The sequence below is a fragment of the Acomys russatus genome, chromosome 19, assembly GCF_903995435.1.
Source record: "Acomys russatus chromosome 19, mAcoRus1.1, whole genome shotgun sequence".
Classification (NCBI taxonomy): domain Eukaryota; kingdom Metazoa; phylum Chordata; class Mammalia; order Rodentia; family Muridae; genus Acomys; species Acomys russatus.
Window position 1 is genome coordinate 54860397 of NC_067155.1, and position 57888 is coordinate 54918284.

Consider the following 57888-nt stretch of genomic DNA (forward strand, 5'->3'; position numbering starts at 1 on the left):
CATGCCTGGTGATTTTAATTATTTTATTTTTTGAGACAGAATTTTTCTGTATAATAGCCCTGGATGTCCTGGACTTGCTGTATAGATCAGGCTGGCCTTGATTTTACAGAGTATTTTTATTTTTTTATTTAAAAATATTTAAGATTATTTTATGCTTATGAGTATTTTGCCTACATGTATGTATGTGCGCCATGTGTGTTCCTGACTAGGCTTTAGCTCAATCAGGCATTAAAACAGATACCACAGAAACTGCAGGATCACAGAAAACACTGTGCAGAAGCCCCTTCTAGCCATGTGTATGACACAGGCCCTTCAGCCAGTGGCACTTGGGTCTCTCTACTTCTGGGCCTGGGAGAACGTTCAGGGCTAGAGCGTGGCATATCAGGAGATCTAAGTAGCAAGAAAATGCAGAGAGCCTACAATTACTTCTCTGAGGCGTGTCCTTGGTGAACTTTTTGGAGCAGCCTGAAGGTGCACCCCAATGATGAATATTGACATGGATGGAGGACAGAGGCCTGAGTTTCCCACAGCTGCGCCCTGCTCCCGTCTCAACACCTCGAATCCAGAGCAAGGTTTCCATCACCGCCCAGGACTCTATAATGTCAGCTGCTATCCAGACGGCATCATCTGTGCTCTGAAACCAGGCATTCTGCAAGGGCTCAAGTTACCCACCATCTGCTCTGCTTCAACGATGCACTAGTCACAGGATTCCTGTGTGTGTGCACCAATGTTCTAGACCCAGGCAGGGCTGGACTGCCTGTACTCTCCACCAGTGCCGCCTCCTCCCCCAGTTGTACAGTTGTGCCCCTCTTCATTCCTGCTGCCATCTGCCACTCCCGCCTCCTTTCTTAGCTACCAACCCCATCCTTGCTCCTCCCTTCCCAAGGCAGCCACAGACTCATGTGCTCATGCATCATCCCCTTAACCCAAACTACTTTGGATTTTTCTCATCACTATGCCAGAGACCCACGTGGTGCAGCTGGTCCAGACTGTAAACTGTTTCCCTGCTTTCTGGCCTCCCTGTGGGTCTCAACTCACACTCCTCTGTCATCCATAACTTTACCCTAGGTGGGAGTAAAGGACCAAAGGCAATGGAGGGGCCCTGGCTGCCTGGCATCAGTCACTGCTGGTGCTTGTGAGCCACACCACCTACCACTGTGACCCATCCTGAGATCTCCCAGGTACCCCACAGCAGACCCTGGAAGACAGCAGCACACGAGAGCCAGCATGTCATGACCCCTCCAGTAGAGTCTGTGTGACAAATACTGTGCAACCTGATGCGACGACCCCCACCCAGGGAGAGCCTCCTGGAATGGGGCTGATGTTCCTGCCAGTAGTAATTGATTGTAGCCTTCTCTCTCATTCTGTCCCCACTCTTTCTCCGAACTCTACTCCCATATCAGGACTTTTCAGGCATGACAATGTTGCTAAGAGACGGCCCTAACTTGGGACTACAGCCAGGAACTGTTCAGGCCCAGAATAGATCTGCTCCACTTCCACTTATTAAAAGAAACATGGCTGATAATTAATAATTAGTTAATAATTTATATTATGGCTTACAAAGAAAGTGCTTCAGAAAGCTCCAGATAGTGGTGCTCGGATATTAGAAAGGAGAACTAAAGAAAAAACTGTCTTGGCACACAGGTGGTAGGCATAAGTTCCGTTTATGGGAGACTATTGACCCTTAACAAAGAGGGCACATGCATACTGATACCAAGCTGATAATTTAAGAATGATGACATCTTTACTGTGTATTCTGTACCCTGTATTGTTTCATTTAAAGTTGTAATTCAAAATATGACAACACTATTACTTTGCATTCTGTACCTGCACTGTGTGTGCTTGATTGCTCACTGACTTCTGTGAATCTACTCTGTGAGAAATGTGACAACAAACCGCCCACTCCTCCGCCCCCCGTTTCAAAATGTATGTATAAAAATTTAGAATGCTTCCTGCAAAATACACTCAGATTCAAACTCACCCCTGGGTTGGTCTGTCACTTTGTCTATCTTTGCCCACCGATGCTTCGAGAATGCCCAGTCCCAAGGACCTATACCCGACTGAGATGGTCCGTGGCACCAGCAAATGCCTGTGGCTTGCAACCTTTCCACTCAGCACATCTGAATTCACACTGGCCACGAGCCCTTCCAGTGTCAACTGCATGGCCACTTTACCACTCTTCCCACACAAATACCAGAGAGGAGCCCTGCTCTGTCACTGTGCTGGCAGCTGTCCCTGGGTGCTGAAAGGAAGCACTACTCCCAGGATGACCTGAGACTGAAGTAAGAAGCCGCCCTGCCCCAGGGCTAACAGGTGAGGAAAGCCCGCAGAGCAACTACCACAGTCACAACTAGTTTGTTTGTTTTTGTTTTTGTTTTTTAAGACAGGGTTTCTCTATGTAACAGCCCTGGCTGTCCTGGACTCGCTTTATAGACCAGGCTGGCCTCGAACTCAGTGATCTGCCTGCCTCTGCCTCCCAAGTGCTGGGTTTAAAGGTGTGTGCCACCATGCCCAGCAAATTTTGTATTTTTAATATGCACTGTCCCCCAAGCTCTGAAACTTTGGGGAAAATTAAAGCATGTTTGATCATTTGAAATAAGCCCTGAGTGGGTTGCAGGGGGCTCAGTGGTAAGGGCACTTGCTCCCTGAGCACCAGGACCTGGGTTTGAATCCTTAGCACCTCAAAAAAGGCCAGGCATGACCCTAACACTGGGGAGCAAGAGAGGCAGATCCTGAGAGCTTATGGGCTATGCAGTGCAGAGATAGCACGAGCGTCTGGTTTAGAAAGAAACGCTGTACCAAGGCAAAAAGCAAGTGAAAGATGGGAAGGCACTTGGTGTCCTGCTCTGGGTGTACACGTATGCACATAAGTACAGGCACCTGCATACTCACATATGTGCACCACACACACACACACACACACACACCACACACACACACACATGAAACACATGCACTACACACAGCACACATACCCCCTACATCCTATATATTCCCACACCAAACACGTGCACCACACACACACATACACTAAACACATATATACACACCACACATATACCAAACACATAGAGAAACACACACACACACACACACACACACACACACACACACACACACACACACACACCACTAACAGCCCCAGCACACATAACACCAGAGCCAGACCAAACTTCACTTAAAGGCAAGCATACGTATGTATTTGAAACTAGCTTGTGTGGTGCCAACAGTTTAATGGACCCTGATACAGGTGGACTGGTTTACTGAAGAAAAAAAATGCTCTTCAGGTTAAGTATGGTTGTATATTTCTACCTATTATTATTTGGATTTTTTCTAGAAAGTGTTTTTTGTGTGTGTGTGTGTATGTGTGCTCTGTTTTGTGGCTCATAAGTGTACCTCAGAGAGGAAAATATGCCTGTTACGAAGCCTGAAGACCTGTGTTCTGCCCCCCAGGATCCACAAAGTCAAGGAGAGAACTGACTTGCATGCACAGCCAATGGCTTGTATACCTGCTCCCTGTTAAAAATAAATGAAGTTTTGTAGTCAATTTTCTTTCTTTTCTTTCTTTCTTTCTTTCTTTCTTTCTTTCTTTTTCTTTCTTTCTCTCTCTCTCTCTCTCTCTTTCTTTCTTTTGGCATCCTGGACACACTTTGTAGACCAGGCTGGCCTCGAACTCACAGAGATCCTCCTGCCTCTGTCTCCCAAGTGCTGGGATTAAAGGCGTGCACCACCACGACTGGATTATAGTCAGTTTTCAGGTAAGAATGTATATCATGGTGCTGCAGTGATTTACTTGCTTTCTAATTGTTGTGTAATAACTAAGAACTCTTAGCTAAGTTTCTATTGCTATGATAAATATGATCCAAAGCACCTTGGGGAGGAAAGGGCTTGTTAATCCTACAGCTGTCCTCCATCACCCAAGGAACTCAGGGCGGGACCCTGGAGGCAGGAGCTGAAGCAGAGACCATGGAGGGTGCTGCTTACTGGCGCACTCCTCAGGGCTTGTTCAGCCTGCTTTCCTTTTTCTTTTTTTCAAGACAGGGTTCCTCTGTGTAGCCCTGGCTGTCCTGTAACTCACTCTGTAGACCAGGCTGGCCTCAAACTCACAGAGATTCGTCTGCCTCTGCCTCTCAAGTGCTGGGATTAAAGGCAGTCGCCACCACTGCCCGACTCAGCCTGCTTTCTTATAGCACCTGGGAGCATCAGCCCCAGGTAAACTGCTACAGTGAGCCGAGCCCTCCCATATCAACCATCAACTAAGAAAATATCCCCCAGTGTGGTGGTGCACGCCTTAACGCCAGGACTCAGGTGTGAGTGTATATGCTATAGTTGCACCATTTCAGGTGCAGAGGCAGGAGAATGCAGTGTGGACTACAAGATCCAGGCCAGCCAGGCATATGTCATGAGTCCCCTATCTCAACATATAAACAGATATTATTAAAGATTTTATTTATTTATTATGTATACAGTGTTCTGCCTGCATGTAACACCTGCAGGCCAGAAGAGGGCACCAGATTTCATTGTAGGTGGCTGTGAGCCACCAAGCAGTTCCTGGGAATTGAACTCAGGACTTTTGGAAGAGCAGGCAGTACTCTTAACCTCTGAGCCATCTCTCCAGCCCCATATAAACAGATTTTAAAATTAAAGTATTAAGCCAGGCATGGTGGTGAATGCCTTTAATCCCAGCACTCGGGAGGCAGAGGCAGGTGGATCGCTGTGAGTTCAAGGCCAGCCTGGTTTACAAAGCAAGTCTAGGACAGCCAAGGCTACACAGGGAAACCCTGTCTTGAGACTCCCCTCCCTGAAATTAATTAAAGTATTAAAAAATCTAGAAGCCAATGGATTCACTGCAAAATTGCATAAAACATTTAAAGAGAGTATTGATTCTAATTCATCTTTCAAGGAGTTAACAAACAAGCAAAAAAAATTAGTGGTGGTGTGTGTCTTGAAACCCTGTCTCGAAAAACCAACCAACCAAACAAAAACATTAGTGATGCATGTGGCCCTAAGAGCCACACTCAGGAAAGGCTGACACAAGAGGACTAAAGGGTCAAAGCTGGCCTGGAGTAAATGAGACTCTTTCACAAAATAACAACAAAAACTATAGTGGTTTGAGACAGAACTGTTCCCCACAGATTCAGGTATCTGACCAGGTGCTCCCCAGCGGGTAGCTTTTTTGGGGGAGATTATGGAGCCTTCAGGAAGTGCAGCCTTGCTGAGGAAGTACCTCACTGTGGGTGGGATTGGATAGTTATTTCCTTGGCCTACTTTGACTTCCCTTTTTTAGTTGTCTGTGTGTGGATGCACACAGCCGCCGTGCCTGCTGCCGTGCCTTCTCCACCATGAGACACTCTCCCTCTGGAGTGTGTAAGCCAAAAGAAACTTTCCTCTATAAGTCTTTGTGTGTGTTGTGTGTGTGTGTGTGTGTGTGTGTGTGTTATCACAGCAAGAAAAAGTAACTAATATACTGAAAAACCAAATCTACAAATTATAAGCGTCAAAGAATGTTTGATGTTAAAAGTATAGAAAGGTTTTTTTTTCTTCCCCATCCCCCCCCCCCCCCCCTATGTAACCCTGGGTGTCCTGGAACTGGAACTTACTCTGTAGACCAGGCTGGCTTCAAACTCAGTATCCACCTGCCTCTGCCTCCTGAGTGCTGGGATTAAAGGCCTGTGCCACCACTGCCTGGTGAAAGTAGTTCAATACAATCATTACAGAGGAATTTTGAAATCTAGAGAAAGCGAGGCCTACCCAAGTACACAAGACATGGAGAACACAGGTAGACAGGACCAGGAAAGAGATCCCCATGTCATACAGAAGGAAGCAAGGGGATTGAGAACTGCAAGGGAGAAGCACATGTCACTATAAAGACGACTTTATCACAACTAACAGCTGGTTTCTCCCCCTACCCTAGACAGGGTTTCTCTGTGTAGCCCTGACTGTCCTGGAACTCTCTTTGTAGACCAGGCTGGCCTCCAACTCACAGGGATCCACCTGCCTCTGTCTCCCAAGTGCTGGGATTAAAGGTGTGCGCCACAACATCCAGTTACAGATGGTTTCTTTTCTGTTTTTTTCTTTTTTGGTTTTTTGAGACAGGGTTTCTCTGTGTAGCCTTGGCTGTCTTGGACTTGTTTTGTAGACAGGCTGGCCTTGAACTTACAGACTTCTGCCTGCCTCTGCCTCCTGAGTGCTGGGAAACAGATGGCTTCTTAACAGAAACTTTAAAAGCTACAAGGCCATAGAACCATATAAAGTCCTTAGAGCCCATAGCTGCCAACACACACTACTACTGCTAGCAAAACTATCTGTCATAATCAATAGATACATAAAAATATATCATGATAAAAACAGACCACCAAAATCTATGGTCAGTGAGCAACCTCTATAGGGCATTCCGGAAGGAAGTCCTTAGACAAAAGAGAATAAGAAGTCAGCTGTAGGAAAAAAGTAAAGCCATGCTACAAGAATAGTAAACAAATTAGGAGTAAGAAAACATTAAACTACAAAACCAACAGAATGACAGGAATCAAAATACACTTTTCACTAATAACTGCAAATGGTATCAATTTGTCAATAAAAAGGCACAAACTGGAAAACTGGATTAAAAAACAGAGATTATCTATTTGCTTCCTCTAAGAAACACACCTCACCTTCAAAGATTGACCCTGAGGGCAAAAACACGGATGTTCCAAGCCAATGGGCCTGAGAAACAAGGCATTGCTAACCTAACAGTGACAGCTTTAGAACTGAAACTAGTGCGGAGAGATTAAAGAAATCAATTCATAGTTGTAAGTAGCATTGTTTAAGGGCAAAATTAGTGCCATATTCTATATTCTGTAATTAATGATGTTCTGTGTGAGAATTTGTCCTCTAGTGACCCTTTTCCTTGTGTTCTGGGAATGACACCTGCCAGCAGTCCCCACACACTCCACTGTAGCAATTACATACAATTAGCTCCCAAGGTTCCTCTGAGGTAAGAAGACTTCCCCTCCAGACTCAGCACCCAACCTGCCTGAAGGTCAACCTCCTGTGACCCACCAACCCCTCTTCCCTTTATAAGCCCACTGCCCTTGAAGCTCGGGGTTACTCTCCTATACTGCGGCGTCAGGAAGGACTGTGATCCGAAGCTCTGAGCCCATAATACAGAACCCTGTGTTTGTTGCATCGGTATTGAGTCCCAGTGGTCTTTTTGGGGGTCTCGTGAGCTGGGTGATCTCAGTATTACCCTGAGCGACCTCGGGGTATTACAGAATAACCTGTCAGGGTAACACTATTAGCCAGCAGTGGCGCACACCTGTGATTCCAGCACTCAGGAGACAGAGGCAGGTGGATCTCTGTGAGTTCGAGGCCAGCATGGTCTACAAAGCGAGTCCAGAACAGGCAGGGCTACACAGAGAAACCCTGACTCAGGGGTGGGGGATAATCCAAAGACTAGGAATGCTAATGAGGAAATCAAAATGCTCCCACTAAGGTCAGGAAAGAAGGCTGTCTCCACTCGTCTGATAGTATGTTTGAAGTCTTAGCTAGAGTGGTAGGATAAGGATGGAAGTGAGTACACGCGGCAAGCTTCTGTGCACCATGGGCTCTCAACGGCTCCAGCACAAAGCTCTTCCTTCCACCTGATGGACGCTTTCAGCAGGATAGGAAGGTAACACACAGAGCTCAGTAGCCTTCCTACACACCACTGACAAACACACTGGGGAAAAAAATCACAGAAACAATCCCACTCACAACTGCCCTGAAGATGCCTTGGAATAAACTGAACAGTGAAACTGTCTGCAATGAAAACCTTAAAACACTGAAGACGGAGCCCGTCTATGACCATGCCACCCTGAACTCGCCATCTCCTCTGAAGACAGAAGTCAGGGAAGACAATAGAAGATGGAAAGACCTCCCGTGCTTGTGGGTTGAAAGAATATCATAAAATGTCCGACTACAGCCGGGCGTGGTGGCGCATGCCTTTAATCCCAGCTCGGGAGGCAGAGGCAGGTGATCACTGTGAGTTCAAGGTCAGCCTGGTCTACAAAGTGAGTCTAGGACATACAAGGCTGTTCACAGGGAAACCATGGATTGGGGGGGAAAAAGAGCATCCGAGGCTCTTAACCACTGAGCCATCTTAACAGCCCCTTAGGTATAAATTTCACAAAGGTAATGACAAATTTCTACAATAAAAATCATAAAAGGCTGGTGAAAGTGCACCAAAATGGAACATACCCTTTGTTTATGGAGCAGAATTACTACCATGGCTACATTAAATATCAAAAGATGGAGAAGTTCTCAGTGGTTAAGATTGCTTCTTCTTGTAGAAGGCACAGGTTCAATTCCCAGCACCCACATGCAACTCTAGTTCCTAGGGATCTGATGTCCTCTCTTGGCCTCTGTTGGTACCAAGCACTGCTGGGGTCCATGCAAGAGGAACAGCAAAACAGACCTAGAACTCATGGAATGGCAACCACCGCTTAGCAAACCCACAATGGGTGTGTCTCGTCGAGGCATAACCCCGAGAACTATGTGTCCTGAGGACTTCGTGCTGTTATGGAGCATAGCTCTGCTTGTTACCTTTGTGGTCCTTACAATCCTCTTAATATGTGAATTGTGTGAGTACTATAAAGGGGGCTCCCAGCCCCTCACTGGGCAGTATCATTGGCATATGCAATAACAGTGCTTGATCTCTTTCAGGCATTGCTGCTGGAGCAGATTAATGATTCAACCACCAACTCTGAAAACAACCTATGGATATAGATTGCTAAAAATGATTACTACCCTTAGAAAGAATTTGGAAAAATAGATCGTTCAACAAGGTTAGGTAGAGATGTGTTTGCTAGTGCCTCTGACGCAGAAACTCTTGGGGAAGAATAGATTGTTTAGCAAAGTAAGGTAAAGATGTTTTTGCCGTTGGCCATGATGCAGGAAATCTTAGGCGACAATTGAAGTTAAGAGAAAGTGCACTCTTATCAGTAAAGCTAGAGACGTTTTGAGGTTGGCAAAGCAAGAACAATGGCCCATAGCAGCATTGGCTGACGTGACTCTTTCAAGCTGCGCTGGTGACTGAGATGACAATTGATTTCCTTATTCTATTTTTCTGCCCTCAGCTTCCTGATATGATTTTATAAAACATATTAATGAACAGATGAGCACATTTAGGGCTTAAAATAGATATGGCTGATTATTTTTATATAGGAGTTCAGATTTGTGATTCCTTTAAGAGCTTCATAAGATTACTTCTTAAGATAATTGATTCCTTCTTTGTAACTGCAAATTGCAGCCTGCCAGTAAAGAAAAGCTGGCTGAGAAATTCCCTTGCTTGCTTATACTCTGTTAATATGTAACAAGTTGCTTAGTACAAATGTATGTGGGCACTCAGAAATAACTTGTTATTCATGTTTGTTCCTCACTCATAAAATGTAAAACACTTGGTCATGTGAAGGTATTGGGAAACATGATTTTCTTACACATACCCATTGTAATCATTTATTTATAGAGAAATATAATGTAAATACATTGTGAATTTTATACTGCTTCAAAGACTTTGCTGGGGTATAGAAACTGTGAAAGGAAAATGATAAGAAACAGAAACAACAAGACAGAAACAAGAAGAAGAAAAAAACAGAAGAAGAAGAAGAGAAGAAGAGAAAAGAGGAAGAGGAAGAGGAAGAAGACAGATAACAATAGAGATAAGGATGAAATAAGAAGATAATAATAAAAGGAAGAAGAAATAGCTTGTTGAAACCTACTAGCTGGAGTCTGTCTTCATCGTCTAGTGTGTGTGTATGTGTGTGTTTCTTTTCTCTTCTTTTCCTTTCTGTTTTAGACACTTGCCACCATCAGTGGAAGCCCCCACTGGGAGCCATCAGCCCTAGCCCCCCCCCAAGGCACTGGTGTAGACCAGTGGTGCTTAACCTGTGGGTCATGACGCCTTTGGGGTCAACAACCCTTTCACAGATATCCTACATATATACTTATGTTATGATTCATGACAGTAGCTAAATTATGAAGTAGCAATGAAAATAATTTTATGGTTGGGGGTCACCACAACATGAGAAACTGTATTAAAGAGTGAAGTGCTAGGAAGGTTGAGAACCACTGTAAACAACGGTAGACAATAATTTCTTTTCTAAGACTCAGGGAAGTAAAAAGAATAAGCATCTATTAAGCAAGACACAGCCACCAGGCAGTGGTGGCACACGCCTTTAATCCCAGCACTGGGGAGGCAGAGGCAGGTAGAGCTCTGTGAGTTTGAGGCCAACCTGGACTACAGAGTGAGTTCCAGGACAGCCAGAGCTGTTACACAGAGAAACCCTGTCTTGAAAAACCAAAAAAAAAAAAAAAAAAAAAAAAAAAAAAAGACACAGCCTGTTGAGCCCAAGAAAATACTTGTAGACCACTCACTGGTCTAATATAATAAAGGCTTAAGTTTTGAGAGCATATGGTGAACACACACTCTGTACACAGAAAACCAAATCCAAATTTAAAAAAAGATTTATTTATTATTATGTATACAGTGTCCTGCCTGCATGTACACCTGCATACCAGAAGAGGGCACCATTACAAATGGTTGTGAGCCACCATGTGGTTGCTGGGAATTGAACTCACAACCTTTGGAAGAGCAGGCAGTACTCTTAACCTCTGAGCCATCTCTCCCGCCCCCAATTAATCCAAATGTTTAAATGGGCTAAGGAACTGAATATAGACACTTTTCTGGAGAACACAGTTGTGCTCAGTTTTGAGGCAGTGCTTACGCAGCACATACAAAACAGATTTTTCCCCCCACCTCAGTATGGGTGGTCTGGAGAAGTGAGGAAGGAGCTAGGACACATGGATATGGGCCAGAGACTGTAGTGCCCGAAGCCCTGCCACTTGGGGCAGAAGCAAGGGGATTTCTAATTAGGCTAACCTGTGCTTCATTCTGAGATGTTGTCTCAAAAGACAAACTTTCTATCCAACAAAACCTCAGACGGCAAGAAAGGTATGAAAGAATGCCCAATCCCAGTGGTTATTGAGGGTTAGAAACCCAATTACAAGGAGACATCCTGAATGACCAAAACCAAATACTAATTCAGGTGTGGAGGGAATGTGACCAGCCAGCACCACCACTCACCACCACTACAGAAAGCACCGAGTCCTCACAAAACACAAGAGATTATAGGATCCATATGATTTAGCAACTCTACAGCTGGTTATGTTTCCAAAGAAGGTGAATACAGCTGCCCACCCACGGCTACTGCGGCAGGGTTCATGATAGCTCAGCTACACAGTCATCCTCTGTGGAAACTGAATGGCTGATCTTGCTGAAGAGCACAGTAGGTGGTGGTCCCCAGGGACTGGGTGGGAAAAGGGAATGGAAAATAGTTTGGCAAGATTCACGAACAGAGATTTGCTTCTAGGTTTCATTCTGGTTTTTAGCAGCACAGTGGGTAAAGAGCAACCAAGAGCAAAACTGTTTATTAAAACAATCTGACACATTTCAAAGTCAATAAAAAAAATCCCATGAGATCCCCAACATATAAAAGTAAATAATACTGCTGGGTGTGGTGGCACATGCCTTTACTCCCAGCACTCAGGAGGCAGAGGCAGGTGGATCTCCATGAGTTTGAGTCCAGAACAGCCAGGGCTACACAAAGAAACCCTGTCTCAAAACCACCCCCCTCCAAAAGCGAACGCTATTTGAAGAGCTTGGAAATACTCCCCCTTTATTGTACACTGTATATGCATAAGGAACTAATGTCTACATCCAATAAAGTATCCAATAAAGTATCCAAGTATATCTTGTGAAAACTTGCTCTGTGTGTCTGTGTGCAGAGCTGCGTGAGTTCATGTGACCCATGTGCATGTGGCTGCACAGAAGCTAGAAGAACGGCTCACACATTATCCTACCAACTGTCAAGGCCAGGAGGAAGATTAAGAGTTTTAGTCTAGCCTGGGCTGCACAGCAAAACACTGCCATATAAACAAAGAAACACACACACTCCACAAATAACCCTAGGGGATCAATGTGTCAGGATGAGGTCTTAGAGATGGCAGCCCCTGTGGACTAACTAGCAGGAGGGTACCAGGTACCATGTCCTCTTCCACAGCCTCTTGAGAGGCCAGTTTGGATGATGACTACCATGGGTGACTATCTTTCCCTTCTCCACAGGCTGCAACCCTTGTCGACCTGTGCTACAACACAAGCTCACTGGCCTGATTGAACAGCCTTGTCTCTTAGGTGCCTATGTATCTATCTTGCCTCTCAGAGCATGAAGAGCGCCCTGGGTTAGCAAGCTCCTATCTATAGAACGAGGGCTTCAGAGGTCAGGAAACAGAGAGCAGTGTCTGCCCACATATGATATCTCCAAGTATCTGGGGTAGCTGAGCAACTGACAACAGGAAGAATAGGAGAGCTGTGGGGGAGGGGTGTTCCGTGTGCCCTGCTGAGTGAGCTGTTGGGATGGCATTATGTCTTCTCTCAAGGTACAGTCTAGCACGGTAGAGTCTGTCTGTAACAGCACATTCCTCCGTCTTGTCAAAGGCACCTAATGATGGAGTACTGGAGCTGACTCTGAAAGGAGCAACCCAGAGCAAAACTGTCTGAAAGGGCACAGAAGTAAGAGACACCAGGATGAGACCTGGACAAGCTAAGCTCATGGAGGTGGGACGTAACCACCACTAAAGCACCCAGCAAAGATGCGGGGATAATAGCTGGGTCTCCATTACAGGGAGAGATGCCGCCTCCACTGCTGCTCAACACATAGGTCCCACAGCATCAACTGATTCAGGAGGGCCATGGCAGACGTGGCCTCAGCGAGACACTCAGCGTCCTTTTACTCCTCCAAGCACACTATATGTGACTTTGTATGAGGTTGGGGGAGCACTTCAGACTTGGCCTGCCCAGATGGAGAGACTAAAGCTGAAGCAAATGCCAGAATATTTGTGTGTCAGGCTGGTGGCCATGTTGCTCTTGGTGGTAATTTTCCTCCCGAGCACGTTCTGTGACACAGGACCTGCACATAATTCTTCCTATGAAACAGTCATCCCCAAGAGACTGCCAGGTGGGGGAAGTGAGGACCCTGGGGGGAAGGTGTCCTACATGCTGGTGCTGCAGGGCCAGGAGCAGCTGCTCCACCTGAAGGTAAAGAGATACTACTCCGTGAACAGCTTCCCGGTCTACACTTACCGCAGCGGCATCCTGGGGCAAGACACGCCTCTCCTCTCACAAGACTGCCACTATGAAGGCTACATGGAAGGGGTGCCAGGCTCCTTTGTCTCTGTCAACATCTGTTCAGGCCTCAGGGGCGTCCTGATTAAGGAGGAGACGTCCTACGGCATTGAGCCCATCCTCTCTTCCCAAAAGTTTGAACACGTCCTCTACACGGTGGCACATCAGCCTCGGGTCTCCTGCAGTGTCACTCCCAAAGACAGCCCAGGGGACATGAGCCAGCAACAAAGGAGCAGGAAGCCTGCTGACCTCCAGGCGCTGTCTGACTTGTGGTCACACACCAAGAATGTGGAGATGTTTGTCGTGGTCAACCACCAACGGTTCCAGATGTGGGGCAGTAATGTCAACGAGACGGTCCGGGCAATAGTGGACATCATTGCTCTGGCCAACAGCTTCACTAGGGGAATAAACACAGAGGTGGTACTGGTGGGCGTGGAAATCTGGACAGAGGGGGACCAGATAGAGGTCCCAGTGGACCTGCAGGCTACACTCAGGAATTTCAACCGCTGGAGACAGGAGAAGCTCATGGACCGGGGCAGGCACGATGTCGCACATCTGATCGTTGGGCATCATCCAGGAGAGAATGAGGGCCAGGCGTTTCTCAATGGTGCCTGTTCAGGCGGGTTTGCGGCAGCGGTGGAGGCCTTCCATCACGAAGACGTCCTCCTGTTCTCGGCCCTCGTGGCCCACGAGCTGGGACATAATCTGGGTATCCAGCATGACCACCCGGCCTGCACCTGTGACTCTAAACACTTCTGCCTCATGCATGAGAAGATCAGTAAGGACAGTGGCTTCAGCAGCTGCAGCTCTGACCACTTCCACCATTTCCTCCAGGATGGCAGAGGGGCCTGCCTGCTTGATGAGCCTCGGCGCCAAAGCCGCAAGCGCAGAGCTGCCCGGTGTGGAAACGGTGTGGTGGAGACTGGGGAGGAGTGTGACTGTGGTCCTGACTGTGAACATCACCAATGCTGTGAGCCAACATGTACACTGAAGGAGGGTGCAGAGTGTGATGATGAGCCTTGCTGTTCTCGATGTAAATTTAAAAAGAAAGGACAGACTTGCCGTCCTGCTAGTGGGCCGTGTGACCTGGATGAATACTGCAATGGGACCTCTGCAACATGCCCTGAGGACAGAATAGTACAAGATGGCTCTGTATGTCATGAATTTTTCTTTTGCTTTAAGGGTCAGTGCATGGACCCTACTTCTCAGTGCTCACAAGTTTTTGGGTATGGTGCAAGGTCTGCCTCAGATGAATGCTACAGCTCTCTGAACAGCAGAGGGGACCAGTATGGAAACTGTGGCCCTTCCTCTGAGTCTCCAGGAACATATGTCAAATGTTCAGATCAAAATATGCTGTGTGGGAAACTTGTATGTACAGAAGTGTCCTTCTTGCCACTAATCAAAGCCAGGCACATACTGATCCAGATCGCTCAGACAGTGGATTGGTGCTGGAGTATGGCTGCTTTTGACAAGGCAGATAGCCCTGATGAGGGACAAGTGAAGAAGAATACTTACTGTGGGCCACAAAAAGCCTGTGAAAATTCTGTTTGTAAGGATGCTCCCACTTTCAACTTCTCCTGCGACACTCAGCAATCTTGTAATGAACATGGGGTTTGTAATGATTTAGGAAACTGCCATTGTTCATTTGGATTTGCACCCCCTGACTGCAAAGCTGAGGGAACTGGAGGCAGTGTGGACAGTGGTCCTACTGGTGGAGTGTCAAATGAAAAACCTACAGAAGGAAATGCGACTCCGGCTCCTAAAGATGATTTTATCCTTAACTTGAAGCTGATAGTTCTTGGGGTCATTCTGGTGCTCTTCATCCTCCTTATCATCATATGCATCACAGTTGCCTACAGTAAGTCAGAACCTTCTTCTGAAGCAGAGCCTCCAAAGTTGGAGAAGGTTCCGGAAGAGGCCAAGAAAGAGAAAGAAGAGGTAGAAGAGGAGGAAGAGGAAGAGGAAGAGGAAGAGGAAGAAAAGGAGGAGGAAGAGGAAGAGGAGGAAGAGGAGGGAGAGGAATAAGGGGCATAAAGCCACTAGCTGAGCCTCTGGCAGCTGTGAGAATGAGCGGCATGGTGAGGCAAAGGCTGTGGGGACCAACAGCTACGACCCTCTCCTTGGGATTCCAGGGCCTAAGAATACACTTGGGAGAGAGGAAGGAGCCCTCAATCATTAATCATCATTTAGTTGATGGGTGTTTACATATTCAGTGTTCAGCGTTTAGTCTTCACGTTTCACTTGGACTTGTCACATACTATCTCTAGATATTCATGTTCTTATATCTTTGGGCTGATTTTTTTTTTTTTTTTGGTCACCTGTTGTTCAGGACATGATTTCTTCAACATAGATTGTTTGGTATACAATACTATGTTCCTGAATTTATCAGTATACCCAGGATTTCATTTCAAGTAACAGTTACTTGTTACCTAAGGACAATTTCCACGAGCTTCATTGTTCTAACGCCCAAAAATATATATTCAAGAGATGAGTCTTTAAATAAAGCTACTAATGTTAGACGTGTCTTCAGGTCCCATGTATGTATTGTTAAATCCATTTTGTTCTATAGCTGTGTGAGCAGGCAGGGCTGTACCTCATAAGAAAAAAGGCCCTGTCAGGAATGGTGGCACACACTTTTAATCCAAGCACTTAGGAGGTAGAGGGCGTGGATCTCTGTGACTTCGAGCCCCAACCTGCTCTACAAAGAGAGTTCCAGGACAGCCAGGGCTACACAGAGAAACCCTGTGAGAATCATGCTGCAGATACTGATGCTCTGCAGATGTCAACTCTCGGAAGTCCAGGGCCCATGCTCCTCCCTGGGCACCAGGATCAGATGTGTCTCCCCTTGGGCCTGACCTCACATCTTTCCTCATCCTATTGTATAAAACTGTACTCCCTACTCTGCAGCTCAACTGACAAAAAGTAAAATAACAAGGTAACTCCAAATTGATAAAATTCTGTCCTTGATGAACCAGAAGTGTTACTTTTGTTTGGTTTTGATATAGTACCTCACATATGTGGCCCCAAGACCGGCTTCCAACTGTGTAACGCAGGCTAGCCTCAACCTCAGGGTGAGCTTTCTGCCTTAGTTTCTGGGGTCCTGAGATTACAGGTGTAAATTATCACATGCAGCTCAAAGGCTTACATTTATTTGAAAAAGAAAATGGTTTCTGGCTTCTCCAATCTCTTCGGAAATAGAATCTTATCATTACAGTTGAGTCGGGGGACAACTCAGTCAATGTTTTCTCACAGGAGGGAGAAACAGCTTGCCTTCAATCAAAAGAAATGGTTTAAACAAAACTGCAAAGCAAGTTTTCACCTTGCTTTGAGGCCTAGCTTTCAAAATTTCCCACGTCTTACTAGTCATGCCTTCCTGCTGTGTGGGGAGAGAGAGGCGCCTTCCACCTCCCTACTCCATAAGCACACGCCCCGTACCATCTAGTGTGCTATTGTAGAAAAATGTCACCATTTAGCAGGGAGAAACATTCCAGCACTCTGGCCTTGATCTGCCCTATGTGGTAGATTCTGGGTCTTTCAAACTTGTCAACTGTAATTATAGACATATCAAAGGCTTACTCATTTGTTTAATCAGAGCTACGGGCGGAAACTTATCTTCACATATGGGAGAATCCTTTTTTGTGATTTCACTTTGTACGAAAGCAAATCTCACACACTTCACTTTCCTAGAATGGTGAAGACAGGATTATACACTTGACTCAGATTACAGACAAACTGTGTGTAATGTGGATGAGGCAACAGCCATACTTGAGTTTGCTATGATGTTTACCACTGTAAAGAATTTTTTTGTCACAAAAGGTATGATGAGGGTCCAGGCAAAAGAATGGGGTTTAAGCCTGGCAGTGGTGGCACATGCTTTTAATCCCAACACCTGGGAGGCAGAGGCAGACGGATCGCAGTGAGTTCGAGGCTAGCCTGGTCTACAAAGTGAGTCCAGGATAGCTAAGGCTACACAGAAAAACCCTGTCTGAGAGAGAGAGAGAGAGAGAGAGAGAGAGAGAGAGAGAGAGAGAGAGAGAGAGAGAGAGAGAGAGAGAGAGAGAGAGAGAGAGAGAGAGCGCGAGCCAATATAGAAGGGAAGACAGGACATGGTGAGCAAGAGAAATGAAGACATCTTTGTTAAAGGGAGGCACATGCAGAATTTCAGGAGGACAGAGCGTGAGACACGGTGTTGTAAAAGCATGCATCACCACCGCCCAGTGATTCTTTTTTCTTAAATTACTCTTAAAAAAAAAAAAAAAAAAAAAAAAAGTATACGAGGGCTCTATCTGCATGTACACTTGCATGCCAGAAGAGGGCATCAGATCTCAGAATAGATGGCTGTGAGCCACCATGTGGTTACTGGGAACCCAGGACCTTTGGAAGAGCAGGCAGTGCCCTTAACCACTGAACAATCTCTCCAGCCCCTTCAGCTACTCTTTATAATTAGTGTCCCATGGCATGTTAGTATCACTCCACATAGCTATCAGTTTTCTTTCTTTCTTTTTGTTTTTTTTTTTTTTTGTTTGTTTTTTTTTGGCTTTTTAAGACAGGGTTTCTCTGTGTAGCCTTGGCTGTCCTAGACTCGACTTGTAGACCAGGCTGGCCTCAAACTCACAGAGATGCACCTACCTCTGCCTCCTGAGTGCTAGGATTAAAGGCATGTACCACCACGCCCGGCAGCTAGCACTTTTCTTTTGCCTTAGCTCCTATAGACCGGATGCCCACAAACCCTACAGTTCACAACACAGGGTTTTCTTTTGGGTTTTGCTGAATGCTGCCTGCTGGTACCTTTCCTACCATTCCCTCTGGCAGAATGACAATGACTGATAGGAGTGCTCAGGAAACTCAGCTTAGGCCTCTTGTGTTCACTGTATAAGCCTGCTTCTTCTGACCCAAATCCTGGAGACCCTCTGGTCTCACTAATGCCCAGAAATAAAATCTATCAGTATGTCTACAATAGAAATCTAAGGACATTGTCTAGAGGCTAGATTGACAGTGTTGTGGAGGGCTGGTAGGGCTCAGGGAGCAACGCTGTTGGAAGCACTAAGGCTCCTGGGGCTGGCTGAGCTATGTGACTACTACTCCTGTCCTTCAGGGCCCTTGGCTATAACTATGGGACCTCTGTGGCTTCCATAGCAACTGTGATCAACCCCTCTCACCCTGTACAGGATACATGATTCTTCCACCATAGCTATAATGGCTACTGAAGGAAGCTTTGTTCAACTACAAACACTACAGATGGCTATAGCCACCAAATCTACTTGTATTTTTCAATAAAGTTTTTACAAAAAATTCTATATAAAAACTGTTAAACTAAACAACTTGAGCCCAGCAGGCCCCTTGCAGGCTCCTGTATGCTCAGTGAGTGACCTTTCCCAGTCTGTTGTGGGATCTTGTGTGGCCTGTGGCCTTGGTCTGCTGAGCTGCTTCAAAGCCTTATTAAGAACGTCTGGGGCCAGGCATGGTGGCGCACACTTTTAATCTCAGCACTTGGGATGCAGAGGCAAGCAGATCACTGTGAGTTCAAGGCCAGTCTGATCTACAAAGCGAATTCAGGACAGCCAAGATAACACAGAGAAACCCTGTCTCAAAAAACAAACAGCCAGGCAGTAGTGTGCGCTTTTAATCCCCGGACTTGGGGGGCAGAGGTAGGCAGCCCTTTGTGAGTTCGAGGCCAGCCTGGTCCACAGAGCAAGTTCCAGGACAGCCAGGACTATTACACAGAGAAACCCTGTCTCGAAAAGCAAAACAAAACAAACAAACAAATTTTTTAAAAACCCCAAAACAAAAAGAAGCCAAGTGGTGGTGATGCACGCCTTTAATCCCAGCACTAGGGAGGCAGAGGCAGGTGGATCGCTGTGAGTTTGAGGCCAGCCTGGTCTACAAAGTGAGTCCAGGACAGCCAAGGCTACACAGAGAAACCCTGTCTCAAAAAAACAAACAAACAAACAAACACAGAAATAAGAAAAACAAAAGAATATCTAGGTCCCAATGAAATGCTACTATAACAGGAAATTTGGGTAGCAATGGGGTTAATGACCCTCATCCTTTATAAAATCAAGAGTACTGATAAAAGAAGTAAAGCTTTGAAAAGTCTCAGCCCTGCACCTGCCCATTGCCATCATTACCTGCTCCCTGAGTCCACTCAAGATGAAGTGTGTAAGCAAACTGTGTTAGAAGGACGTGGAACATCACTATACACTTGTCTAAGTACCACTTACAATGTGGCATTAATAAATGTGAGAAGCACCAAAAACAAAAAGCAAAACAAAACCAACCTGAGCCAGCCTAGTCTACAAAGTGAGTCCAAAACAGCCAAGGCTACACAGAGAAAACCCTGTGTTGAACCCCCCGACCCAAAGCCCTAAACAATTTGAAAAGCATTAAAACACAGAGAAAGTGGTATGTTTTTTGACAGAGGATTTGGCTGTAAAAGCTGCAGCAGCACATCTGCACGTTGTGTGGCACAGAGCAGAGAGCCTGCAAATGACACACACACACATATATATGAACCTGAAATTTATTTTTTCTTTCAGAGATGTAAATAAATCTAGTACTTGTCAAGGTAATGAGTCTCTTAGGTGGGAAGAGGCCGCATCTCCCTGACTGAGCACTGGTACAGCTCCTTGCTAACCCATCTAGAACACGAGTGACCACAGCCCTACATTCCCTTTCAGTATTCAGTCAGAGGTACAACGAGAAGAGAGTCGGGTGAAACATTTACTTCCTGGATGCTCCAGTCCCATAGTTCAAAGAACGGTGGAAGAGCTGGAGGCAAAATCGAGAGAGGATGCGGGTAGGTTTAGGCTCCTGCTATAGACTCTCTTCTGTGAACACAGCAATGGGGTCTGAGTGTCTGCATCACGGCAAGGCTCACGCTTTAGCTGCTGGAACTTGCACTGTGTCCAGCCATATATGCCACAGTTGAGCAGCCCCTGAGATGCTGCTGTGAGAGCCTGAAGGAAATGAAGAGTGATGGGATCCAACCTTCAGGCTTGCTGAGGTCCAGGAGTAGGTTCTTTAGCCCTTATCTATAAAGCATGGCTGCACATCTAGAGCGCGCGTGCGTGTGTGTGTATGTGTGTGACATAAAAGTCCCAATCCTATGTGCAGTGTCATCATTTGAGCTACTGAACTGTATGCAAGCTCATCTAGAGTCTTCACACTAAACCCTGCTGCAGACAGCTCAAGGTTAATTACATTGCTTAGTATATACGTAATGACAATAAGATGACTTCTATGTGATGACAATAAAATGACTTCAATTGCTGACCCATTTCTCAGAAAAAGTGTTCTAAGTGAACATAGTTCATCACGAGTTTCCTTCTGATCATGGAGGAAAGAGGAAAAGCGCCCTTTTACTGTCTGCCATTCACTATGAATAGTAAGTCTGTGCCATTTGATTCATTCTAGATGGGGGAGCCAGGCCTCCCAAGAACACACCCTGTGAGGTCTCATTCTACTGCCACCATCTTCAACACACCAAAACACAGCTACCCAGAGCTACGTATGCTGCAGACTATTCCCAAAACTCTATACTAGCTTGCCTATAAGAAAATTTTTATATTCCTTCAAGTATAAAAATCAGATGCTCTCTTTTGCAATGCACAAATGGATACACTGAAGGAAAAACTGGTGTCTCATAAAAGTCAGTATAAGAGATAGGTACAAAGTACAAGGCAAGGAATTCTGGCTTTAGAATGCATTACCTGGAGCACGGAGAAGGCCATGTGCAGGGGGCTATCCTGTGGCTTGGTCAGCTTTATGATCAGCAGCATGACAGCTGCAAATAAAGTGAGAATTGCTGTTAGCTCCCCGTGCCCATGCCCAATCCTTTCATGACTAGAAGCTACAGGCATGCTGAAGAGCAGCACAAGGGTTAGCCAATTATGCGAACCCCTGAGCCTAGTCCTTGCTGATTAAAATGTACAGATTAATGCCTGGCATAGTGGTGTATGTCTTTAATCCCAGCACTTGAGGCAGACACAAACGGAGATGGATCTCTCTTGAGTTTGAGGACAGCCTGGTCTACATAATGAGGTCTTGTCTCAAAAACAAAATCCATCCATCCATCCATCCATCCATCTGATTTACAAGCTGGACAGGAATCTGCAGTCATGATTTTGGTGAGATCATTTTGTTTGACCAGCCCCATAGTCCTGTTCTTTATATCCCAACTCTTTTTACTAAGACACTAACCTGGGCCCCAGCAGCACACAAAGGCCACTGGGAAGAAGCACACGCGCTGGCCCACAATGTGAATCACTGGCCGCTGCTCACTCTCCAGAAAGCCAGTTGATTTCACAGACTTCTTATACAATCTGTGGGCACGGATGAGGAAGACCTAAACATGAGTTAATTGTAAGTAGTCAGCCTATGGCTTATTAAGATTGCCCAGCATTTTCGAAGGCTCACTCTGCAAGGAGCCATGTCAGGAAAAGTCATGCTATGCTAGTCGTGGTGTCCCACGCCTTTAATCCCAGCACTCAGGAGGCAGAGGCAGGCGGATCGCTGTGAGTTCGAGGCCAGCCTGCTCTACAATGTGAGTCCAGACAGCCAAGGCTACACAGAGAGACCCTGTCTCAAAAAACAAAAACAAAAACAAAACAAAGCAAAAGGCTATTCTCCTTCCTCTCCCATGCGAGGAAGTTTTGGAGAACTTCCCAGACCCAGAGTGAAATTTCACTTAAAACACATGGATACGAACCAAACCTTTGCTTATCACGCTCCATGACTAAACATTATTAACCCCTAGATTTCCCAGCCTTCACACTAATCATATTATACAGGGAGAAGTGATGCTTTCTTGTGGAGGTGGGACTTGTACACGGTAGGCAGGCTTTCTACTAATGAGCTACATTGCCAAACAGTAAGTTAAGAGTAAGTTCCAGCCAGGCCATCTCTCAAAATCTTTTTATTAGGATTCTCCTGGAATGCGTTTTATGCGTAACACCCTGAGGTCCATCAGCATAGAGGCTGAGCTTAAATTCTCAACTCTGAGCAAAAAGGGGTTTTTGTTTCTCCCCATTTTCCAGTGATCTGCTAAAAGTGAGCTAGCTGGAAAACCAGGAAACAGTTCAGAACTCCAACATCCTTATTTTGTGGGATACAAACAGTCAATAATCTTGGAAATGTTACCAATCTTACCAAATCTGATCCTTTTACCAACACCTCAGATGTACTGTTTAACACCCCAAAGGCTCTGGTGGACATTCAGAATTTTGAGCCTAGCTTTTGGGTTTTGTTTGCTTTGGTCTTCAGAGCTAGGGTCTCAGGTGGACTAGGCTGGCCTCAGATTTGCTCTGGGACTGTCCATGGCCTTGACCTCCTGGTCCTTCTGCACTTACTGCCAAGTGCTGGTGTTACAAGTGTTTCCCACAAGGTCTGGCTAACTACTGTGCTGACACAGGCTCATGTGTAACCTCAATGCACTCCTCCTGCTTGCTTCACCTCCCAAGCACAGGGTCACGTCATGACCATCACCACCAGCTCCAGGGTGTTTTAGCCCAGAAGGCAGTGGACTGCTTTAGACATCAGCCTAGAACCGTCTGAGTGCCTGGTCTTTGCAACTCATCTCTCTTCTTAGTCAGAGAATCCACTTCATAATAAGCCGCAAAGTCGGTGTCTGCGTCTGGCTCCTTACACAGCTCACACTGTCCCCATGATAAGATCTGCTTCAAACTCACTAACAATGAGACTCTGCAGGATGAGTTTGACTCATAAGTTGACAGTTTGTATATTGTATCTCTGTGAGACAGGACATAAGCGAGGCTCTGAGACGCAAGCCGATGTGGCAAATATGAGGGTGCACACTCCACTTCATGCTGGAAGTTTATTTGTTTGAGGCATGATCTTACTGTATAGTGCTGACTGTTCTAGAACTCAATATGAAGACCAGCATAGCCCAGAAATTAGAGAGATCTACCTGCCTCTGCCTTCCGAGTGCTGGGATTAAAGGTATAGACCTCCACACCTGGCTAAATCCCTTGCTTTAATTCTGTAGCATCACAGTAACACTGGTGAGTAAGTGATAACTGCAAAGCCACTACACTCCAGTTAAACAAACATAAATACAAGTATGGTTGAAAAGGAACTTATGGTGCTATCAAGCTGGCTGTGGTGATGTGTGCCTTTTATCTCTCTACTCAGAGGCAGAGGCAGGTGGATACTGAGGCAGGTGGAACATGGAGTTCAAGGTCAGCCTGGACTACAGAGTGAGTTCCAGGACAGCCAAGGGCTACACACACCTTTTTTTTTTCCATGCACACATATCTTTGGGGTGGGGGGGGGGTTAGAATGTGCTTTCATTATCTGCTAAATTGTATCAAAGCATGGGTCCTATGACCCAGAATGTCACTTTTCACCTATGTAAAGGATATATCTGGGTCCTCTGAGCTTTCTGCTTTGGGTCTTCATTGGAATCAAAGAAACACATCAGTTCTAGCATGAACACAATTATTATCCAACTAATACAAGTACTTTTTTTTCCTGTTCATCATTTGATTTTAGGAGTCCAAAAACCAGAGCCAGTAATTACACTGTCCATATCTTCTAGGCATTTTCTTTAACATTTCTTTTCTGAGAGAGGATTTTATATACAGTCCAGACTGGCTGGCTATATGTAGATAAGGATGATGTTGCACGTCTGATTCCCTGTCTCAGCCTCCCATGCTCTCATGCTAAGGTCTCACAGCCATGGCCGCTTCCTTAGTGCTAGGACAACAGATGATGTCTCTTGCATAGTTCCAGCCTTGGGACATTGCCTACCTCTCCCAATCCTTCCTTTCCACAGTAATGGACAGGGCGGTACCTTACCATAATGGTGAAGAAGCTGAAGAAAAAGCTGGCTAGGAAAATGGTGACTCCGTAAAAATAGAGTGTGCTGCAGACAGATGTGTTGGTGGAAGGCAGGGATTCAGTCGTGGCTGATGGTGGTGAGTGCATTAGAATACACCTGGGAAGAGAACCCATGGGCAGGGTGACACTACAGGCACAGGACAGGAGAAACGATGATGGAACCCCATAACCAGAAGCCAGCTGGGGAGGATTACCTGGCTTACACTTCCACATTGTAGGGAAGTCAGAGCAAGAACTTAAGGAGGCAGAATCTGATGCAGAGGTCACGGAGGGTGCCGATTACTGGCTTGCTCAGCCTGTTTTCTTATGGAACTCAGGACCACCAACGCAAGAGTGGTCTCACCCACAATGCACTGGTCCCCCAAACATCAATCACTGATGAAGCAAATGCCCTACAGGCTTGCCTGCAGACTGATCTTATGGCATTTTCTCAGCTAAGGATCCCTCCTCTAGCTTGTGTCAGGCTGACATAAAACTAGCCAGCACAGTGAATAACTCTGTTTATCACTTTTTGGCTCTAATACTGTAACATCTTGTTCCTTCCCATAGATGAACTATCTTTTTTTGTTGTTTGTTTTCGAGACAGGGTTTCTCTGTGTCACCCTGGCTGTCCTGGACTTACTTTGTAGACCAGGCTGGCCTCGAACTCACAGCAATCCACCTGCCTCTGCCTCCTGAGTGCTGGGGTTAAAGGGTGCACCACCATGCCGGGCTTTAGATGAACCATCTTGAAGTCATTTTATACTGTATGTTTCCTCATGTCTTTTCAGCCTGACTACATCTTGTTATGTCTAGAACTCATTTCCAAAACAGGGTTTTTTTTTTTTTTTTTTTGTCTGTTTGTTGTTGCTTTTGTTTTTCCATGTATGAGTGAGTGTGTGTGTGTGTGTGTGTGTGTTCTGAGATGGTGCTTGATGTAGCCTAGGCTTGCCTCCAACTAAGTAGTTCAGGATGATCTTGAACTTCTGCTCTCCTGTCTCCATGTCCTATGTGCTGAGGTTACATGTCTGCACCTCCACACATACTGTTTGCAGGGCTGAGATCCAACCCACGGCTTTGTATAAGCCTGGCAAGCATTCTACCACCTGAGCTACGGCCACAAGTAAAACAAACGTTTTGTCTAGAATGTATGCAGAATTGCCCCCTTCCCTTGCCTTTTATACTATTATAGAAAAGAACAAATAGAAATCAAAGAGTTGGCCCTTTCTTACCTGTGGCTCTGGCTAAAGTTGTGGAAACATACGTTGACATTGCCCAGACAGAACACAGGTGTCATCAGTAGCAGAGGTATCAGGCTAGGAGGAGAAAATCTGTTGTGCAGTTATCCACAGACTTTCATGCCCTTTCTCTTTCTGTAAGTCTCCTTCCCCAACTATACTTCTCTCCCAGGCTCTCTGACCCACATAAATGAAAACAAAACAAAACAAAACTCTAACACCATAGATATCCTTATTTTCTATTTCCTGGAGAACTGCAGTGAGAAATGAATTTTAAGTCAGGCACAGTGGCGCACGCCTTTAATCCTAGCACTTGGGAGGCAGAGGCAGGCGAATCTCTGTGAGTTCTAGGCCAGCCTGGTCTACAAACTGAGTCCAGGACATACAGGGCTGTTCACAGGGAAACCCTGTCTCAAAACAAAACAAAAAGAGAAAGATAGAGAGAAAGAAATGAAATTTATATCTAAGTTTTTGAGAATCTTTGGAATTATAGTCAGATAAATATCTAGGGACTTTGAGCCTGGTACATTGACACATAAAATAAAGGTAAATAAAAAATTTAAAGTGTTAATAAAAAAATAAAATAATGCTGGGTATGGTGGCACATGCCTTTAATCCTAGCACTCGGGAGGCAGAGACAGGTGGGTCACTGAATTTGAGGCGAGCCTAATCTACAAAGTGAGTCTATGACAGCCAGGGCTACACAGTGAAACCCTGTCTCAAAAAACCAAAATAAATAAATTAATTAATAAATGATAAATAAATTAATCAATTTTAAAAAAAGTCTAGAACCCATGTGACGAGTGTTTTGTGTGAAATCTAATCCTTCCTGACTAGGATTCTCATATAGCATTACATATTTGTGATGAGAGCTCCAGACCTGGGCTTACAGGGTGAAGTGTTTACCACATAAGCTTAGGGACTGGAGTGGGACACAGTGGGTCAGCCAGAACCCACAGAGAAGCTCACAGACACTGAGGCCGGCCTGTTATCCAGCCAGTGGAGACAGACATGAATCCCCAGCATACGGCAGCTGGTCCATCTAGCAGGTCTGCTGAGCTCTGGGTTCATTGAGAGACTGCCTCGATGTAGAAGATAGTGATGAAGAAAAGGAGCTGGCACCAAGCTCTGGCCTTCGTATGCATGCATACAAGCGTGCACCCCCACATGTAAACATCTATACACAGTGCGAAAGAGAGGTTTTCTCAAAGTCACACAGGACTGGTGTTATAGCGTTGGAGCTAAAGGCAGCTCTCTAATATCCAACCGGGGAAAGGAAGGAAGGGACCAGTGATTACAGGTTTGCTGCTCCTGTCCTGTCATGTCACGTAAGGACACGGGAGGGACAGTAGAAATGAAGAGGAAGAGGACATTTGTTCCCTTACCACCTTACTAAGAAGGAAAAAAAAAATCTTACCTTGACAAAAGGAACATGATGTGACTACCTTGGCAGGTATAATATATCACCTGTGAAAAGAACAGATGTTACAACGTCAGGACCAGTGCCAAACTCGCTACAGCAATGCCAGTCATCGCCACTCACCAGTGAATAGACACACATACTTCCAGCAGCCCTGTTGCTCTTGGAAGCCATGTTGTTTATAGAACCCAGTACCCTTGGTACTGGAATGACATTGATCTACACTAAAAAGAAACAAAAAACACATAGTGGTGCACGCCTTTAATCCCAGCACTTGGGAGTGAGTTCAAGGACATCCTGGTATATAACTCGAGTCCAGGACAGCCAAGGCCACACAGAGAAACCCTTTCTCAAAAATCCAAAGAAACAAAACAAAAACAAAACCCCAAACCCCCCAAACCAAAAACCAAAAACAAACAAAAAGGCCGGGTGGTGGCACACACCTTTAATCCCAAGCACTTGGGAGGCAGAGGCAGGTGGATCTCCATGAGTTTGAGGCCAGGCTGGTCTACAAAGTGAGTCCAGGACAGCCAAGGCTATATAGAGAAACCCTGTCTCGGAAAAAACAAAAAAACAAAAGAAAAGAAAAAACGCTTGCTGAGCAAGCACAGGAACCTAAGTTCAGCGCCCTAGCACTCATGTAACAAACCAGGCACAGCAGCACATCTATAACCTAGCACTGTGGAAGGCAGGGGAAGACAGGCAGATCTTGGAGGCTTCACCAGCCCACCAGACTAGCACAAACCGCAAGATCTACTTCAGTGAGAAACAAGGTCTCAAAAAAAAAAAAAGCAAAAGAGGAAAGCACTGGTGCTGACCTCTGACTTCTACACACTAATGCACAGGCACACACACTACACATACAGTTTGTTAGATTACGTAGCGTGATGGAATATGTATTTGTTATAGAAAAGTCTGGGGTTCAAATCCATAGCACTCCCAGACAGACAGACAGACCGACAAATACTCCCTACTTGCATCAGATACTGAACAGCTTACTATGAACTTGATGTTATGATGGACAGGTAGGTTCATGGCCTTATGGGGTTTGCAGCTCACACTGGACCAGTTCAGCCCCATGGCTCTGAGTGAGGAGTAAACAGAACCCTGGGAGCTGCTGTGCTACAGGCAATCATTTACCCTAAGAGGGGAGACAGACTCCCAGCTCTTTGTAATATCTACCATTCAAGGGCTCCAGGGTTACAAAGACAAGCATTTAAAGTAGCCACAGACACTTCCTAACTGCAGAGACCACGCAAGGTTACAGTATACAAGAATGCCTGTGCCTGTGCAACGGCCACAGCAAGCAAGAGAAAATGGCAGCAGAGTGGAGTCCTGGGCCTTACACAGCAGCCACTAGCAGCACATGGCTCTTTACACTAAAACCAGCACTGAATAAAACGAAATTCAATAGTCTGGGCGTTGCACACACGTTATCCCAGGACCTAGTAGGTATGGGCAGAAGGGTCAGAAGCTGGAAACCAGCTGCAACCAGTTCAAAGTCAGCCTCAGCCACATGAGATGCTGTCTCAAAAAAACCAACCAAACAACCAACCAAACAAAAACACAAAAACAAATAAAACAAACAAACAAAAACAAAAAACCCCAAAACCAAAAACAACAACAACAAAAGCTAGAGTGAAAAAGTAAGAAACTCAGCTGGGCGCAGTGTCACACCCTTGTGATCCCAGCACCGGGGGAGGCAGAGGTGGGCGGATCTCGGTGGGATGCTTACCTGTGCAGCCTGGCTCTGTCCACTCTGGCAGTGTTTCACTCTCAGCTCTGTGGAAAGACACCACACGTAGTTGACGGTGTAGAGAAGTGAGGCAATGGACAACACCTGGAAGAAAATCAAAACAACCCATCACAAGTGCCCCACTCCAACTTCATCCTCAGATGAGACCCGGCCTGTCTCAGCCACGCAGCTGGGCCTGACCCTTTGGAGTGTTCAAACCTACAGGTGCTCATCTCCTCTCACTTGACGGTTGCACTTTTGTGAATATTTTTCTATTGTGCTTTCCAGTTTATTTATTGCTGTGGCTATTGTCATCATCATTATTATTGTGGCTGTTGACATCACTATTATTAAGTGTGTGTGTCAGAGGCAGGTGGATCGATCTGAGTTCAAGTCCAGCCTGGTCTACAGTGTGACTCTAGGACCCAGGACTCTAGGACATATGTGCGCACCACAGCACATATGAGGTCTGAGGACAACTGTGGAAAAGACTCTCTTCTTTAATCCTAGCACTCAAGAGGCAGAGGCAGGCAGATCGCTGTGAGTTTGAGGTCAGCCTGTTCTACAGTGTGAGGTCCAGGACAGCCAAGGCTACACAGAGAAACCCTATCTCAACACCCCCCCCCCAAATAATAATGTTAGATATATTATTCCATTTTTTCATTACTATAACAAAATATTGGAGGTAGACTACATTTGAAGAAAAAGTTTTGGCTCTCAGCTCTGGAAGGACAAGGGTTAGCAGTCTCATTTTGTGACACTGTCTTGACGCCAGATTCCTGGGGTGCTGTTAAGTACCTCAGCAGAAGATAAAGAACATTCATGTTTATCTGTACCTGTGTGCCTTTCTCTTTATAAATCCACCAGGATTCATTCATGTGCTCCTGATAACCTTACAGCTCCCATTACCCCTAAAGGCTCTATATCTAAACAGCAGAGTTCCCAGCCCCCCACAACATATGAACCATGGAAAAGTTAGTGTCTGTGTGTATACACAGGCATGTGTGCAAAATTTGGGTGATTAAAATACTACATGAGTTTGGTTTTTTGTTTTTCTTTTTTGAGACAGGGCTTCTCTGCGTAGTTCTGGCTGTCCTGGACTTGCTTTGTAGACAAGGCTGGCCTCGAACTCACAGTGATCCACCTGCCTCTGGCTCCCGAATGCTGAGGTTACAGGCGTGTGCCACCACACTTGGCTTATTTGGTTTTCTTGAGACAGGGCATCTCTTGTATGTAGTCTTGTCTATCCGACCAGGCTGGCCTCTTGACTTCACACAGATCCTCCTGCTTTGCCTCCCAAGTTCTGGGATTAAAGACATGCCACCTGCCACAACTTCAAAAGTGGTCTTAAACTTTTGATCCTCCTGCCTTAGGTCCCCAAGCTTATGTACCTCTCCAAGTTTATGGAGTGCTGGGATTGAACTCAGGGCTTCCAACACACAAAGCAAGTACTCTATCAATTGATATAACCCCAGCACTGATGTCTAAACTATCTTTAAAATAATCAGGCTATAAGAGATGACACAGCAGGGAAAGGCACTTACTGCCAATGCTGGTTTCAGAGCTGAATCTGGTCTGCAGGACTCATAAAATAAGGAGAACTGATTCTCACAAGTTGTCCTCTGACCTACACACACACACACACACACACACACACACACACACACACACACACGTAAAATAAACAAATAAATGTACTAACATTTAGGGGGGGAAAGAGCTATGGGAACTGGAGAGATGGCTTGGCTAAAAGCACTTGCTGCTTTTGCAAAGGACTTTGGTTCAGTTCCCAGCTCACAACTGCCTGTATCTCCAGCTCTAGGTGATCTGATACCCTCCATCTGGATTGTATATGCAGCCTCATGAATGCCACAAGAAGACACATACATAGGCACGCAAATGAACTTTAAAAAAAGAAGCAAAGAGCTAGCTGGCAGGCTAGCAGAGAGCCCACACGGAACCAAGTGGGCGGTGAGTGACTGTTGCACAGCTAAGGTAGCAGGATTTGCCCTTCATACTCATGTAAGCAGACAGTTCACCAGGATGGGGCACTTATCACACCAACTTGAGGGGAGTTCACATCCTCAGCACCCACAGACAAGCCAGACCGAGGCCAGCAAGATGGTTCATCAGGTAGGGCCACTTGCTGCCAAGCCTTAAGACTGACAAACCTTAGGACTTACACACATGCATATACGCACGCTCATGAAATGTAATTTAAATAAAAGAAGCCAGCATGTGCTCCCAACATTAGAGGACAGAGAGAGGCGAATCCAGGACCTCACTGGCCAGTGAGCCTGGTCAAAATGATGGACTTCGGAGAAAATGAGCTGCCCTCTCTCAAGGAATAAGACAGAGGGAGCTACAGAGGAAGACAGCCAACACCTTCTTCTGACCTCTATATATTTGCGCAGGAGTGCATGCTTGTGCACACTCCCTCAGCGACAATCAGACATAATTAGCTTAATTTTGGGAAATGGTATGTTGCCCATATAGGCAAAAAGAGCTGTAACAACACAGAAGGCCAATAGATTACCACAGGACAGTGCTTACAAGGCCAGAGTGTGGACCAGAATGGCAGTTGCCGGGCAACAGGATGGGGAGTATCTGGCCTCCAATGCACTCTAGAGAGTGACAGGATAGCTGCAAGGGTTTGGTGAGAATCTTAATGTCTACAACTGATTGGGGTGGTGTGTATTTTGGGGTCCGTAGCTTACAGGAAAAGGTTAGTTGATGACAACCAAAAGAAGGGATGAAAATAGGGCGATATTGCTATAATGCAGTAGAAGGATGCCATTTGGTGACGCAAATCCATATAAATAAAGGTTAAAATCACCCCCCAAAGAAAAATTATAAGCTTAATCTCTTTTTTTGTTTCTGTTTTTTTGTTTGTTTTATTTTTTTGAGACAGGGTTTTTCTGTGTAGCCTTGGCTGTCCTAGATTCACTTTATAGACCAGGCTGGCCTCCAACTCACAGCGATCCACCTACCTCTGCCTCCCAAGTGCTGGGATTAAAGGCGTGCACCACCACGCCTGGCCGCTATAAACTTAATCTTAATATAACTATCAACATGTGATGCCCGGCGGTGGTGGTGCACCCCTTTAATCCCTGCACTCTGGATGTAGAGGAAGGTGGATCTCCTGAGTTCAAGGCCAGCCTGCCTTCTTACAAAGCAATTTCCAGGACAGCCAGGGCTACACAAAGTCTGTCTTAGAAAAACAAAAGACAAAACCAAAACAAAACAAAGGCAATGACTACAGTAAAACGTGAAATGTGGCCTGGTTACCTGTCTCCCTTTCCTTTGCTGACCAAGAGGATGGTCCTCTGTGCTAAACAAATGACCACAACAAAACGGATACCTCAAGAAACAACAGGTGGCCTGGTGTCATGCCTGTCACCCCAGCACTCAGGAACTAGAGACAGGATGATCATGAGTTCAAGGTATTCCGTGGCTGCTACAGTGAGAACTCATTGCACACACTAAGAGACCGATAAAGGAAAAGCCCTTTGGTAATAGCCTGTGACTGGCTTTAGCTAACACACAAAAGAGAAGCAGCTTCAGATAGGAAACCATCCTGCCTATACAAGCCTGAGGCTTTTTTTTTTTTTTTAAAGACAGGGTCTTTCTGTGTAGCCTTGGCTGTCCTGGACTCTCTTTGTAGACCAGGCTGGCCTCGAACTCACAGCAATCCACCTGCCTCTGCCTCCCAAGTGCTGGGATTAAAGGCATGGGCCACCACACCCGGCATGGCCCGAGGCTTATGATTCCACATCCACTGCTGTCTTTAAACCTTTTCCAGGTCCTGGCCTCAGGTTGTGCTTTGGACAAGTTACAGATGGCCGACTGCAAGTCTGGCCTCTTCGGCAGAGTGAGACTTACACAGCAGACAGAGCCAGGGCTAGGTAAGGACACCCACAGTGTTGTTCTTTTCCAACAGTTGTTACCCAGGGCCATCTTGCTTCTCCTGATAAAAAGTTAGTGACAATAGTGTCCTTGCAGTGACCCCTTGAGCTGCCTTTATGAGGCAAGTTCTTTGATATGGGAAGAAGGGGCCTGATGGCTGGTTGTAAATCAGAGTTATCTCCTTTTGCTGTTGGAGTGTTCCCTAATCAGAGGCCAACCTTGGTAAGCAAATCTTAGCAGAAACTTTCTCAGCCACCCTAAATTGAAATTTGTGGTTGGTATGGATGTGTCCTTATCTCTACGGATAGTGGAGACAGGGATGTTTTAGCCAAAGTCTACTTTGTGTAACTTAATATTCCCTAAACAATTTTATTATTAATCCTTTATAATACCAACTTTATTACTTCTAGTTTCTCCTACATGGCTATATAGTGCAAATTCGAGGCCAGTTGGACTACATGAATGAAGCCCTATAAATAAATAAATAGATCTATCTCCAAGAGAGTTAGACGATGACTCAGTAGGTAAGAGTGCTTGCTATAGCCGGGTGGTGGTGATGCACGCCTTTAATCCCACCACTTGGGAGGCAGAGGTAGGCAAATCGCTTTGAGTTCGAGGTCAGCCTGGTCTACAAAGTGAGGCCAGGACAGCCAAGACTACACAGAGAAACCCTGTCTCGAAAAACCGGGAGAAGAAAAAAAAAAAAAAGAGTGCTTGCTATGTAAGCATGAGGACCTGATCTCAAATCCCAGGTATACACACACTTACACTCTCAACTCATACAAATGTCACATGCATGTACACACACACACACACACACACACACAAATCTCAAAGAGAGAAGAGGAGAGGGAGGGAGAGGAAAAGAAACAGGTACGCCCGGTACGAAGTATGGTGGTTGAGGTCTGTAATCCTAGCACTTGAGAGGTTGAGACAAGAACATTGCTATGAGTGCAAAAAAAACTTGGGATACATACTTAGTTTCCTTCCAACCTGTGTTAGGGTGAAAGCATATATACAAACAGGAAAGAGTAGGTAATTTCATTTATGCCAGTAGAGGGAGCTAAGATATCATAAAACAGATTCCTCAACCAGACAGGCACACTAAAACCCCAAACAAAAGAATGATAATGTTACCTAACCCTTCACCAACATTAACTGTGGGCAAGTACTCTTCATTTTGCTTGATTTGGTCTTCACAATTACCCCGATAATATATCATTACTCCTGTTTTAAGTGAAAAAACTATGACTTGGAGATTTTGGCTTGTTTTTAAAAACTATGTGTGATATTGTTACTACCAAAGCCTTTTTTTTTTTCTTTTTCTTTCTCTCTTGTTTGTTTTGTTTTGTTTTTCAAGACAGGGTTTCTCTGTGTAGCCCTGGCTGTCCTAGACTTACTCTGTAGACCAGGCTGGCCTCAAAGTCACAGAGATTCACCTACTTCTACCTCCCAGAGTGCTGTGATCAAAGGTGTGTGCCCCTACTGCCCCGCTACCAAGGCTTTGAGAATAGTTTCTCATTTGCTGTTTTACATTAATGTATTAAAGAGAAACAAACAAACACCACATTGTTGCAGGCTTTCTGTTTTCTAACAGTCACCCATTGGGAACACTGTGCTGCTCATGAGGTTTTGAGATGGTTAGTGCAGTGCCTGCTTGGAGTGCAGAGCTCCTGAGACTCTCCCGCTGCCAACAAACAGGTGCTCTCTGTGTAAGGGAGGCCTGGTGGTAGCTGAGGCCCAGTGGGTCAGATCATTTAGCTGGTCTCTCTGTTCTTGCTAAGCAGGCTGATCACCTGACTAAGACTCAGTCCTGTGAGCAAGTGAGCAAGGCGGGCCTTAAGGAGCCTTTTAGCTTCAGTGACCTTGGCAGACAGTGCCAAAACCCCTTAAGTAACAATTTGACTTTACAAGGAAAAAAAAGGTGCACAGCTAATTAAAAAGATGGCATTTGTTTGTTGTTTTTTCTTTTTTTTTTTTTTTTGAGACAAGTTTTCTCTGTGTAGCCCTAGAATTCACTCTGTAGACCAGGCTGTCCTCAAACTCAGAGGGAGAGATCCGCGTCCTCTCCCTCTGAGTGCTGGGATTAAAGATGTGCTCCACCACTGTCTAGTATTATTTTGTTTTTGAGACAAGGTCTCTCTATGTATGTAGCCCTGGCTGTGGGCTGTCCTGGAACTCTCACTATGTAGGGCTAGCTGGCCTCTGAGTCAGAGACCCACCTGCATCTGCCTCCGGAGTATGTGTACCACCACATCCAGTCTGAAAGGATGAAATTTCAATTCAGGGCTATGAGGCTGAAGACTAAATATTTACTCTTAAGCCATGAGCATCATGCCATTTGTAACCCAAACTGACATCTTTATGGTTTGCAACCAGCGAGCTCTCTCAGGAAACAGAAACCCTATGGCTCAGAACACCCAACTCTGACATCACTGCCTGCTCTTGTTTCTGCACAGCAGCTGCTTCTGCTAAGCAGAAGCCTGAGGACAGGAGCACTGGGGCCCTTTGGGAGAAGGCACAGAATTTGTTCCTGACCCCATGCCTGACCTAGAGGACAACGGAAAACAAGCAAACAGCTGTCTAATGGAGACACCTCAGCATCTCAGACATGGAGCAGAGGAGACGCTGGGGGGGTGTCCAGAGGTGGGGTGGGGTGGGGCAGGCAAGGCCTCACTCTGATGCAACTCTGGTACTTTAAGGCCCGCTCAATGATTGGCTAAGGTGACAAAAAAAATTAACCCTCAGAAAACCCTAATATCTAATAATCAAAACAAAAGTATTCCTGATGGCTGGATTCTCTAAGCACTTGGCTTCCTAGCAAGATATGGGACAGAAGACTAGGTCTAAGTCAATGTTGACTTTCTGTGTTCCCACTTGGTGAAGTGGCCCCAGGTACTTAAGCTGAACCAAGCCTGTCCTCACAGCTCCGGGCTCTGTGAACAACTTCCTGTTACTGAATCAGGCTTGTAGTCATCTGATCGAGCTATACAAACAAGAAGGAAACAGCCTCATTTCTACCCCATGTCCATCATTTGGCAGGGAAGGAAAATCAAGCTTCTGCAGCCTACCCCATTGCAAGCTGGTAAAGAAGCTGGTCTAGGAGCACACAAAAAGCATCTGCAATAATGAGTTCCTAATAGGGCTATGTTTATTAATTCACTTTTTAGAAGATTTAAAAATTTTTTATTTTATCCTGTCTTGAAAAACTCAAAACATTTTTATTTTATGTGCATGTGTATTTTGCCTTTAGTCTGTGTCCACTACACTAGGAAGCCAGAAGAGAGTGTCTAATCCCCTGGTACTGGAGCCACAGTATGTGCTGGAAACTGAACCTGGTCCTCTGTAAGAACAAGTGCTCTCAGTCACTGAGCCATTTCCCAGCACTGAGAACCACTATGACTGAGATTATATTTTACCAAGTTTTTTTTCTCAAGTGATATTTATTTCACAGACTTAAGACGATACTTGTTTTTGAATGGTTCCCCTGCCCCCAAGACAGGGTTTCTCTGTGTATCCCTGGCTGTCCTGGAACTCGATTTGTAGACCAGGCTGGCCGTAAACTCAGAGATCTGCTTGCCTCTGCCTCCCTCAGTGCTGGATTAAAGCATGTAATATCATACCCTGCTTTTTAAAATGTTCTTAATTCGCCAGAACTTGATGATGGGGGATTTATTTGCATTCATCTGTAAAAGTAGGAAGCCTAGAAGCTCCTCGGGAGTCACATAGCTGTGCTAGAAAAGCAGCAGCTTCACAAGTGGAGATCAATGCACATTTGGTAGGGAGGGCGGGGGCAGATGGGACACAGTGACATCAAGGTGGGGGACTGAAGCCCACTGCTGACCTGAGATAGTAATACTTGACTTTCTACTGTGGTTGAGTTCAAGTGTGAGCTACAAACTATGACCCAGCTGCAAGCTCTTGATTAAGTTTGAAAGTTTGAGCTAATAAAAGGAAATTCAGTGTGTATGTGTGCGTGTGCATGTGTTTGTGTATGTGTGTGTGGTGGGCGTAGCACATGACTTTAATCCCAGCACTGGGGAGGCAGAGGCAGGCAGATCTCTTGAGTTTGAGGCCAGTCTGGTTTACAGAGTGAGTTCCAGGACAGCTAGGACAGAGAAGCCCTGTCTCAAAACAAAACAAATAAATTAAAAACAAAAAGGAGATTTGATGCAATAATGAGATATATATACTATGTTAATCCAAAAGAAGGCAGAAGAGAGAGTAGAATAAAGAAGTGACGGACAAACAGGAAACAAGCAGCTCAGTGACAGACTCAAATGTTAACTATTTACTAGACTGAAAGCAAGCCAGCAGAGACTGTCAGGGTGAAACAGCTCCGTACAAAAATGTTATTTAAATACTGTCACAAGATGTTAAAATGAGCCAGTGGCACAGGCCTTTAATCCCAGCACTGGGAAGGCAGAAGCAGGTGAATCTCTGAGTTTGAGGCCAGCCTGGTCTACAGAGTGCGTTCCAGGACAGCCAGGGCTGTTACAGAGAAACCTTGTCTCAAAAAAAAAAAAAAAAAAAAAAAAAAAGAAAGAAAGAAAAGAAAAAAAAAGTGGTTAAAATGAAAAGAGTATCAACAGACATACCCTATAGTGATAGGAGCCAAAACAGCAGCTCAGGCTAGCCGCACCTCCCCTACCCTTTCCCTTGCCTGGCTGACTTCCCAAGTTCTGTCCTAAACCATGCAGAGAAAGTAAGCATTCTCCCAGAAGGAGCTGAGGAGATAATGCTGAAAGACAAATGTCCACAGCTAGGACATTTTGGAAAATGAGAGTGAAGAGATACTGTCTGTATTTCTAAGTGTGTTGTCCCTTCGGCCTCTGTGCTTTGTGTCCCTGTTGTGGTATGTTTAGGGAAGCTGAGGAAAGAAGGGATTTGCTTGCCTAAAACTGCAGCCTCCTCTGCCATGCCCCTCGAACAACTGGCCTGCATCTCAAGAAATTTAAGTGTGATTAACACTACCAGTGAAAATCTGGTTCCTTCCTCTTCCAGAATGTTTCCAGAGGGTGGAAAGAGCTTAGGGCTTGTCTGGGTCCTTTAGCCTCTATGGAATGTGTCCCCTCATCTATAGGGCAGAAGGAAACAGGAAACGTGTATAAGCTAATTCTGACTCTACAATCCACACTTGCCATAGCTGTTGTTCATTAGAAAACCAAAAGTGAGGCACACCTCACCTAAGCTTCGGCTCTGTCAAACTAGGGAAAGGACTCTGGGGACAGGAGGGGTGGCACATGGTAAGAGAGGCAGTTTGAGAATTGAGGGTCATGCCTTCAGACAACAGAATCTCATAGGTGTCACAGCCTTCTTGAGAAGCAGGGTTGGGGTGAGGTGTGTGTGTCAGGGGAACAGACCTGAAGAAGCTAGCTGTGGTGGTTTGAAAAAAAAAAAAATGGCCCCCATAGGCCCATAGGGAGTGACACTATTAGGAGGTATGGCCTTGTTGAAGGAAGTTTGTCACCTGGCCTGGGCTTTGAGGTTTCAGAAGCCTAAGCCAGGCCCAGTGTCACTCTCTCTTCCTGCTGCCTGCTGATCCAGATGCAGAACCCTCAGCTCCTTCTCCAGCACCATGTCTGCCTGTGTGCCGCCATGTTTTCCACCATGCTGATAAGACTAAACCTCTCAACTATAATCCAGCTCCAGTTAAATGCTTTCCTTTGTAAGAGTTATCGTGGGCATGGTGCCTCTGCACAGCAATAGAACACTGACTAAGACAATGGGCAGGGAAGGAGGAAGGAGGGAAAGGGAGAAAGCCAGGTGAGTGCCAGCACTGCACCTCCCTGCCATAATGTGAACAAGCTGGCCACTAGCTCACGTTCCTGCTGCCGCCATGTTTTACATGAAAAAAAAAATCTATGTATGATGTATGTGTGTACTGCTGGACAGTGGTGGTACACGCCTTTAATCCCAGCACTTGGGAGGCAGAGGCAGGTGGATCTCCGTCAGTTTGAGGCCAGCCTGGTCTACAGAGTGAGTTCCAGGACAGCCAGAGCTGTTACAAAGAGAAACCCTGTCTGAAAAATTGGAAAAATAAAAAATAAAAAAGACATACCCTATTCAACCCTGATCAAAAGGAAGCTGAACTGGTCATGCATGTATCAGAAACGAGGAAGCTGATTCTTAAACTCTGTGAAGAGCCTTGGGTGGTGCTGTGCACTCCAGCAGAGAACAGAACAGTAACATTTTGACTCATTGCCTAGCTTCAAGACATTACAGCTAGACTGCAACACCTAGACAGGTGCTCCTGGCTTCAACGCCAATGTGAAAAGAGCTTGAGAATCGTCACTATCTCCTTAAATCCAAGGGATCCAGTGGTTGTGAAGAGTAGTTAAATGAGCCAGACGTGGTGGCGCACACCTGTAATCCCAGCACTCTGGGAGGCAGAGGCAGGCAGATTACTATGAGTTCGAGTCCAGCCTGGTCTACAAAGTGAGTCCAGGACAGCCAGGGCTACACAGAGAAACCCTTTTTTGAATAGTTAAATGACTCTGAGTTTGAGGCCAGCCTGGACTACACAGAGAGAGAGTTCCAGGACAGCCAGGGCTATATATGGAAACTCTGTCTTAAAAAAACAAGCAAATAGCTGGGTGCGGTGGCGCACGCCTTTAATCCCAGCACTCAGGAGGCAGAGGCAGGCAGATTGCTGTGAGTTCGAGGCCAGCCTGGTCTACAAAGCTACTCCAGGACAGCCAAGGCTACACAGAGAAACCCTGTCATGAAAAACAAACAAATAAAGAACACTTAATTGAAGGGCTGGAGAGACAGAGGATCTGCATTCAGTTCCTAGCACCCACATGGTGGCTTACAGCCATCTAACTCCAGTTTCATGGCATTAAACACTTTCTTCTGGCTTTTATGGGTACCAGGCATATACATGGTGCTCATACACACATATAAGCAAAAAACAAAAAAATCCATTGCATAAGATAAAATAAATAAACTTCAAAAAAAGAGAGACCCTGGCCCTCCAGACAGAGAAAGAGCGTGCACTGTTTTCTCAGAGGACCTGAGTTTGGTTCTCACCCCCATGTGATATAGCTCATAACTAACTGTAACTCTAATCGAGGGGACTGGATGCCCCTGGCCTCACAGCCACATTCATTCATGTGTACACTGTCTCCCCATATACATGCATTTAAAAATAATAAAGATAGCCGAGCATGGTGGCGCACGCCTTTAATCCCAGCACGTGGGAGGCAGAGGCAGGTGGATCACTGCAAGTTCAAGGCCAGCTTGGTCTACAAAACTACTCCAGGACAGCCAAGGCTATACAGAGAAACCCTGTCTCAAAAAAAAAAAAAAAAAAAAAAGAGCATTGACTGCTCTTCTAGAGGATCCAGGTTCAAGTCCCTACACCCACATAGCAGCTCACAATTGTCTGTAACTCCATGATCTGACACCCTCACAGATACATACATGGAGAAAAACACAAATGTACATAGAGATAAATAAATTTTTAAAAATTAAAAATAAAACAAACATTAAATTGGAGCCAGGCGTGCTGGCACACACCTTTAATGCCAGCACTCGGGAGGCAGAGGCAGGTGATCTCTGTGACTTTGAGGCCAGCCTATTCTACAAAGTGAGTTCCAGAACAGCCAGGGCTACAAAGAGAAACCTTGTCTCAAAAACAAGCAAACAAACAAAAAACCAAATCCAAACCAAACCAAACCAAGAACAACAAAAACAAATGTCATCTTGAGAGCACTGAAAATGAAGTGAAGCAGATGGGCTGTGGGTGGAAGCCAGCCGTGGGGAAGTGGACAGTGTCAGTTTCTCAGACTTCTTGTTCCCTCTCCTTCTCAGTGTCAAGTGTGTGCCTGGGGGTGACGGTTGATACAGCTCATAAGGGAGACTGGTGTGGTGCGGCTTACCTGAGTGGGGAAGACTCATCCTGCATGTGTGTCATCACCCCATGGGCAGGGATGGGAGGGGCAGAGAGGGAGAAAGCCGAGTGAGTGAGTGCCAGCACTGCATCTCCCTGCCATGATGTCATCTAGGTCCCATTCCTGCTGCCACCATGTTCTGCACAGGTGTGTGGGGCCAGCAATCTTGAACTCAACCCTCAGAAAATGCAAACCAAAATCCACCTTTCCTTCCTTGTCCCTGTCTTATACTCTGCTCACAGCACCAGAAAAACAAACACGGTGCTCCTCAGCCGCAGCACCTAACACTCTAACCAGAAACCAAGCCCCCACTAAGTCGGGATGTTCTGAGAGGACCAGGAAAGGATGCTTTGGATTTGTTACAAGGCCATGCAAGCTTCAGCTTGGTCACACTACCACACTACCACACGTGTGCAAAGACCGGCTAACCCACACAGGAAGGCATAGAGAACTAGACTAAGGTTTGAGCCCACACCATATCTGATGAAACACAATTGCTGCTCTTGACTTCCTGTTAAGCAGAAAACATAGGCAATCTTCAGACAATTATGGAAGGACCCAGAGTGTGTGCAATCCTAAACTACACGGCATGTAATTAACAGAAAAATGGGAAACACTGTCAAGAGGACTCTAAGAAAGACCAATAGAACCTTCACATGGCCAGCGGAAAAGACACTGCAGGGGTTTTGAGGGCAATGGACATAGGACCACTTTGCTTTCTCCAGATCCTGATGACTTCACGAGTGTGGTGGTCAATTCGTCTCTGGGTGTGTAGATTGCATTACTACATTGGGTTAGCTGGGTAGAAAGATTCACCCTAAATGCAAGCAGCAGCAGCCATGGCTGGGGCACTGGACTGCATAAAGGAAGAAAGTAGGCTGAGCCCCAGTATTCACCCCTAGCCCTGTGAGCTACTAAATCCTCCCTTCCTTAAGGTGCTTCCTTAGGTGTGTTGTTGAAGGAACCAGAAAATACTATAATAATAATTATTCTAAAAAATATAGCCGCGGGGGCTGGAGAGATGACTCAGAGGTTGGGAGCACCATCTGCTCTTCCAGGGGTCCTGAGTTTCCCAGCAACCACATGGTGGCTCACAACCATCTTTAATGTGTTATGGTGCCCTCTTCTGGCCTGAGGATGTACATGCAGGCAGAGCCCTGTATATATAATGAATAAATAAATCCTTAAAAAAATAAACAACAACAACAAACAAATATAGCCACAATGCTGCTTAACTAGTGAGGTTATTGGTAGGATGAACAAAGTACGTCTCTAAAATAGTCAATGCCCTCCGTGATTACTGACATGTAAATATACGGATTTATAGTACCAATCACATATTACAGAATTAGTATCCCATGTCTGAACTAGGTGGAAGTGTGTAAGATTTTGTTTTAGATTAGGAATATGAGCTGGGTGATGGTGGCACACGCCTTTAATCCCAGCACTCGGGAGGCAGAGGCAGGTGGATCTCTGTGAGTTCGAGACCAGCCTGGTCTACAAACTCTGTTACACAGAGAAACCTTGTCTTGAAAAACAAAACAAAACAAAAAGAATAGGAATATGCATACATGCACACTCACATATATATGGCTGTGCACATATACAGATACATGTGCACTCACATGCCTATGAATACACACACACACATCTCGTATGGGTATAGGTGTTGGGGACCCTCCTAGTATAAATAAGGTTTAGGTTCATATTTAATACATTATGAAATATATTAGCCATATTTCACAAAGGCTTTTGTTTTGTTTTGTTTTTTGTTTGTTTGAGACAGGGTTTCTTTGCGTAGCCCTTGATTTCCTGGACTCACTGTGTAGACCAGGCTGGCCTTGAACTCAGAGAGATCCACCTGCCTCTGCCTCCCAAGTGCTGGGATTAAAGTCATGTGTCACCACACCTGGCTCTAAAGGTAATTAACAAAAAGCCAACACTGTGCTTGTCTGCATTTTGACTACGATCTGACACCAGAGGTCAAGTGTATATTTTCTCACAAAATTTCATGTGCCTGATAATTTCACCTTTCAGAGAATGGATTCTCAACCTGTGTTTCTAGTAAGTGAGAAGATATTTCCTCTTAACTCTATGGAATGTCCATTTTAACCTCTACTGTTTTCATACACAAAGTCTCAGAGACTTAGAAGCATTTCATATTGATGGTGTAGACCAGGCTGGCCTTGAACTCAGAGATCTGCCCGTCTCTGCCTCCCAAGTTCTGAGATTAAAAGTGTGAGCTACCATGTCTAACTTGGCAGTAGCTATTTTTAAGATGAAAAATGATTAAACTATTCTATCAAAGTGTAACAAAAAACAACAGGTTTGTGTTTCCATAGTGGGTCACCTCTGATCTGAATGGCTAAATATTGGCCAAGTCTAGGGGTGCTTACCTCTCCCACTGCCTGTAGGTTATAGCAGATGCTGTCTTTGTGGGCTGCTGATGTTCCATAGACAAGTGCTTTTATGAGCCAGCAAATCCCCAGGAGCAGGTCAGACAAGCTCAGATACAAGAGTGGCTTTATCTGCCAAAAGCCACAAAAGCCTTAGTTAGTGATGGAGCTAGAAGAACAGATAAGTCGTCTTTACATTGTATGCTTCAAGTAGAAAACTGGGTGTCGTTCTGCCAGGGCCTCTGCCATTGCTTGACTGTGGAAAATGTAAAGACTCCAGATAGAAAGACATCTGTGTCCTGGAGTGAGGAGGCTGGTGAACAGCTCAGTACTTGGGCTCTCACTTGCAGGGACACTCCTTCCCCAACTATAGGGCCAAAGATAGAACAGACAGATGAAAGCTTTATGTGCAGCCATAACATAAGTGCTAGGTGCGCAGCCAACATATGCTAAATAGACAATGATGTCATGAGCTGTATGTTTACAGATGTAGTTAAGGACTTAAAAAGTGAGGGGAAAAGCCAGTATGATGTGTGTGTGTGTGTGTGTGTGCGCGTGCGCGCGCGCATGCCTTTTGCCTTCTGACTACACTAACGAAATCTTCATGTTTTCTTTGTTTTGTACGTATTTGTGTGAGTATGGCATGATTGTACGTGTGCTCATATTAGTGGAAATGTGCTCCTGTGCATGGATGTATGGACCCCAGGGGAGAATTCCTGTTCTACCACTCTCCACCTTGTTCTTCTGAGAAGAGGTCTGTCACAGAATCTGTGCTAGGCTGATGGCCAGCAACTCCCATGATCCTCTTGTCTCCAGCTACCACAGTACTGTGGTACAGGCATGCACATGGCCAAGTCCCACCTTTCACCCGAGTACCAGGCTCTGATCTCAGGGCCTCAGCCTTGCACAGCATGCTCTTTTAGTCATGGAGCCATCACTTAGCCCCAGACTGCTTACTTTTTAGTATCTTTTTGCCTCCATGTTCCCAGTTAGGTTTTTTTTTCTTTTCTGCACAGAGATCCACCTGCTTCTGCCTCCCAGAGTGCTGGGATTAAAGGCGTGCGCCACTATGTCCAACTTTTTTTTTAATCACCCTGTTTTCTTAGTTATTTACTCGCCTATTTTTTGAGACAGGGTTTCACTCTGTAGCTGGCCTGGAACTTGCTAAGTAGACCAGACTGGCCTCTACCTGCCTGTGTGCTGAGATTAAAGGCATGTACCACCAACCAGCATCTTTTCTGATTATTCTATAGGACAAATATAAAATGTTTATTGGGGCACACCAGAGAATATCTAGGAAATATGTAGTGGTCATGAATGCAAGATATTATAAAGTAGCAGTTCTTTCTACATGGATCTATAAATTAGATACATCTTATTCTCTACAGGTTTCCCTGTGGAATTTACAAACTGACTTGAAATCTGAAACTATTAACCAGGTATGGCAGGACTGGCTGGTGACCCAGTGCTCAGCAGAGGGAGGCAAGAAAATCAAGGCCTGGAAGCAAAGGCCAGGCATGGTGGTGCACACCTTTAATCCCAGCATTCAGGAGGCAGAGGCAGGTAGATTGCTGTGAGTTAGAGACCAGACTGGTCTACAAAGCAAGTCCAGGACAACCAGGGCTACACAGAAAAAAAAAGGTCAGGAAAAAAAAAAAAAAAGAATTGGAAGCAATACAGCAAGACTACCTGGGATTCGTAGAAGCCTGACATTAGGGCTTAAAGCATGGAAAAAATATGCCTACCCTATAAAAAATACTACATTTGTTTAATTCAGATACAACTGGTGTTCTGAGAAGCTTTGCTCTGCTGCCTGGTACAGAACTTGGACCTCAGTTTCCTCATATGTGAGAGGGGCCAAACCACCTTCTTCACAGCAGCACTCTGATTACACATTAAACCACTCTACGGCTGATTCTGTGTCATTTGGCCTGACCACAATAAGGTCTTATTGAGCCAGCAAGTAGAGCACCTTTGCCAGAACTTCATGAAGTGTGTGTGTGTGTGTGTGTGTGTGTGTGTGTGTGTGTGTGTGTGTGTGTGTTTTATCTTGAGGCAGTCTCTCACCATGCCCCACAGGAAGGTTTTTAATTTGAACATTTTGGTACAATTATGTTTATAAAGGATTTATTATTTGTTTCAAAATGGCACTGTAATTGCTTAGGAGGACAGGGCAGCAAACAAGTGTGTCGCAAGCAGCCAGGTCTTCATGAACTACCTCTTGGCTACTCCAGTGATTCTCCCAAGGTCAAGATCAGAAAGCTTACCTAGGCCAGGCATGGTGGGTCATGCTTTTAATCCTAGCACTTGGGAGGAAGAGGCGGGAGCATCTCTGTGAGTTTGAGGACAGCCTGGTTTACAGAGTGAGTTCAGGACAGCCAGGGCTATGTAGAGCAGTGATTCTCAAACTTCCTACCACTATGACTCTTTAATACAGTTCCTCATGCTGTGGTAACCCCCAGCCATAAAGCTGTTTCATTGTTACTTCATGACTGTAATTTTGATAGTGTTACGAATGTAAGTATCTGATATCCAGATGGTCTTAGATGACCCCTGTGAAAAGGCTGGTGCACCTCCAAAGGAGTCCTGGACAACCACGGTTTGAGAACTGACAATGTAGAGAGAGACCCTGTCTCAAAACAAACAAGAGACAGACAGACACACACACACACACACACACACACACACACACACACACACACACACACAGAGACAGACAGACAGACAGACAGAGACACAGCAAGCCCTTTACCTGGAGGGAGGACCTTACCACACTATCAGACAGCAGCTTCCTTATCCTTAACCAAAGAGACCCACACTAAGAGCTAACCTCTAGTAACTGAGGGCCATAGCTGCAGACCTGCTTGTGGACAGAGGGAAACAATCACATCTGTGTCGGGCACACACAGTGTGACCCCACTGTGCACAGGCTGGTCTGTCCTGGCTCAGTCACTGACAGTTCAAATTCAACAGAAAGACTGCTCACCTCTGCAGACTTGGGTGGGTTCTGGAACACAGCATAAGTGATAATTGAACTCGAACCTATAACACTGAGACACAAACCATGACCATTACAACACAGAGATGAAACTACTTTTTACTGTTTATTGGCACAGTTGATATAAAATATACTACACACTTTTGTTTTTAAGTTAAGAGTGCCTCATGAATTTGTACACTAATCTTCTCAGTATCATCCCAGTTTTTCTCACTATGTAGCCTTGAATGGCCTGGAACCTGCTATGTAGACCAGGCTGGCTTCAAACTCACAGTGATCTTCCTGCCTCATTCCCCAAGGGCTGGAATTAGATGTGAGCTACCACTGTCATCTCCAGTGTTTATTTAACACATGCAGTACTGAGGGAAGCACCCAACGCTGGTCTGCATCAGTCCTGTTGCCAGCTGCCCACCTATTTCAGGCTAGCACCCTACTCTTGTTTCTTCTTCTTCTTCTTCTTCTTCTTCTTCTTCTTCTTCTTCTTCTTCTTCTTCTTCTTCTTCTTCTTCTTTTTTTTTTTTGGTTTTTCGAGACAGGGTTCTCTGTGTAACCTTGGCTGTACTAGAATTCACTTTGTAGACCAGGCTGGCCTCGACTTACAACCATGCACCTGCCTCTGCCTCCGAGTGCTGGGATTAAAGGCATGCGCCACCTCACACCTGGCTTTCTTCTTACTCGTATCCTTGCTTCTGCTGGGGGTGTAGGTGTGGTGGTGCACCAGAAGGAGGAGGCCAGGCCACTGTTAGCATTCTCCTCTATCTATCACTCTCCATCTTACTTTTTGAGATGCCTCTCTCAGGAAACCTAGAGCTCCGAGATTCACTGGATTGGCCAGCCAGCAGCCCCCTGACCCTTTCCCATCTCTGCCTCCCAAGGCTGAGATAACAGGCAGGTAACAACAGAGCCAGCTTGTCACGTGGGTGCTGGGGATCCCAACTTGGCTCTCATGTTTAGGAAGCACTTGACCCACTAGGACATCGTCCCAGGCCCTTACCATTTACTAGTCAGAAACTATAGACATAGGAAAGAATTTCTAACTGAAAAGTAAATGCAATCCCCAGGAGGAGGATGTGGAAAGCCGAACAGCTCTCCAGTCTGCTCATGCGATTTCAACAGTCATGTGATATGAGACTAAAAAAAACATACCTCAAGGTAGCCACTGCAAATTGTATCCATTGTATTGCAGGAAAAAACTAAATGAGAGAGGGAAGGAGGGAGGGAGAGAGGGAGGGAGGGAGGGAGGGGGAGAGAGAAGGGGAGGGAGGGAGAGAGAGAGAGAGAGAGAGAGAGGTCAGCCTTTCACATTTAATATTCAACCTAACTTCCCTTCCTGTGTTTATTAATCATCTTGTCAGCACAGCCCTTCAAACCACACCATAAAACTAAGAGTGAGTGAAGTTTGAAAAAGCCTGTGGGAAGGCAGGCCTTTGCTGCCCTCCACCTAACTCCTTATAAAATGCTCATATTTTAAAAGAAACAGAGCAATGAGCAGAAAACGACTGAACAAGAAAGTAACATTGAGAAAACTACATGAACAAAATGGCAAATAGAGAGGAAGGCTCATGTTTAAGGAAGAGACAGATGAAAGAAGACCTAACAAGGAAGACAGCACTAAATGAAGCTGAGCAACAGAAAGTTAACAAGACAAATAGAGGGAAATGATGAAGGGGAAAGGTATTAGTAAGGAGAGGGCCACTGGGAGCAGAGAGGAGGAAAGGTGAGCTTTGGACCTTACAGGGTCCCATCTGCCTTCCGGGGGGCCAGTCTCCAGTGGGAAGGCCATGACGACTTCAGTCCAGCCGACCCTCCAAGCCAGGGCCTTCTTAGTCAGGCTCTGAACAGGTAGCTCCACCCCTGCCTCAGCTGGGCTCCACCCCTCTATTCTTGCCCTGTACCTTAAGGGCAGGAGGCGAAGGGCCTAGGAGAAAGCCAAAAATAGAAAGAGCAGGTGACAGAAGAAACCAAGGTGTAAGAAACATTGGAAATTTTAAGAAGGAACAAGAGGCAGGAGTAATAAAAAGCAGAGAGAGTATTTTCATAGTAAATTGATAAGAGTTGCAAAAGAGAAATGGAAAACAGGAAAAAAAGGAAGAGAAAGAAATGGGTTAAACAGAAGTCAGTTACAACTTGCCCCTGTTTGGGGACAGAATGAGGAGAAAGATGGCGCATTCCATTAAAGTTTTAGTAGCAGTGAAAATAAAAAAGAGAAGAGTCTATTAATGCTTGCTATATTCAATACTAGCATATTAAATACTACTATACCACACCGTTTACTCAGCACACCTAAGTGTGCTCAATTTTTTACAAATCAGTGTGTGCTGGGAAACAAGAAGGTAGTCTGGACAGAGCCTTCCAGGAGCTAATAACACAGCAGGAAATGGTCTGAGTACCCAGGAACACGGATAGAGCAATGGTGGGTAGAACATTGTGTGGGGGGGTCTGACGGAGGCCGGGCAAGAGGGAAACAAGACCACTCACTGCTTTAACTATACTTTCACATGTTCTGCTACCTCTCTCCTGGGTGTCTGGGTGCTGGGGACTGAGCCCAGAGCCCGGCGGATGTCACACAGTCATAACCACTGAGCTATGTCCCAACTCCTGAGTATTTTTACAATTGCTTGCATTGGGGGTGGGGCAATTTAAATGCATGGTGTTCACATCAGAGTAAGGGTACTCACTAGCATGGAAGGCCAGGCATTATTAAGTGGGAGATTTGAATAACTTGTCTTAAACAGATGAACAAAGTACTAGGAGGCATCTGCCTCACAGATTGGTAGTGAAGAGTCTGGGGAGCATCTGCAGGCCTCTAATCATGTCTGCCTCATGAGGGTGTGGAGACTAACGACAGTCACGCGTGATAAGAAAATGTTCTTGGACAAAAGGCTCCTCTGTTCCTCAAGACAAATGCAGATTGTTCAGAAAACCACCTGCCATTGGCCGCAGAGAACCTTTCCTGTTGGCACATTCCTGAAGTGTCTATGCCACCTTCCTGCACGTGTGTGTGTGTGTGTGTGTGTGTGTGTGTGTGTGTGTGTGTGTGTGGCTTTGATTTTGGTTTGTGTGTATCTACGTGTGTTGTCTGGGATTGAACCCAGGAGCTTGTGCATGCTGCAGCTCACCCTCAGTGACTATGATGGGGACAGCATGTTATATATCAATCTACGGAACAGGACTGTACTAGACTTGGGACAGGAGTATATGCTGATTTTCTGTTGTTGGCATTTCTGTCCTTGCTTTGAAATGGGACCTCCCCATGACTGCCCTCCTGCCCAGCCTCAACTTGCTATGCAGCCTAGAATGGCCTTGAATTTTTAACAGTCCTTTTGCTTCTGCCTCCAGAGTGCTGAAATTACAAACATGAGCCAAAGCACCCAGCCTGACAGCTTTAGAGTGGTAACAACTGCCAACTTTAAGTGGGTTCTATGTATAAAGATCTATGCTAACCAGTTTAGTCCTTCCCACAGTTATGTTTTTTTTGTGAGTTTTACTTGCATGTGTATATGCAGGCATGCAGGAAAGGGTATATGTATGTGTATGTGGGTGCATGTAAGGACCACAGAATGGCCTCAGCTGTCTACCATCTTTGAGACCGCTGTTCTCTCTCTCTCTCTCTCTCTCTCTCTCTCTTTTTTTTTTTTTTTTTTTTTGGTTTTTTGAAATAGGGTCTCTCTGTGTAGCCTTGGCTGTCCTGGACTTATTTTGCAGTCCAGGCTGGCCTCGAACTCACAGTGATCCACCTGCCTCTGCCTCTGCCTCTGCCTCCTGAGTGCTGGGATTACAGGCGTGTACCACCACTGCCCGGTTTGAGACTGCTGTTGTTTGTGGGAAGGATTAAGCTTTGTCACAGGTGGGAGCAGTCTTGGCAGGCTTTACCCTTGGGGCACCCCATGAATACCTTGTGACAGACTGAGTGGAGCCATCCTGGGTCTGGAATTCAGGAAGCAGACCTGGGAACCCCACCTGGACTATTGTCTTTCTAATGGACCCTCACCGGGAGAAGGAGCTGGTCCTTCCCACGTGACTCAGGCAGTTGGGGAGGAAAGAACAAGTTCAGCCTGGGCTGGAGCGCATGGGGAGCAGCGGACCAGCTGGACCAACACACAGGCCAGAGAGACACCTAAGGACCCGTCCCGTGGAACGGCTATCGGAAGGTTTACTCTTTTGTCCCTTTAACCTTTTTTCTTCTTGTATAAGCTAGTTGGGTTGTATAATAAAGTTTAATTGTTAAGAAACAGAGTCAACATCTGGCGCACGACGTGGGGCCCGATAGGTTCCACAGTCCCTAAGGGTATGGAGGAAGAGTCAGTATTCAAAGGTATAGAAATGCTGTTTCAGGGTATCAGCAAAGTTGCAACTGCTGTTGCAAAACTTTTCCCTGCATTATACTTAGAGGGAATTCTCTGTTTTTTCATTGTCCTTTTATTACAATATTTCATGTTTAGAAGGATTAAAAGAAAGGCTAATGACATAGAAAAGCCGGAAGGGTCAGTAAGTTCTATCCTTTTGGAAAAGATTGCAGATTTGACTGGACAGATGGAAAGGCTGAGGAAAGAAAATGAAGGGATGGGAAAGCAGAAAGAATTTTTGGTAATTGGTAGTGATGAAGGACAGGAAATAGAGAGACTGAAAAGCCAGAAAAAACCAAAAGAGTCAATAAGCTCTATCCTTTTGGAAAGAATTACTGACTTGACTGAACAAATGGACAAAATGCAGAAAAAACTGGAAGGGCTGGAAAAGCAGAAGGCACCTGTGGTTAAAAAGGATGGAGAAGGTCAGAAACCAGAGACAAAGGAAGCCAGACCGACCAAAAGGTCTTTGAAAGTAAATGTCCCAATGGAGGATACCTCCACAGTCACCCAGACCCCTTCAGCTTTTTCAGTCACTGTAAGACATGTGCCTGAGCAAAATGGTGCTGAGGGTTATGATGAAATGGCCTGGTGTCCTGTAGACATGATGGATTTAAAACATTTTAAGGAATCCGTTGTCAAATATGGTATGCACTCTACATTCGTTAAACAAATGTTAAATAGCTGGGCCACACAAAATAGACTTGTTCCCCAAGATTGGAAAAATTTAGTTTCAGCGGTATTGGAAGCAGCACAACAGTTACAGTGGTTATCATGGTGGCGAACAGAGGCTATAAAAATAGAACAGGAAAATACGACACAGGGAATAAATATTAATAGAGATCAATTGCTTGGTGAAGGACAATATACTAACATTAGAGAACAAATTCAGGCTGAAGATAGAGTGATTTAACAATGTCGTAAGGCAGCCTTGAGAGCTTGGGAGCAGGTAGAGGAACCTGGGAAAACAACTATTCCATTTACTAAAGTGTTCCAAGGACCCTTGGAGCCCTTTACAGAATTCTTGCAGAGGTTAGGATCTGCTATGGATAAGGTGATGCCAGATTCTGACAACAAACAGGCATTAAAACTTATCATGGCTTATGAGAATGCAAATGCTGACTGTAAGAGGATGCTTAGACCATTAAAGGAAAGAGGCGCTCCACTAGATGACTGGGTAAAGGAGACAGTTAATATCAACTCTCAGGAGTATCAAAATAATATTGTGGGACAAGCTTTAGCCAGAGAGCCCAGATATCCTAATACTCGGTGCTTCAATTGTGGTAAAATTGGTCATGTGCAAAGAAACTGTAGAGATAGAAGGCGCAATAACCCAGGAAAAAACGTAACTCGTAGGAGAGAACAAGGAGGTTCTGGTTATGACTGTAATGAGGTGCCAAGACTCCCAGGGTACTGTAGTCGCTGTGGGAAAGGGAAACATTGGTCTTGGGATTGTCAGTCTAAGAGAGATGTGCAAGGCAATATCTTGCCGACGGGAAACGGCAGGAGGGGGCCATCGGCTCGGGCCCCCATAAACAATGCCAGCCGAATTCCTTTGGCCAGTCAGGAAGTGACAAACCCGCAGGAAAACGGGAACTGAGTGTTAGTGATCTAATGCATGCTACTGAAGGCAGTGCAGCCTTGGATCTGGCTTCAAATATGTCTCTTACCCTATCTCCCCAGGTTGAATGTTACAAATTAAAACTGGTGTTTTCGGACCTTTGCCTTCAGGCACAGTAGGAATGGTTCTGGGAAGAAGTGGGCTGACTTCTCATGATTTTATTGTGCATCCCGGTATTATAGACGGAGATTCTAAAGAGGAAATAAAAATCATGGCATGTGTGAAAAAGGAGATGAAAATCAATGCCGGGGATAGAATTGCTCAACTCCTACTGTTTCCTTACATTAAGGGCAAAGCCACTCCAGTGAAAAGGACTGGTGCATTCGGAAGCACAGGGACCCGTGTGTTCTGGCAAACAGTAATTAATGATCAGAGACCTAAGTTAATTGTACAATTGAATGGTGTTAAAATAGAAGGCTTGGTAGACAGCGGAGCCGATGTCTCCATCATTTGCCAGAAGTCTTGGAACCAAAATAGGCCACTTAAGAAGGTTTATACAGAAATTGTAGGAATTGGTAAGCTATCTCAAATAAAACAAAGTGTACAGTGGCTTGAGTGTGTGGGACCAGACAGGCAGATAGGGAGGCTGAAACCCTATGTGACTGACATTCCCATAAATCTATGGGGAAGAGACCTCTTACAGCAATGGGGTACTCAGATTACTATTCCTGCAAATACCGAGATAAGCAAGGTTGAAACTATGGGTGAACTGGCACGCACTTCTGGGGAAGAGATTCATGTAAGTGATCAGGGGCGACCACAAGCTATGCCCATTGTCCAACCTCAGAACTCTTCAGGTTTAGAGTGTCAAAATTTTTAAGAGGGGCCACTGCTGAGATACCAACCGCCTTGCCCCTAAAATGGATTTCAAACAGACCTGTATGGCAGGAGCAGTGGCCCTTAACAAAAAAAAAGTTACAGGCACTTCACAGTTTAGTGAAAGAGCAACTGGAGGCTCAACACATCGAAGAATCATCCAGTCCCTGGAATTCCCCTGTGTTTGTGGTAAAAAAGAAATCAGGTGGATGGAGAATGATAACAGATTTGAGGGCCATAAAGAAGGTGATTCAACCCATGGGTTCACTTCAACCTGGAATTCCTTTGCCTTCCTTGCTACCTAGGTCTTGGCATATAATTACAATTGATTTAAAAGATTGTTTTTTCACCATACCTCTACATGAGAAGGACTGGGAAAGGTTTGCTTTCTCAGTACCTACTCTGAACAGTAATTCTCCAATGAAGAGATATCATTGGAAGGTACTTCCACAGGGAATGTTGAATAGCCCAACTTTATGCCAGTATTTTGTGCAACAACCTTTAGAAATAATTCGTAAACAGTTTCCTCAATCTATCATATGCCATTACATGGATGATATTCTGCTAGCTGATTCTGATCCTAGTGTTGTAGAAAAAATGTTTCAGGAAGCACAAAGAATTCTACCATGCTGGGGATTACAGATTGCTGTGGAAAAAATACAAAGAGGAGATTCAGTTACCTATTTAGGCTATAAAATAAGTGAACAAAAAATTCGACCACAAAAGGTACAGATCCGTAGAAATCAATTACAAACTCTTAATGACCTTCAAAGATTATTGGGAGATATTAACTGGTTAAGGCCTACAATTGGGTTAGCTACCTATGAGCTAAGTAACTTGTTCCAAACTTTACAAGGGGATTCGGATTTAAACAGTCCTAGATGTCTGACTGCTGAGGCAGAAAAGGAGTTAATTCTGGTGGAACAAAAACTTCAAAAGGCATATGTGGATAGAATTGATCCTGAACTTGGTTGCATTCTGGTTATTTTGCCTTCGAAACATTCTCCAACTGGGCTTCTTATACAAAGGGAAGACAGGATCATAGAATGGATATTCCTGGCAAATAAACAGAGCAAAAAATTGAAAACATAAATAGAAAAAATTTCTAAATTGATTACAAAGGGAAGAATAAGATTGCGCCAACTGTCAGGGATGGACCCGACGGAAATTGTAGTGCCTCTTACTGATTCTGAGATTATGTCTTTATGGGTAATTAATGAAGATTGGCAAAAAGCTTGTAGTAACTATTTGGGAGACATTAACAATAGATACCCAAAAAACAAACGTATACAGTTTATAAAAAGAACTAATTGGATCCTTCCACGTATTGTAAAGAGGTCACCAATCTCAGGGGCACCCACCTTTTTCACTGATGCAAATAAATCAGGTATGGTTGGTTATAAGTCTGAGAAAATGACCAAGGTGATTAAAAGCCCATTTACCTCAGTTCAAAAATCAGAATTATATGCAATCCTTATGGTATTGTTAGATTTTCCTGAATCTCTTAATATAATTACTGACTCTCAATATGCTGAAAGAGTTGTTTTGCATATAGAATCTGCTGAATTTACTCCTGATAACACAGAATTGACTACCTTATTTATAGAACTGCAACAGGTCATCAGAAGCAGAAATTATCCCTTGTATATTACTCATATTCGATCCCATACAGGTTTACCAGGCCCACTGGCACAAGGAAATGAAGAGATCGACAAATTATTAATAGGTAATGTATTCGAAGCCTCAAAATTTCATAAAAAACATCATGTCAATGGTAAGGGGTTAAAGAAAAGATTCTCTATCACTTGGCAACAAGCCAGAGAAATAATTAATAAGTGTCCTACATGTTCCTTATATAGTCAATTGCCATTACCTGCTGGAATTAACCCTAGAGGTAACAAAAGGAATGAAATTTGGCAGATGGATGTGTTTCATTTTACAGAATTTGGGAAAATGAGGTATGTGCATCATACCATCGATACATATTCAGGTTTTCAGTGGGCAACTGCCTTAAGTTCTGAAAGGGCTGACTGTGTGATTACTCATTTGCTGGAAATAATGACATTTATGGGAATGCCTGCACAAATTAAGACTAGCAATGCTCCTGCACATATGTCTCTTAAGATGAAAAACTTCTTTAGGTATTATAATATAAAACATGTTACTGGTATACCTCACAACCCCACAGGACAAGCAGTTGTGGAAAGAGCTAATCGTACCTTAAAAGAAATGCTTATTAAACAAAAGGGAAGGGTAAAGACACCCAGGGACCGATTAAATAATGCTTTGTTGACTCTAAATTTTCTTAATGTGAATGAAGAAGGGACGTCAGCTGCGGAGAGACATTGGGTGATAGAAAAAACTGAGGAGTTGGGACAACCAATATTCCACAAGGACTTCTCAAGTATGAAATGAAAACCTGCGGTAGTTTTGAGATGGGGTCGTGGGTATGCGTATGTTTCCACAGGGAATAAAAAAATATGGCTACCAACTAAACTTATAAAGATTAGATCTGACCATATAGCAAGTGAGTCTTAAGAGCTACCTGGTCCTTAACAACTTGACATTGTTTCTTACAGCTTGGAGAACTAATGCCCTCTTCTGTCCTGTTGGTGTATATGCAGGTAGAGCCCTGTATTTACAAAAAGCAGGACAAGGCTGAAGACAAAGCAGACAGCATGGGTGATTTAACCCCAAAAGCATGCCTCTGGCATCTTGTGCAAGGTGCCTCAACTGATGTTTCCTTGAGAAATTATACATGTCCTAACATCCATACTAATGATTTCAAAAGTCTGCTTACTTTCAGAGCAAAAAACAGGACAATTATGAAGATCGAACTTCTGCCTCTGGCACTACTGCTTCTTCTTGAATTTACATGCATATTAACAATAAATCGGCTAGCCAAAAGGATCGATCCCAAAAGGACTGGACAAAACCAGCTAGCTTTTCCAGCACTTGGCCAATATATTATTTTTCTAGGGTACCCAAAAAAGATTTTTCTCCGAAACAGCATAAAGTAATTTTGAGAACACGACGCCCCCATTCCCAGTAGGTGGAGTGGGTGGTTTTGGTGGGTTACCAATGCTCATCTTTGCCTAACGGGGTTAGTTACAATTAATAAACGTTCATTTAGGGGTTTCTTTCTTCTATCTTTCTTTCTCTCTTACTTTCTATCCCTTTTAATATTAAGGGAAAGGGGGGAAGGAAGGGAGGACACATGTTTGTAGACTAAAAGTAGATTATTGAATCTACTAACTTCAAAAATCTTACATTGGTATTGTAGATTGAAGAAAATTTAAGACTTTTGATTGATGGAAATTTAAGACTTCAACTTTTGCTTCATTGATAAAAATTTAAATTGTATATTGTCATTCATTTTTGCCTTATGTATTGTATGTTATATGTTGACAAAATATTATATATTGTATGTTAGAAACCTAAGTTCATTTTATTCAATGTTTATTTAATGTATTATTCATGTACCACTAATGTCTTAGGAAAAACTGTTCAGGAAGATTGGGGATAAAAGTTGATATTTAATTACGAAGAAATCCTACTAGAGACTAACTTACTTTGTCATAGAGCAGGTTTGTTTAATTTCTTGTATATGTCTTCAAAGGAATAGTTGCTAACTGTAGGAATAGATAGAGTTGGTTTTCAAACTCTTCAGAGATCCACAGAATATGGCATTTAAGGATGAGGGCTTTCCTGACAGAGAGAGACATTCACTCCTGGCCGCTTCTCCATTTGCATCACTGAAGATGGGGGCTTCAAGAGACGCGGGTGACAGAATGGTCACTGGACGGAAAAACTGCTCTTATCTCTACTGCTGATGACAGGCTGACTGGCTGTAATGATCAACAGTGATGCTGGAAAGTTGACTGTCCAGCTTTGAAGAGACTAGATGGACCAGACCGTCGGATTTCCTGCTTCAAAAAGCAGTTTGTTGGATGTTTTGGGCCGATAAGGCTAAAGACTGATTGCCCTAATGAAGGAGAGACTCCGGTGACTATCCAGGCGGTCTGCTCTCTCTGTCCTATGCAACTTGGAAGTTGCCTGCCAGCACGTCCTTTATTAGATAGATTTTCCTTCTTGGGTCTCTGATGGGATTGAAGACTAGATAGCCACAGTGTTACTAGAAGCTTAGTTTAAGAATTAAAAACACATTTATAGATGGATAATTGCAATTTCTCATGAAAAAAAAAAAAGGACTCTCTTTGGTAGGATATGGAATATTTTTTTCTCAGGTTAACAGTATAAAAGGACTTGGTTATGTACTTGATACCTGATGATTATGATATATGTATATGTGTGTTTATAGTTCTTAATTTTTTAAAGAGAAGGGGGATGTGTGGGAAGGATTAAGCTTTGTCACAGGTGGGAGCAGTCTTGGCGGGCTTTACCCTTGGGGCACCTCATGAATACCTTGTGACAGACTGAGTGGAGCCATCCTGGGTCTGGAATTCAGGAAGCAGACCTGGGAACCCCACCTGGACTATTGTCTTTCTAATGACCCTCACCGGGAGAAGGAGCTGGTCCTTCCCACGTGACTCAGGCAGTTGGGGAGGAAAGAACAAGTTCAGCCTGGGCTGGAGCGCATGGGGAGCAGCGGACCAGCTGGACCAACACACAGGCCAGAGAGACACCTAAGGACCCGTCCCGTGGAACGGCTACTGGAAGGTTCATTCTTTTGTCCCTTTAACCTTTTTCCTTCTTGTATAAGCTAGTTGGGTTGTATAATAAAGTTTAATTGCTAAGAAACAGAGTCAACAGTTGTTAACCTCATGTACCAACTAGGCTAGATGACCTCATTGAGCCTCTCCACCTTGCAGCCGCAGGGACCGTAAGTATGCATCTTGCAGCTGCAGGGACTGTAAATATGCATCTTGCGGCTGCAGGGACTGTAAGTACACATCCTGCAGCTGCAGGGACTGTAAGTATGCATCTTGTGGCTGCAGGGACTGTAAGTACGCATCTTGCAGCTGCAGGGACTGTAAGTATGCATCTGCAGCTGCAGGGGCTATAAGTACACATCTTGCAGCTGCAGGGACTGTAAATATGCATCTTGCGGCTGCAGGGGCTATAAGTACACATCCTGCAGCTGCAGGGACTGTAAATATGCATCTTGCGGCTGCAGGGACTGTAAGTACACATCCTGCAGCTGCAGGGACTGTAAGTATGCATCTTGTGGCTGCAGGGACTGTAAGTACGCATCTTGCAGCTGCAGGGACTGTAAGTATGCATCTTGCAGCTGCAGGGGCTATAAGTACACATCTTGCAGCTGCAGGGACTGTAAATATGCATCTTGTGGCTGCAGGGACTGTAAGTACGCATCTTGCGGCTGCAGGGACTGTAAGTATGCATCTTGCAGCTGCAGGGGCTATAAGTACGCATCTTGCAGCTGCAGGGACTGTAAATATGCATCTTGCGGCTGCAGGGACTGTAAGTACACATCTTGCAGCTGCAGGGACTGTAAGTATGCATCT

At 45.0% G+C, this 57888-nt stretch overlaps 2 protein-coding genes across 2 annotated transcripts; one reads left to right on the plus strand and one right to left on the minus strand.

Annotated features, from left to right (window-relative positions):
* Positions 1-12871: 12871 nt before the first annotated feature.
* On the plus strand, positions 12872-15196 carry LOC127202791 (disintegrin and metalloproteinase domain-containing protein 1b-like; the record flags this gene model as incomplete). Its single annotated transcript, XM_051161572.1, has 1 exon — positions 12872-15196. A coding segment is annotated over exon 1 (2325 nt), but the record flags the coding sequence as incomplete, so codon positions are not given.
* A 4505-nt stretch (positions 15197-19701) lies between these two features.
* Positions 19702-47490, minus strand: Tmem116 (transmembrane protein 116). Its single transcript, XM_051161576.1, has 10 exons — positions 47355-47490; positions 46766-46812; positions 45608-45671; positions 42622-42753; positions 26687-26736; positions 25264-25347; positions 24011-24149; positions 21395-21539; positions 20905-20978; positions 19702-20151 (listed from the first exon to the last, which is right to left on the minus strand). Exons 1-10 carry the CDS (start codon positions 47400-47402, stop codon positions 19945-19947), a joined length of 990 nt encoding a protein of 329 aa, XP_051017533.1. The 5' UTR covers positions 47403-47490; the 3' UTR covers positions 19702-19944.
* Between the last annotated feature and the right edge of the window lie 10398 nt (positions 47491-57888).

What these genes read in the sequence shown, in the direction of transcription:
- Tmem116 (XM_051161576.1), bottom strand. Translation starts at nt 47,402, where the DNA reads ATGGCCTTCCCACTGGAGACTGGCCCCCCGGAAGGCAGATGGGACCCT. An exon ending in CGGAAGGCAGATGGGACCCT is followed by an intron (nt 46,813 to 47,354) that starts GTAAGGTCCAAA and finishes TCTCTCATTTAG; the next exon opens with TTTTTTCCTGCAATACAATG. An exon ending in ATCATGTTCCTTTTGTCAAG is followed by an intron (nt 25,348 to 26,686) that starts GTAAGATTTTTT and finishes TTCTCCTCCTAG; the next exon opens with CCTGATACCTCTGCTACTGA.